Here is a 72089-nt window from a genome sequence, read left to right on the forward strand (position 1 = left end):
AGGGCACCTAGGTCCCATTGTGAATTTCCAAGGTCACCATTAACGAAATGAACATTGGAAATGTGATGTCGGACCATTTAGCATCATATGTAATAAAAACGTTGCATATTTCGCCCACAGTAAGAAGCGGAAGTTAACGTTTGGCTCAGAGGGACCTGTATCATAGAATCTCTGTAGTGCAGAAGGAGGCCATTCAGCCCATCGAATCTGCACCAACCACAATCCCACCCAGACCCTATTCCCATAACGCCACATATTTATCCTGCTAACCCACCTGACACTATGGGGCAATTTAGCATGGTCAATCAACCTCACCCGCACATCTTTGGACTGTAGGAGGAAACCGGAGCACCCGGAGGAAACCAACACAGGCATGGGGAGAACATGCAAACTCCACACACACAGAGTGACCCATGCCAGGAATCGAACCCGGGTCCCTGATGCTGCGAGGCAGCAGTGCTAACCAGTGTGCCACCGTGCCGCCCTGGATGCCCTAATACATCAATTACATAGAACTATTGACATGCTAACTGCAGAAATAGGCCATTTACCCCATCGTGTCTGTGCCAGCCAAGGAAGTGAAGAAAATAATCTAGCCGCTCATTTTAATCTTTTTTTTCCAGCACCTAGTCTAAAGGCTTGAAAATTTCAGCACTCCAGATGAAGATCCGTGTACCTTTTGAGTGAGGTAAGTGACTCAGCCTCAACAGTCAACTTGGACAGTGAATTCTAGACGCCAGCCATCCTCTGGGAGAAATAAAATGTCCTTTACTCCCCTCTAGTTTTCCAACAATCATTTTAACTTATACTCACTGGTATTTGAGGCCTCTGCAAGAGCAAATAAAATATTTCCTGCATACCCTGTCTAAGCCTGTAAAAGTGTTACGTGGAACACTACAGAACCTCAATTGAGATTGTAGATCTCAATTAGGTCACGTCTTAACTTCACCTTTTCGAAGGAACACAACTCGAGCATCATCTACTGCTATGATAATGAATTCCACAGATTCACCACTGCCTTGGTGAAGAAATGTCTCCTCATTCCGCCCTAAATAGTCTACCCTGTATCTTTAGACTGTGACCAATGGTTCTGAACAACACCATCATAGGTAACATCCTTCCTGCACCTATCTTGTCTGATAGTATTAGAATTATATAAGTCACAGTGAGATTCCCCTCTCATTGCTCTGAACTCTAGCAAAAACAATTCCAACTTAGTCTTCATTGTCCTCATACATCCGACTCCCCGTCCCCGGTATCAGCCTGGTATACCTTCGCTGTACTCTCTCGAGAGCAAGAACATCCTTCCTCAGGAAAGGAGACCAAAACTGCGCGCAATATTCTAGGTGTGCCAACCTTTCTCAGGATTATTTTGCAAAAGTGCGCACTATATTCTTGGTGTGCCACACTTTCTCAGGATCATTATGCAGCAGGCGAACTGCAATAACTAAAATGTTTACAGTGTTGATAGAAAGAGTACGACTAATTACAACAAATGATCGGCAAATTGTAGCTATATTGTCTTCCCTACCACTCAATAAAAGAGCAACATCAGTTTCTTCAACTTTTTTTTTCAGAAACAGGGAGACATTAGTTCTTACACCTATTATTAAACATCTTCAACACATGGCAAAACATGTTTCCTTTTATCCCCGATTACATTTATCAAATTCAAATAAAATTCTGAAAGCTGAAAAGACCAGTCACATGAAAGGAGGGTTTCAAAGGGGAGAGCTATTTGTTCCATGCCAGTTAATTACCCATGCTCAGTGTAAATCTCAATTATACAAACTCTGAGTAAAAGATAACAGCCACCCTGTTTAGTAACCCAATCTCAGCAAAAGCAAACTCCACCAGGACGGACGCGCCCCCATTCTCACACGATCACTCCCATGATCAGTACATTTCAACAACCATGGATCTTTCAAAGACTTCATTCACCAAGTTACTTGCACAATGGCTAGTTTGAGCATTGCTCGATATTGTTCGAAATGATCGAATTTCCAAACACACCGAGCTTTTGAGTTAATACAAAGTACAGTCCTGTTTTGCATTGAAAAACTGCAATAAACCCGTAGAATTAGTGTAGAGTATTTCTGGAAAAAAGAAATGTTATCACTGCTCGAATACTGATTTAACGGACAGCACCAGACCAACATTCGATTGCTGATCAAATTTTTTCAAAAACTCCCAGAAATATTTGCCCAACCCCATTTTAATCACTTACCAGGAACACCAATTACAGCGAGAATCAAATAGCATAGTCTGCGGACACTGTACAACGTTTGAACCATTTTCTTTGCGAATGGATTTGTCTCTCTGTTCTACAAACAGACTCCATCGCTACAATTCAGAAGTGGTACATCCTTGAACTGCAATCTTAAGTAGCCTCTGAAACCACTCGGCACTGAATTTATGACATCCGAATTCTGTTATTGTAGCAGTTGAAGAAACACATCACGACAGCTGCTCTGGATGCTGGCGCTGAGATTAATTTGGCATAATCCCAAAAGAATGAATAATTACGACAATAGTAGGTAATTGAGTTAAAAAGATATTTTCTCCAGCGATATGTTCATTATGTCAAACACTACCGCACCTATCACAAAATTCAATATTTGTTTCTCTGCTGTGTTCACTTTCCAAATAGTCAGAAAGCCCCTCTCAAATCACTTTGCAATATAAAGAGAGGGGCTGTAATGTTTAACTGAGAACAGTAATTGATTAGGAAAACCTGTAACTGAGCATATCAAAAGGATCACTGACCACATTTTATTTCAAACCCAAAAGTCGACAAATTCACCCTTTCAGACAACAGGGAAACTAGACCCTTAATGACACCTGAATAAAGTGCAAGGAATTATCCAAAATAAATACTAAAGAAGCAGACTAAAACTGAGCTATTCAGCACATGCAAGTTGAATGCAGGAAACAGAAAGAATTGCCAAATTCTACTCAAACAGCAAGTAAACATGCTAAAGACTGGATGCCCCTAACCTGCTCCGTTTTCATACCAATATATCAACAGAAAGTAACCATCTGGTCAGAAGTAATGAAGTTTAATTAGATCATCGTTGATAAAATAATTACAGAGTGAACAAGGTTAATAAAATTAATCACTGAACAAATAGTTGAAATGAAACAAAACCTGACTCAACTCCAGCAATCTGAGAAACTGACATCAATCTTTTCAAACACTCAGGAACCTGACATCGGAGAACATAATGATCGATCACCAATAAACTTTAGTTTCAACTGGGTGTTCCAAATTGGGTAAAATTAATACCGTTTATTGAAAATCCTCGAATCGACGAACTGATCATGACCAGATTGCGCTCTGTGAAATCATCGATTGACCAGAACATCGTTAACCATCTAGCAAATGGCAAATTACAACAACATGACCTGATATCCATCAGCTGAAGAACTGGTCACAGCCTGATCAAACACTCAGGAAATGAAACTTGACTGAGCATGCAGTAATGAAGGCAGTCACTCCAAATGGACTGAAACTTGATCAGAATCAATTTGAAATTTGACGAATTCAGCGGAGCCTAACCGTCAAATAACCAACCAACTGATTAAATATTGATCAAGCGTCCAACAATTGACCGACTGGCCACAGTGAGATTGAACTATAAGAAATTCAGCAACAGAAGAATAACTGGCTGGATGCAAAGCAGATTTTATCCATCTGTCAATGCATCCATATTTTGATAAGCTTTCTTCTACTTCACCAATATGTCAGAAAATAGCTATTTTTCCACATTATGGTTAAACATAATGTGGAAAATGTGGTTAAACACCATAATGTCCAAGGACATTCAGTATAAATTTATAATACTGGGTAGGTGGAAGAGACAGCTTAGAAACTACATTGGTGCTGTGCATTCGGCATAGTCATTGGAAAGCAGGGGCCGAAAATCCACAGTACACTTTCACAGATAAAAAATGTTTACCTTTGCTTAAAGAGGTGTGATTTTAAAAATAATAGAGAAGCAAAAGCCTGGAAGTTATGGTTAGAGAACTGAATACATTTAAGCCATAGGCGTTAATGTTTTAAAACAAATATGTGAAAAAAAGGTTATGTGTCAAATCCGAAGCTCCCTGCAAGTCAAGAGAAACATGAACTAAAGACAAAGAGCTCAACATTGTTCAAATCTATAGCAGTACGGGAATTGTGGAAGAGAGCCTGAAAATACAACAAAAGGAAAGCAAAGAGCGTGCATAACCCTGTCAACATAAAAATGTAATGCCCACATGTAGACTAAACAAAGAAATAATGGGTCTCCTGGAGAGCGAACGGCTGCGTTCAGCTAGAAAACGAAGCATGACTTCACAGGAAAACGGATAAGTACCATATTTGCGAATATGCGGCACATTAATCTTTTAATGTGGATGAAAAGTCATATAATCCTTAGCATTCTGGAATGTGGATGAAGGCTATTCAGTCCATAGAGGCATCAATGATGTTGTGAAAGAGCATATCATTCCGGCCCACGCCCCACCATATTTCTCCACATTTTCCAGGGTTAATTCAATTAACCTACTCTTTCGTGGACTGGACAGTGCACCAGCGGGAACGAGCATGAGAAGGGGAGAACAGCAAAGCCCTCACAGTCCCCGAAGTTCACAACCGAATCTTGGTACCTGGCATTCTGAGACAGCAATGCTAATCACTGTGCCACCTTGGCACCATTCATTTATTGGAATTTGCGAGATTAATTTGATGCAGTAAAATTCTTGAATGAAAGTATTTTTGGACTAATAGTAATAATTGTTTATGAATTAGTTATGTTGGGGTTGAGAGAATAAAAATGAAAAACGTTGAGGTTTTAATATGATTGCGTGGCGAGGTTTAGAAGCTAATAATCAATATGACAATAATAGATACATGGTGACAACCTCCCTTGTTACAGAAAACAAGCTTCCTCTCTGTTATAAGGGTTAGCTACCCCACTATCTGCAGAATTTTGTACAGAATTGTATAAACTGTTAACTCTGGACCACACCGTGTGAAGTGTGTCCCAGAGCTTGTAGGCATGATCCATTACCAACCCTGCTACCTTGACTAGATATTAATGATTTTATTTGTTCACATTCATTTCTTATGCGCTTATCGGAGGAGAATCAGTGTAAATACTGATCAACTTGATTCAAGCATATGCAGGAGAGCGCTACTTCTGAAAATTCTGAAGCAGACTCTGGTGTTGTTAAGAATTGTATAAACCGAACATTTTTAGCAATGTTGAAGTTTTGGAGTCAGATGTCAAGGACAAAAAGGGGTAGGCATACCAAGGCAAGTTAGAGTCTGAGATTGGGAGAAGGTGAAATGCGATGAATACAATATGTGTCTCTTTGGTAAAATCTACACGTACATTTAGTTTGAAATTTATACAATGCCAGTATGACTGCAAAACATGATACAAGTATATGCAGCATTCATATAAACACCAGAGTCTGCTTCAGAATTTTCTGAAGTAGCGCTCTCCTGCATCTGCTTGAATCAAGTTGATCCGGATTTACACTGATTCTCCTGCGATAAGCGCATAAGAAATTAATGTGAACAAATAAAATCATTAATATCTAGTCAAGGTAGCAGGGTTGGTAATGGATCATGCCTACAAGCTCTGGGACACACTTCACACGGTGTGGTCCAGAGTTAACATGCCGCCGGTAAGTGTCTGCAGATTAATGATTTGCTGCATATTCGTTGAGCTGGAAGTCGAATTGCGGACAATGTGATACGTCACCTAGGGGGAAGATTACCTGGACCCATTTTACGAGTCAGCAGTTTTCAGGGGAATGTTTTCTGATTCGAAAAGTGATCAGGGAGAGGACGATGTGACTGCAAATGAGGCAATCATGGGAAGGCAACTATCCGAGTGAAGGAGTATTAAATTTTAAAATTGTCCAACAGGTCCCGAAAATTGCGTGGATTGAAGTGATGGCTGGAACGTGGATGAGCAAATTGTATATAGCGCAGGAAGACATTGAACAGTTCTGGGAAGGGGCGCAGTGGAGATTTGAGATGTAGTGCCCAGTGTCGTGATGGGAGAAAAAAAAAAACAGTGCTTTGCAGCCGAGGACTGGAGCCCAGTGTACTGAGTTTCCTCGTGGTGCCAGGGTTTGGGGAAGTTATCGCAGACTGCAGAGAAGCTTGCAAAGGACCACCCAGTGGAAATTGTCCATGTGGCCACTAGCGGCATAGTTAGAAAAGGAAAAGAAAAAGAAACTGCTGAGGGATTATACTCGTCTGCAGTCTAAATAACCAGGTTGAATCTCAAAAGTAATCACTGCATCCTCTCTGAGCCACAAGCAAATTGATATAGTATATCAGATTGCAAATTGAAATGCTTGGGTTAAAGTTTGAACGAATGGGTTCCGATTCGTGGGAAATGTGGGCTAGACCTTTGGAGAGATCTAACAGCGCTGAGACGAGTCATCTGGCGAGTTGCATAATAGAGTGCAATGGACAGTACTTTAAAGTCGGAAGAAGGGATAAAATATGATAAGGTGTGATAAATTAAGCAGACAGGACATTGGGAAAAAAACACAAAAGTAAGTATGAACATAATAATCAGGGTTTGGCAGGAAGGACCAAGGGCTATAAAGCTACGGGAGCACCAGCAGATAAGCATAGAAATAACTAACTAGGAAAAAGCGGAGCTAAATATCATGTATATAAATACACAAATGATTAATCACAAAATATATCAATTGCCAGTGCCAATAGCAATCATATGCACGATCTGATTGCAATTACATATTCATGGAATCAGGGTAACAACGACTGGGACATGAACATTCAGAGATGCAAGGTACTTCAGAAGGTAGGAAAGGGTGAAGGTGAAAGGTAGCTAGCTCTGTTAATTACGAATTATAGAGGAAGAAATTGTGGCGATCAAGATGCTGAATCAGTTTGGATCCACATGAAACTCAGGGTCATTGTATGGTTAATTAACTACTACCTGCCTTGCCTCCTACAATTATTTGAGCACATATGCATACAGGTGCATTTGCTCCTTCACCACCTTAAGAATGGAACTCTTATTTTTATTTGAATTAATACTCTCTTAGTATGCAGTGAAAGGTGTTGTTTCTTAAGCGCTATACAGACAAAGCATAACGTACATAGAGGAGGTAACAAGAGAGTGCAGGATGTAGTGTTACACTCATAGCTAAGTTGTAGAGAAAGATCAACTTAATGTGAGGTAGGTCCATTTAAAAGTCTTATGGCAGCAGGGAACAAGCTGTTCTTAAGTCAGTTCGTTGGCGACCTCAGCTTTTGTATCTGTTTCCCAACGGAAGAACGTGGAAGATGTTATGTCTGGGGGGGCGTGAATTCCTGAATTATCCTGGCTGCTTTTCAAAGGCAACGGGATGTTCAGACAGAGTCAGTTGATGTCAGGCTGTGATGGATTGGGCTACACTAATGACGTTTTGTAGTTCCTTGAAGTCTTGGCAGAGCAGGAGCCATACCAAGCGGTGACACAACAAGAATGCTTTCTCTGGTACATCTATAAATGTTGGCGAGTGTCGTAGCTGACATGCCAAGTTGCCTTCGTCTTTTGAGAAACCAGAGGCGTTGGAGGGCTTTCTTAACCATAGTGTTGGCATCGGAGACCAGGACAGGTTGTTGCTGATGTGGACATCGAAAGACTTAAACTTTCAATCATTTCTACTTTGTCCTCATTGATGTGGACAGGGGCTTTTTCTCCATTACGCTTCCTGAAGTCGATGGCAATCTCCCTTCCTTTGCTGTCACTGAGGGAAAGATTAGTGTCGTCGCACCAGTTCACCAGGTTTTCTCTCATTTCTGTAGTCTGTCAGCTCATTGTTTGAGAACCATCAACAATTTTGAAGATCGATTTGGAGGGGAATCTGGCCACAAAGTCATCTGTGTAAAAGGGGTATAGTGGGGGGGCTGAGAACGCAGCCTTGTGTGGCACCAGTTTTGAAGAAGATCGTGGAAGAGGTGTTATTGCCTATCCTTACAGATTGTGGTCTCTGCGTTAGGAAGTTCAGGATCCAATCGCAGAGGTAGGAGCTGAAGCTCTGACCACGGATTTGATAATGTCTTTCCATGTGCTTCCTAATGAGACGTATCACTTTAAACGTTTCCATATCAAAACTGCATCAGCTCCCTGATTGCCCATATTACAGAGTCAAATATTTCCTTTTCAACTTCCACAAAGTCTTTCTTGCAGTCTATAATTCTTCCAATTTCCGTAACATCTGCAAATATTGAAATTCTCGGCTTACACCCATTCCTAGATGTTGGCATCTACCAAGAATAAAAAAGCGTTTTATTACCCCGCCCTGGGTAATTCCACTACAAGTGTTCCACCAGCATGAAAAATATCCTGGTACTGTTACGTTCTCCTAATCTTTCTACAGCCAAATTGATGTCCATGTTGGTATTGTCTCTGATATTCCGTGAACTATGATTATTCTCAGAATAAGGTGCGTGACACTGCATGAAATGTCTTTTAAAAGTCCATTCAAGACTGGTATCCTCATCGACCCGCTGCATGACCAGTTCAAAAAAATAGCAAGTTAGTGAAACGCGATTTTCCATTCAGGAGATTATAATGGGGTATTTTCAAAACCTCAATACAGTCAGAAGAGTCAACATGTTATGTTCTCAAGGGAAATCATATTTCACCAATTAATTGAGATACTTTTCAGAAGTATATAAAGCAATGGAAAAAAGTGTGGATACTTTGTCCCGTATATTTCCAGAAGTCATTTGATAAGTTGTCATGTCAAATGATGTTAAAAGGCAAAATAAGATATTGAATTGAACAGATGATTGGTTAGTTTTCAGGAAGAACAGGTATAAATTTGTAATTTCTGGTTGGCAAAATGGGAAATGTCGAGTACTCGGGGGTTTATATTGGGGCCTCAACAATTTAAAAGTTTATCAATGACTTGGATGAACGGACAAAATATAAGGTTGCTAACTTTGCTGACGGTGAAAAGATATGCAGACAGTCAAATTTAAAGAGCACGTAAGGAAAGTTAAAATTGATATTGGCAGATTTATGGACCTGGAAACTGGCCCAGAAATATCAGAAGGGAAGTGGAATCACATCCACTTCGTAGGAAAAAAATAGGAAAATTACATTTTTTATTTAAATTAGGAGAGGTGACAGGACTCTGAGGTACAACGGAATCTTGGTTCATGTCTCAATAAATGTTATTGCAGCAAAGAATTTGTAAGGCAAATAAAATGTTATTGCTTATTGAAAGTGGAATCGAGTATAAAAATGGGGATGTTTATTACTGTTGTATAGAGCAGTGCCAAGTCCACGCATAGAGTGAAAGCAAAATTTTGTTAATGCTAAAAATCTGGTGTAAAAAAAAGTAAACCTAGCTGGCCTGGCAGTATCGGTGGACCTAGGAACAGAGTTAATGTTGTGAGTATGAATTACTTCTGTTCAGAACTGAAGAAGGCTAGCAATATGGTGAATTATGCTGCTGAGAATAGGGGATGGAGAAGATAGAGAAGAATATAAAGTCAGGAATCGGTGGGAACAAAGATGGTATTGACATGGGCACAAGAAAAAGGCATTATTAATGATATCAAATCATTAATATAATGGTGAAAGTTGAGATAGCGGAATGTGAAAAATGGAAAACGAAGGTCATTGATCACCTTCAGAACAGCATTTGCACAGTGGCACGTAGGTTACTTCTGCTGCCTCACGGTGCCAGGGACCTGGTTTCGTTCACAGCCATTGGTGACTGTGTGGAGATTGAATGTTTATTTTGTTTTTGTTAACTTTTTCTCCGGGCGCTTCAGTTTCCTCCCACAGTCCAAGGTGCTCAAATTAAATGAGCCAAGTTAGATGCTAAATGGCCCTTAGTGGCCAACGATGTGCAGGTTCCATGGATTATCCATGAGCAATGCGTGGGGTCAGGGTCGGGTATTGGGACTCTTTTGGAGGCTTGATGCAGACTCGAAGATCTGAGTGTTTAGATTTTTCATAGTAGATGTACCATGGGGTTACGGGATAATGTGGAGGGGAGTGCCTGGATGGGATGATCCTGCAGAGAATAGTTGCAGACTTGATAGGCCGGATGACTTCTTTCTGCATTGTAGAGCTTTTATGGAATCATCTCAGGTTCTGAAGGGGCTTGACATTGTAGCTCTTGAAATTTTTTTCCCATACTTCTGAGAATTTAGGACAAAAGACTTCGTTCAAAGAAAAGTGGTATCCCCTTTCAAACGGAGACGAGATTTTTTCTTTAATCACTGATGTTGTGACCTTCTGAAATGTTCTTCCATAGACAGGGGCGGTAGTTCAGCCATTGATATTTTTCTTTTTCTTCATGTTGACTAGATAGAATTTTGACTAACAAGGGAACCAAATGCTGTGGAGGATAGAAATAATGTGGAGTAGTGATCAGAAAAAGATCAACAATGATCTCATAGAATCGCCAAGAGGGCTAGTGTTATGTGCATTGGCCATGCTAAACTCCCCCTCAGTGTATCCGAGCATTCACCGAGGTGGAGCGACGAGAGGATTTTCACAGTAACTTCATTGCAGTGTTAATGTAAGCCTGCATGTGACTAATGAATGAAGTTTTCCTTTATTTAGAGGGGCAGAATGGCATCCGTTTGCTCCGAATTCACACGTTCGTATGTGTGTTTGTGTTGGTTCCAAGAAAATGCGGATTTCACTGCTGAAACTATAGTGCTGCAGGAGGAACAGGCTGCAAATTAAATCGAATAAAAATAGTAACTTGTGGCATTTGGTTGAAGCACCAAATCTTCATCAAACGTACTTATAGTTGTACTGAAATGCAAGGAAGAAAACAACAGGTTGAGACCAACACTTTCTAATTCCCTCTAGATATGGGTGTGATGCCGGTCGACTATTCATAGAGCAATGTTGTTTAAGTCGAAGGAAATTGATAGAACACCTATTTAAATTACAGGAAATTCAGCCCCCGTGGTGGAAAAATATTGAAAAAAAATTGCGGCACATTATAAATCCTCACTCAGAAATGGTCAGTGGTCGATTTGATAATGGAAGTTCACATCTGACGAAATTGATCAAATGGTGTGAGAAAGGGACTGAAAGAGATAACGATAGTAACACCTTTGTCCTCGGCAACCTGAATCTCAAAAAAAATTTGGCATTTTCCCTGGTGACCGATTCGTCGAAGAGGGAAACGCCTAAACTTTAGAGCTGCTGAAATGAAGTAAATTAAATTAATCATCTAACGTTTTAGAAGTATTGAGACATCCAACCTATTAGAAATACTGGGTTCACAGTAGCTGACATGAATTTACGCTGTGATCGCAAGTATAGAACTGGAACCCCCCATCGTACCGAGTGAATCTGCTGTCTGTTTAAATGTTGATCAAAGGAAAACATAATCATCTTCTAGGATGGAACATACGGGAACTCAGTCAATGAGCAGTCTTCACTCACAAATATCAGAAAAGATCAATTTCATCTCGCAACTTTAAACTTTTTGCTATGTTCTATGCATTTGTCATGAAGTCATAAAGTCACAAAGGGAAATCGTACGACCTAAGTACCACAAATAGAATATCACGGCCATTTCCGTTAAAAGTGGCAAAAACTTATGCAAGAATTGTGAAGACATAAAATTCCGTGTTATGGTCATATTTTGCTTATTTTTCATTGATGCATCCACCAGATATAGTCCCACCTATTCCTGAAAAGTATCTAATGTATTTCTGCATCTTTGAAGCCTCCTTTTAGCGTTTGCTCTTCCTTCATACTTTTTGTTCATCTGCTTTGCATAACATTATAACAAATCGGACTTGGCATGAAACATTCTATTCATCGATCTTTCCCGCCATTGAATGCAGTCATAGTTACCGTATTGTTCCATTACTTTCACTTTCCTATCAGCTTCCCTAAGACCTCCACCCCACCCCACCCACCGCCACCCCCCCCCCACCCCTCAGAAATATAGTATAATGTATTTGTTGAGAATAAGAGGAAGGAATACATAATCTTAAGTCGGAAAAAATCACAAAGGAAAATTGCACGACGTAAGTGCCACAAATAGAGTACCAAGACTTTTTCCGTCAAAAGTGACAAAACCTTAAGCAAGAATTGTGAAGATTTAAAATTGCGTTTTATGGTCATATTTTGCATATTTTCCATTGATGCATCCACCAGCTGCACCGCCAACCATTCTTGAAATATATCTAATGTACTTCTGCATATTTGAAGTCTCCTTTTAACTATTTATCTTCCTTCACAGTTTTTGTTCATCCGCTTTTCATAATATTATATCAAATCGGAGAATGCGTGGAACATTCTGTCCATCGATCCTTTAGGCCATTGAATGCCAGTGACAGTTGCTCTGATTGTTCCATTACCTCCACTTTCCTGCCAGCTTCCCCAACGCCTCTGGACCCCATGCCCACGCACACCCTCGACCCCCAACCCCTCCCCCCCTTAGCAGTGGTTTTAATCATCACTATTTTTGTTTTAAATTTGAGCTCACTGAGTTTAGTTCAGAATTTAATCCCTTTGCATTTCCTGCGTTGTTTCGTTTAATCTTCCCCGATTTATTTCCCTGGTACCAAATGCTGGTGTGCCCAAATCCGGAAAGCCCCTAGCAGTGAAACAGCATTCATATCAGTCGAGCAGACCTCATCATAACCTCAAATAGTGATATTAAAAATAGCAATTTATAGCAAAAATAGCAATAGCAACATCAATACAGCTCTTGGGAGCCACGCTCACATCTGATGAATAATTTCAAAGTAAATAGAATATTTTAATGAGTCAAAAGCAGGGCCAGGGCTAATAAAATAAAGACGCTTCCCCTATCAGTGCTGGAGATACAACACCTATTCTAAGATTTCCTTTTTCTGTTTCTATAGAATTTATAATTCCCGCTTTTCTTTTGAAATGCCAAATTATGATTTGATTACCCCTTGAATTTGCTATTTCAGGCAAGATTAAAAAGGGCACCTCACTCTGCTTTGTTTGTTAAATGGCTGTAAGTAATGTGTTCACAGCTGCAACCTGATTGACTCACTGGTGAACTGTGTATGAATATAACCTTCCCTCAATACCCCAGCCCTACGTTGGTCAGTTACTTATCCTCATACAGTTCTCATCAGTTGCAGCAGGAGATGGGGAAACCAGCTATCTTGCAATTAAAAGAAATTTATTATCCTATTCTCACCTTGGTAGGTGTCCCTGGTGACACACTTGAATCTGCCTGTTAGTTGGTGCGCAATGTTGTTGCTGTCGGTTGAATAAGTTATCTCCCCGCAGAGATCAGCACCATGAATAGAGTCTATTCATTAAATGTGCATGCACTTTCAATCACTTTCAATGCGATTGGAATGGTCAGTAATGATGATTTGCTGCTTTTAAAGTGTGCTGCGGAATGAATTTAGTCCACTGCGTCTTTTCAATACCCCGCGCTGACGGAGTGTTTCAGCGATTCAGGTTCCTCGGTAGGAACCCCAATTTGTCACTTGTTGTCAGATGGCACAGTAGTATACTGGCACAATGGTAATCCAGAAAGCCAGGATAATGTTGGTGATTCAGTTTCGAAAAAGCCGCGATGGCTAAAAAAAAAACCGTGGTAGCTTGTGGGTAAAAACCCGTTCGTTAATTGAGCCTTTTAGGGAAGGAACATTGCAGCCAGTGTGGCTGACACTTAAGTGGTCTCGCAAGGCACTCAGTTGCATCCAACCGTTACGACAGAAGCAACAACAAGAAGTACGAAACACATCTTGACTTAGAAATATATATCTAATTGTCGTTGGCTCAGAATCCTTTAACTCCCTCCTAACAGTACCTGCACCTCACGGGCTGCAGTAGTTCAAAATGACAGCTCTCTACCACTTCCGTAGGGTGAGGAGCGATGTACAATAAATACCCACATCCGTTAATTTAATATCACGCTGAAAGGTCCACAGCGCCATCGTCAGCTGTCACCCTATAGATTTCAATCAGACTTGTTACGTCTCTCTCTCTTAAAACTAATTTGATGACCATTTTGATTCTCTCCAGAGAAAACTGCGGCCTTCCCAAATGAATCACTGTTTATATGATGGCGATGACGGCAGCGGATCGACAGGTCATGATCAATAATATAATGATGCATTTTATTCTCAGTTACAATTCCCCATCTTCTTTCCTCTCTCGCACACCTTTGTGTAAATTCCTTCGCTTTCGCTTTCGATTTTTCTGTGTGGTCCACCATTTCTTTCGCATTCAACCGATTTGTGGTCATCCGCTGCCGGAAGTTTGGAACCACTGAAAAAAAAACTGCGGCAGTTGTTGTGACAATGCTATCGGTCCTGATATTTGTGAAGGACATCAGCGGTCCAAACTGAGCAAATAAGTATCAAATTCGAATGGGGCTACCATTCAGTATAGCTTCCCCACCCATCTTCCGCAGGTTTAGCATTCGCCTGGTTTTACGGTGACTCACTCGTTTGGTTTCCTTTTGCGTTGATCGCCTTGTTTAACTCTAAAACTGTCAGAAGAATTTTAGTGAGCCGAAGGAAATCCATCATTTTACTGTTCCCTATATCGGGCAGTTTCGTATTGTTATGGACGACAATGACGCTGGTGACGAACAAACTGACAAACACCACTTATTACCGAGGCGACCTGTCAAACCCAGAATATATAGCCACGGAAACTGCAGCGATGCTGAAGTATTTCAGCTCCTGTCTGAAAACCTGCGTTTACGCAGCGACACAGGAAATTCCGGGAAGAGCTGAAAACTTTGACAACATTTCCCTGTGACCCAATTTTGAGATTCGGCATCGAATATGAATGAAAATGAAGAATTCAGCCGGAGGAGTTCTGCAACAAAAAACTCTGCTTCATTGTAGCGCAACTTTGATTCAAGTGGTGGTGTGTAACAATGTGTGTTTTCGACGGGTTTGATGTTTATTTTGATATTGTATTTCCTAAAATGTTCGTGCTTTTTTCAGCGATAACATATAATTATTAATACTATCTGCCACTGCCTAAAGTGCAATTTGTAGCTTAAATCAGATCTGAATGTGTGGAGGATGACAATGTAGTGACAACTTTTTTTTTATTCAAAGGATTTGAGCATCCTTGCCCACGCCAGCATTTATTGTGCATCCCCAATTGCCTTTGAAATGGTGGCAGTCAGCAGTCTTCTGCAAACGCTTAGGCGTCCAAGGTGTACTCACAGTGCTGTTAGGGAGGGATTTCAATGATTTTGACCCAACGACTGTGCAGGAACGGCAATATATTTCCAGCTCAGGATGTTGACGAACCTTAAGTGGAACTTCCTGAAGGTGGTTTTCCCAGGTTACTAGTGGTTGTGGATGTGAAAGATGGTGGTAAATGGTTTGTTCCTGCTGTGCATGTTGTAGATAGTACACATTGCTGCTACAATGCGTCAGTCGTGGAGGGAGTGATTGCTTGCCTTTCGGGCTGTTTGTTCTGGATGTTTTTGAGCTTCAGAAGTGTTATTGGAGCTGGGCTTATCCAAACATTCTTGACTTGTGCCTTGTAGATGGTGTAGAAAATTTGGGGTGTCAGGACGTTAGGTACTCACAACAGGATATGCAGCCTCTGATCTGTTCTTGCAGTAAGGATATTAATGTGACACGTCAACTTATCTTGCTCGTCGTATGTATAACGCTGAAAGATTTTTTTTTAAATAACGAATGCGAATCTTCGGTGGGAGTTTATTGAGTCGGAAGTGGGGAAGTTCGCCGATCACTGCATAATGTTCAGCATCATTTGCAATTTCTCAGATACTGAAGTACTGCATCTTCAAATGCAGCAAAATCTGGACAATAAAAAGTCTTGGGCTGACAAATGGCAACTAACATTCAGGGCACACAAATGCCAGACAATGACAATCACCAATAAAAGACAATGTGGCCACCTCCCCTGGACATATTAGGGCTATCCATTGAATAGAAACTCAACAGGAATCACTACATAAACACAATGGCTATAAGAGCAGGCCAGAAGTTAGGAATATTGCGATGAGAATTTACCTCATGACTCCCCAAAGCCTGTCTATCATCTGGAAGGCACAAGTCAGGAGTGTGATGGAGTATTCCCCACTTGCTGGATGAGTGCAGCTGCAACAACACTGAAGAAGCTTGACACCATCCAGGACAAATCAGCCCACTTGATTGGCACTATATCCACAAACATACATTCCCACCACCAACGCTTAGCAGCAGCCGTGTGTACCATCTACAAGAGTCACCGCAAAAATTCAACAAAGACCCTCAGACAGCACTTTCTAAACCGAGGAAGTCTTCCACCAAGAGGACAAGGGCAGCAGATACATAAGAACTCCACCACCTGCAAGTTCCCTGTGCGTCACTCACCACCCTAACTTGGATCTATATCCCCGTTCCTTCGCAGTCACTGAGTCAACATCTTCAAATTACCTCTCTCAGGGCATTGTGGGTAAACTCACAGAATGTAAAATACAGCATTTCAAGAAGGCTGCTAAACACCATTTTCCCCAGGGCAATGAGGGATTGGCAATAAATGCTGGCCAGCTGGTGACGTCTATGTCTCAGGAAAGAGTAAAAAAACATATTCATGTGAATCTCCTCAAAGGAAACATTTCCTGTTGTACTACTTGGTTAACGCACAATATGACGGAGGCCACGAGTTGCCAAACAATCTGATCACCGTCTGCACATGGCTATTCCATCCGTTTGGGTTATTTTGGAACTTTCTGTGTAATACGTAGGAGAAATTACCCTCGTTTGCATATCATGCTGAGGAAAGTTAACATTTTCTATGATTTGGGTGAGAAGTTCTAAGGACCTCCTTACATTTTATTTTTCAGAAAATGGAGAGACTGGGAAGTAGCGGTATTGCCATTACATTGGTAATCCAGGGAGACAGGGGAATGTTCTGCGGACTCTTGTTTGAAGTTAAATTCAATACAATCTGAACTGAAATGGCTCAGGCAGGCCACAAATCCACTGGCTTACATATGGCATCGTCCTACAAGTTACTACGGGCCAGATTTTACCAATGGGAGGCTAAGGGCCGGATCCCGACGTAAAACGGATCCCAGTCCGGAATCCTGGTTCCAGCGCACCCATCCGCTTTTTGCCGGCTCCGGACAGGTCCACGTTGTGGGCGGGGCTTAGTGCTGCCCGAACGATCGGAGCTCTGGACTGCGCATGCGCAGTTTGAAAAACGTCTGAATCAGAGCGTCCGGGCGCTTAAGACAAAGAAAGCGAAGAAGTGGGCGAGTTAGCCTGCTACCTACTGATGTTGCCTCACTCAAACCCACTGCCCACCTCACATTCCTCCTATTGTACTCTGATTGACTAAAAACACATATAAAATGTGTATTTTTTCTGGGCTTTTCTGTTTGGTTAAAGTTCTTTCCTTTAAACTGAAGACAGGTTTAACAAAAACAAAATGTGCCCAACAGATCTACAAGGTAAAGTTCCCCCTTCTTAGCTCCAGCAGCAACCAGAAGAACAGCAAGATTGATAGGTTGCATAGGGAAAGCTATCTCATCACTCTAAAAGGCGGGGGTGGAGCGGGTGGGGGGTGGATTTGGGGGGGGGTGGAGCTGGGGATGAATGAGTGTTGGAGTCATGCAACGCATATCAACAATCACAGCCCCCACCCCCCATGCCCCCCAATCCCCCCAGCCACGTACTCCACATTGCCACAGCTCCTGGTATCGTTGAGGGGCTGCAGCAGAGCCATCTGCACTTTGTGTGAATCCTTCATCCTTCAGAAGAGATAACGGAGGCGTTGAATGAATACTTTTCTTCAGTGTTCACTCAGGACAGGAGCCATGTCTTTCAGGATGAGAGTGTGGTACAGGCTGATAGGATGAAGAGAGTGGTTGGGGTGTGGAATGCACTGCCTGCTATGATAGTGGAGCCAGGGACTTTCAAGCTTTTTTACTAATATAGGCACATGGAACGCCGCCCCCCCCCCCACCCCCACACATACTGGCAGAGCCACCACTAACCTGGGACAGCAGAATTGCTCCGGCTACAACACACTGGGAAGAGCTTCCGGCCGCCATGCACCTACCTTCCCGCCAACCCACACTGAGGAAACGTCGGTTTCCGACTTTTATTTAACAGGTCACTTATAGCACGGATCCCGAATAGACCAGAAGTACGTAAAGTGGGTTTCGGCGGTAGTGTTTGGCGCACAGTTCATTAAATCGATTTCATTGCATGCTAATGAAATCATCGGTCCGTCCAATTGGGGCACAGACCGGATCCGCGCACAAATTGGGTGTCGGTAAAAGTGCGATCTGCTTGGAATTGAGTGCAGATCACGTTACACGCCCGACAACTGAATTGACTGTGATTTCACGCCCGTGTAATCGGGCCCTTCGAATCAAAATGGTAAAATCGAACTTCCACTACCAGCAATGCACAGGGGCAGCAGTGTGTACCATCTAAAGGGTACACTGCAGGAACTCAGCAAGACTCCTGAGACTACACCTTCGATCATTGGTACCTGGAAGGACTTAGACAACAGACACAGGAGGCACCATTACCTAGAATTCCTCCTCCAATTCACTGACGTGCAGTGAAGACAAGTCATCCGGACACAAATCCTAAATTTCTTCTCTCCCCACAAGTGTTGCCTGGTCTGAAAAGGGTTTGAGGCATTTTGTTTTATTGGTCCCCATCCTGATTTGGACATTTAAGACCGTTGCTTGCCTGCCGTTTTCTCAATATCTAGCGGTCCCTCGTGATGACCATAACTGGACTGAATTTGAATTGACATTTTTTGATTCGAATTGATAAAATAAAATAAAGATAAAATAAAAAGACTCCATTGGTTTTTTTCCAGATTCGATCCAAAATTATAATTCCTCTCATTAGCAAGCTGCAGGGGTTAAATTGCTCACTTCGGTTCCTGTAAAACAAGCTCATGCAGTTGAACAGCCGACTGCTGATTTTGTATAATAAACGCAATGGCTGGTAGAATTAAGCCTGTTTAGGAGTTTGATGCTCCATGTGGCTAATTCCTGTTCTCGTGCCACGGTCTCGAATGTGGAATGGACTACCACTGATCTCGCTTCATAGTTTCGAGATATTTAATACGGGCCGGTGTTCGCATGCAACCGACTGGAAGAGAGTCATGTCCTCTTCCGCTTTCAGTGAAAAATATTTCAGGGCATTCTCTTGTTCATCCCTAGAAGATTTGAGGTGTTAAAAATCTACCATTAATATCATATGGCAGCCATTTCGATTGGAATTGTCTTCTTAATCCAAAAACAAAATAAACGTTTCGATGGTTATGTGTTCTGTTTGCGCATAATATGCTGTATGCAATTAATGGGCTCCTTTAGTACACCTATGATAGCACCGCGGGCGTCGAGGGCGACGTGGTTAGTTTCACACATGCAATTGGTACATTTAAGGAAAGATCAATTACTTCTCAGTACACTTACATTTCAATTTTAAAATGTAATCTGAGGCAATCACATGCACTGTTAAAATGCACACTTTGCTATAGGTGCGTTCAAAGAGACTTCCATGTCATAGAAAAATCCAAAGTATTATCAAAATAGGTAGTTTTCAAAAGCCTGATTTAAGCTTCTTCAACGTCAATTAGAAACATGAGCACATTCATAAATTCAAGCTTAGTCAAAGGAAGTGAGCTACACAAATGCCCCATATTGTGACAAATAGTGGACTGGTAGCAATATGAAAATCAACAAATATACGTAAAGGAAATTAGTGCAGTGAGCTGCAGAAATGAATAAAAGCTAAAACCTGCTGGCCAGCCATTTACCGACCGGTTTTCATTGGGTTAACAACTGATTCAAGACAACAAAGCGCGACTGATGTATTATCTGCACTTGAAGTCTCAGGAAATGTGAGGCAGATAAGTTCGGTGAACCAAATGCTAATATCAACGGTTTTATTGGTTATGACAGACTGACAGGGAAGTTTTGTCTCACAGTGAGTCGCAACTCTGAGCTTAGTCCATGAGATCCCATCACGTTTTCCTGTCTCCAACTGTCTCAACCATTCAAACAATTACTTTTATTCAATTTCAACAATATCAGACAAAGAAAACTTAAAATTATCATATATTTTGAATAACACTGTAGTATTTCTCCAAGATGTTGCTTGTTGCAGAGTCCAGGAGAGCCAGCGCCAATTTCTGGAAACTCCAGCACAAGGTCGAGAGTTCGTCATGTAGTGAAAATTGTTTTCCCAATCGTGGCAGTACCGGAATCAATATTCAAGCACAAGCAATTTAACAAGGGTAGAAATTTCCGTATGCAGATCCAATGTTTACGGATTGTTGTTCTCGGTATTCTTCCTGGACAGCAGTTGACAGTGAACGCAATCACAAACACCTCTGAACAGATCTAGGAGCGCCACCATATGTTTATTAAAGGTAACGCATGGCTGACTTTTTAAGGAGATCTTTATGTTGGAGCAACTATTGTTCAGTATTGTATGTAACGTTCCCACTTTTTAAAAACTGTTCTGATAGTATGCGACATGATTAGGATTATACGATCACTTAGTGTGATGCTGGAATTATTTAAAACAGTGCTGGAATATTGTTAGCTGGTGGCCAATTTAGCATGAAACATGCTCTTTTGCTTAACATTGCAATACATATGAAGAATGTAAATTTGAATTAGACAATTAATTTCATGCCTGCAAGTCAGCTATTCGAATCATGGTTGAATCTAGCCTTAAACTGCTACTTGAGTGATTGCTGACAGTTTGACTTTATAACATGATCACTAAACGTAACAAGTCAATAAAGAGTAATTATTACTTGTCTACCGTACACGATTGTGAATTCAGTTCTTGCAAATGAAGCTTAGAACTGGGCACTCAGAGGTGCAAGACACCGGTTTATATATGAAAGTAAGCAAGTGGCGCCTGCCGGCACCATGAAGGGCTTCTGTGTCCATTGGCACTGCAGGGAATAAGGTGCATAATCGACCTATTTAATCTCACTTCCTTTTGATTCTTTCTTATTTGTCTTTCCTCTGATGTTCGCTTTAGTCTGCTGCAGTATCCCTTTGAGGATCTTCATTTCTTAAATCATTCAACAGTTTTTCTTTGCTTAACAGGAAACAGCATGTCGGAAAACACCGCACATACTGCGCAGACTAATTTGTTACAGACCATCCGATGGTCATTCTCAGCTTTGGCTTTTGGTCAATTGTATTTCTATTACTGGTGTATCATGACACTCAAGGCCGAATGACGTCACGCTTTATTAAGGTCGAAATCCACACCAGAGAACAGGGTGAAGTTCCTGTTTATTACTGTGGGTTGTATGTGATCTTTATCCGGGTTTGCTTATTAACCAGCTGAGTTAGGAATATGACTCATTCAATCACTCGAATCAGTATCAGCGGCAGAGCGCAACGTGTAATCTTTTCAAGATTACACGTTGCGAACACAAGCAAACAAGATGAACTTTGCCGCACAAGGACATCTATATATATATATATAATTTTATGATCATTGATATTGAAATTGTATTAATAAGGTTGCAGAAAAGACATTTCCTCTGTTATGTACTTACTGCACAATTTAATACAATTAAACTGCGAAATACAATACATCGATCAAATGCTGCTTTACGAACCGTTGACCGAGATTTGTTGTTTGGAACTTCCCTGCAGAGAATTTAGTTCCAAACTCTTGTCAAATTGTCATGAGTTTAGCCACACTTGTCGTACCCTTTGAAACCCCTTAGCTTTAGGATACTGGGGCTCCAAGTATTGTTGAGGGGGTCTGCGTGAAATCTGTGCTGGCAATCAAATTTGCATTTGTAAAATCAGTTTGGTTCCAATGACTCTAAGTTAAGCAAATACAAATAACACTGGATAGTTATGAACTGTTGACGAACGAGAAACGTCATGGTAATTTCAACCAGATTGCTGTGATTCTGGAGTCACGTGTACGCCAAATCAGATAAGGCGTGTTATCTCCTTCCCTAAAGGGCATTAGTGAAAAAAGATGTTTTCTTTAAAACAATCGGCAATTGTTCCATTGTCATAACTGGACTTTTGATTCTAGATTTTTTTTTATTAAATTCAAACTGCACTATTTGCCATGGTGCGATTTGTATTCCGGTTGGTGGAATCTTCCCGTGGGACTTTGAATTGCTACCCCAGTAAGAGTAACACTATACAGACACCTCTTCTACCATGAAACAGTGTACTGGTCATATGTTCTTTAAACGTATTCAGACACTCTAAGAGGGTCCGACTTGTCGTACCTGTGATACTGAAGGAGGTGAATGATAGACATATGGATAATATTGGAATAGTTTAGGTTAGAGGGTCATTAGATTGGATCCACTGGTCGGCGCAACATCGAGGGCCGAAGGGCCTGTACTGCGCTGTAATGTTCTATGATCTATGAATGAAGAAATTACACTACAGCTCAACCAATATAGAAGTAGTGTATGAATTGAAATTATCCGGAGTTAGAGTACAGACAGCCCTGGTTCTGATGAGGTTAAGATCTGAAGGATTCGCGATGGATAGCCTAATTTGAGTGTTTTGGAATAGTTCACTTGTGCTACTGGTTAACACATGTGGCTGTAAGACAAGGATCTTGCCACTATTTAGCTGGTAGAAATTACTAGTCATCTGATGCAGTGTGGACAACAAACTGTTTGAAGAGTTGTAATCAATGCCCAGGTGCTTATCCATCAGTTGACTTCCCGAAGATTTGTCAGACTCCTAGCACTACAACCTCTAAAAAGGGTGGGGCAAGGAGGCAGCAACAAATATCTACTGACGAAATGGGGAACTATCCATCCTAGTGCTGCAGGCACCAATCTGGTCCACACCAGTTTTTCAGTCGACTAGACCGACGCACTTGGCCACCGAGTCTTGGTTTAGGAGATTAAACTAGTGATTTCAACAGGTGCGCACTGCACGCTAATACCATCTTGGCCTGAGCGATGGATATGGTTGATCCTTAATTGGCCCTGTTTCTGTCATGTTCACATTTTAATTAAAGAAAACATTGACCAAATGTATCATTTAAAAAAAAACACAATTTAGTGCTTTTCCTCAACCAATTTGGCCATGTACAATCATTCACCCAATATGAGTGGGTATTTCAAAACTTTACATTGCAATTTAAGAACAAAGAACAAAGAAAATGACGATACGAGAGCCCGCCCTTCGGTCCTCCGAGCCTGCAACTACCATGCTGCCTGACTGGACGAAAAACCCTTATCCTTTAGGGGACCATATCCTCCATTCCCATCCGATACATGTATTTGTCAAGTCACCCCTTAAAACTGACTATCGTCTCTGCGTCCACTACCTCCCCCAACAGCGAGTTCCACGCACCCACCATCCTCTGTGTAAAAAAAAACTTGCCTCGTATATCTCCTTTAACACTTGCCCATTGCACCTTAAACCTATGTCCGCTAGTAATTGACCCTTCCACCCTGGGAAAAAGCTTCTTACTATACACACTGTCCATGTTCCTTATAATCTTATAGCCTTCTATCATGTAGCCCTTCAAACGTCAGAACAATGCCCTCCATACCAGACACCATCCTGGTAAATCTTTTCTGTGCCCTCAACAAAGCCTCCACATCCGTCTGGTAGAATTGAACATTATATATTCCAAGCATCCCCTAAATAAGGTTCTATAAAGCTGCAAAATGACTTGCCAATTTTTTAAGCTCAGTGCCCTGGCCGATGATATCAAGCATGTTGTATGCCTTCTTCACTACCTTCTCAACTTGTAGTGCCACTTTCAGTGGCATGTGTACGGTACACCCAGATCCCTGTGCCCATTTACTCTATATTTCTTATCTGTATTAGACCTTTGAAAATGCATTACTTCACATTGGTCCAAATTAAACTCCATCTGCCATCTCTCCGCCCAAGTCTCCAACTGATCTATATCCTGCTGTATCCCCTGACAGCCCTCATCGCTCTCTGAAAATCTACCAAACTTTGTGTTGTCTGCAAACGTACTAATAAAACTAGTTATATTTTACTCCAAATTATTGATATATATCACAAACAGCAAAGGTCCCAGCACTGATCCCTGACGAACGCCACTTATCACAGCCCTCCATTCAGAAATGGATGGTTCCACCGCTTCTATCTGTCTTCTGTGACAGAACCAATTCTGTATCAGCTCATTTCTGATTCTATGTGACTTCCACTTCTTCACCAGTCTGTCATGAGCGACCTTTTCAAAAGCCTTACTGAAGTCTATGTGCATAACATCCATTGCCCTAACCTTATCAATCATCTTCGTCACTTCATCAAAAAACAGGTCAAATTAGTGAGGCATGACCTCCCCTTTACAAAACCAAGTTGTCTCTCGCTTAGACGCCACTAATTTCCAATTGGGAGTAAATTCTGTTTTGCAGAATCCTCTCAAACATTTTCCTTTCTACTGATGTAAGGCTCACTGGCCTGTAATTACTATCTCCAAACACTTTCCCAAATTCATCATCCATCAAGCCCTTCCTTTAATGGATACTGGCTCAAAGTAATCATTTAATACTTCACCAAATCCCTGTGGCTCCACGAATAGATTCCTCCCCTCTCCTTGCGTGGCCAACCCTATCCCTGGCTACCCTCTTCTCTTTACATATCTATAAAGAGCCGTGGGATTTTCCTTAGCCTTGCTGACTAATGACTTTTCATGTCCCCTTGAAGCCCTCCTTATTCTTTGCTTAGGATTTTTGTACGTTTGTTGTATTCTAATCGTGCTTTGTGTATTCCCAGTCTCCTAGCTTCATTTTTCTTTTTGACTGGTCTCACAACATTTCTCTTTATCCAAGGTTCCCAAAGCTTGCCACACTGATCCTTCATGCTAAAAGGAATGTGCCAGTCCTGAAATCCTATCAACTCACACTTGAAAGCCTCCTACATGCCAATTGTTGATTTGGCCTCACACATCGGTCCCCAATATACATTCTTCAGTCCCTGCTAGTATTGTTGTAATGAGTCTTTTCCCAATTTAGCACCTTAAATTGGGGGCTGCACTTATCTTCATCCATCAGCTTTTGCCTTAAAGCTTACTGAATTGTGGTCACTGTTTCTGAACTGCTTCCCTATTGGATCGTCGATCTTCTGGCCAGGCTTATTTCTCAATACCAGGTCCTGTACGGCCCCTTCCCTAGTTGAACTACAGACATACTGCGTCAAGAAGCCCTCCTGGATGCCCCTTATAAACTCTGCCCCATCCACGCACTAGCACTAAGTAGTCAATATAGGCGAACTTAAAGTCGCCCGCCATTATATCCTTTCCAGTTTTACACCTTGCCAAAATCTGCCTCAATATCTGTACCTCTATCTTTGGCTCTTGGGCGACCTATTGTAAAACCTTGTCGTTGTGACTGCATCCTTCCTTTTCCTGAACTCTATCCATATTGCCTCGCTGTATGAGCCTTTAGAGGTATCTTCCCGCAGTGCAGCTGTCATATTATCCTTAACCAGTAGCGCAACTCCCCTGCCTTTTTTCCATCCCTCTCTATCCAGTCTGAAACACCTGTATCCTGGAACGTTAATCTGCCAGCCCTTTCCTTCCCTTGAACAAGTCTCTGCAATAGCACCAACATTGTATTTCCAAATATGCATCCAATCTCTAAGTTAATGTGCATTGCTTGTTACACTTCTCGCATTTAAACAAATGCACTTCCGTCCACCAGACCTCTTTTATTAGCAACCACACTCTGCCTACTCTGTATCTGAGTCTTAATGGCCCTACTCTCTGGTTTCCCAGCATAATTTCCCATTGAGCAGTTGTTCACGAAAATGTGAATGAAAAAAAAAGCTGCATTTTTCATTTGAGAAGGTACTAAATGAACGTCACGTCTTTACATGGTTATTAAGCTTCAGTTAGACGAGTACTGCGAGTCCTTCCCTGGATTGATGTAATGCCCTAAGGATCTTTTTCTCTTCTCCGCTGAATTGATTCCAGCTCAACCTTGAACAACGTTTGAGAAGGAAACACAATGTTAAAAGATTGGAAGGTTGTTCGAAACTCTAAGTTTTCTTATTTCACTTCAATCAATGGCCTTCAATACTTTAAACACCTCAGTAATATTCCCCCCTTCAGCCTTCTGTGTTCTGATCAAAACAGTTCCCGCCTAACTAGCCTTGTTTCTTCGCTGAAACGCTTTAGCTCATGCCGTGTCCTTGTGAATCTGTTCTGTAGCCTCTTCTGTGTGATCACATCCTTTACAACAACCAGAACTGCACAGAATACTCTAGCTGTAGGCTAGCAAGAGATTGTTGTTGGTGTTATTGCAGGCCCACCAAAACACCCCTGCTTTCATCCTCTATGCTCCAGCTAATGAAAGCAGATGTCCCATATGTCAACTTCACTATCTGATCTATCTGCCCTGTTGCCTTCCGGGATCTACAGGCACACCTATCTGTACCTGCACTTCCTGGCATTCATCGTGTACTCCCTTCACTTGATGATGCATCATCTCACACTTTACTGATTTGAATTATATTCCCCTGTCTTCTGGCCAAATGGGCACCCTATCTATATCATCCTGTTAGTAAAACTTAACAGAAATACTTACGAGATTTTTTGCAGAGTGATGCAGGATCGTATCAGTCGACAGAAGGGTGCACCAGTTCGGAAGCGATTTCGCTGCAGATCCAATTCTCTTAGCGACTGGTTGACGGCGACAGCTGCAGCTAGCGTCTCGGCACAATTGTCTGTAAGTCCATTGATGTTCAGCCTATAGCGGATTATATATTATATAGTATATAAATATAAATACATTGTCTTACCAAAACTGGAACAGGAGACGCATTGCACCTGTACGACCTATGCAGAACCCTTCTGCAAGAGTGGACAATCATCAAGGGCATCGAGTCATATTAAGCTCACATTAAGGTGAATCATGTACATCACATCACCTTTTCAAAGTCTTGAACATCTATGCAGCTGACGTAGTCGGTGAAGTTATTTGACCAACAGTCAATATTTTTACAATTTGTTGTGTGAAGAAACAAACCAAGTTCTTGAAATAAAGTCTATATTATTAAAGGGCAGTAATTTGTTTTCAGTCCACTTCAAGCATGTTGACATAACTCTGAAGTTTCGGAATGGGGAAAGAAAATCAGAATGAACTTTGTAGAATTATCAATTAAGAGGCAGTGAAAACTCCATGTTAAGACGCTGTTGATTAACAATCAACGCATGATAATTGATCTACACTGATCGCTTCATGCCGCGTTTAATAATTCTAAGCAACCGCCACAGACCACATTTAAGCTTAGAGACAACATTCTCAAACTCCATCCAATATCCCAGGAATTATCGCATTGGAATTCTACTGTTTCTGCAGACTAAAGCCAACGTCCCAGGAACCAAAGCTCCATACGGCCTTCGATACCAAAGGAGTTGCATCTCAGTGCGACTTTAAAATCTTGCCCACACATTGCTACCCTTCCCCGGAAATTCCAGGAACAACATCTTTGGAAAAACTGCAATAGCTCTGTAGCTCTGGAATATCTTTTTCGTAGGCTGTCTGGGGCTTCTGAAAATCCTTTGCCATACTGCCATTAGGTTCTCAAACTTCTCATGCCTTCAAATTCCAGTATTGCTTCTTATGTCACAAGATGCTTTCCTTATACTGTATCTACTACTTCGGGCATTATTTCTCATCCAACCAAAGCCCCAAGAGAAGCGTTTCTCTTCGACTTAGAGGGAGCAGCTTGCAAGCCATCAACTGAGCGAAACGTATGGGAATAGGGTGAGAATGATCTCACCAAATTGATCTGGTTTGCATTAATTTTACCCTTTGTGCGCACAGTTTTGCTCACGTCAAGTGCAAACTGGATGAATTAAAGTGGACATTAATTCATGTTTGGACGGAGGCCAGGAAAGGGATGAACTGTTATGTTGTATCTGTTGCTATGGATGACCGCTACTTCAAGTCAACTAATGCTTGCTAACATTCAGGGTGCACAGCGGCACATTGTCTAGCACTGCTCCCTTACAGCGCCAGAGACTCTGGTTCGATTCCGTTATTGGGTCACTATGTGGAGTTTACACTTTCTCCCCCTCTCTAAGTGTGTTTTCTGATCCCTCCACCACCCCCCCCCACCCCGCCCCCACCCAACATCAAAATCCGAATGTTTATAGGTGGAGAAAAATTGGCCATGCCAAATTGTACCTTACTGTCCAAGAAAGTGAAGGATTAGCTTTGCATTAGCAATGGTGGTAGGGAGGGTCGGTGCAGACTCAATGGACCGAGTGGCCTCTCTGTACAGTGGCGCTTCTATGTTTCAATGGTTGTTGCATCCAACATCGCGACATTTCGTTGGAAATGTTGAGTGAATATTACCTTTCTTTGAAGTAATATTTGTCATTCTATTATGAAACAGAATGCATATGTATTGACTTCCCTGTATATTAATTCAATGAGTTCCATTGCAGTCTTCAATGTTTTGTGTCAGTCACTCAAGTCAACATAGATAATTTGTTCAATTATTTGAATTATCTAAGTTCGAGACAAAGTTATGCTCAGTAAGGCATCAATGATGATACTTACTCCAGGATTCCGATTTTACAGTCTGATTTCCTGAGACAGAGAGAGAGAATCTCCATGCCCGAGTCCGTCAGATTATTAGAAAGGAGCCTAAGAATGGAAGCAGCAATTTATTTAGACGGATCTGAGGTTATTCACTTTGAGAACTGCCAAGAAATCCTCCTAACAAATTAATCATTGAAATGATTTCTGGACAGCTGCATAATGTTCAAAAAATGTCAGAATGTATTAGGAACATATCAGAGCGGCTCTTCCAAGTAAGTTTAGCAGACTGCAGTCGCAAATGATGGAGGAAGCTCAGTAAATATAAAATTTATATATATATATATATAATCGTAGGGATGGCTTGGAGTATTGTCATTGGAATACAGCTGAAAATTTTGTTTTTTTTTGAGCGAGGCAGATGTTGAAATTTACTTAACAATTGTTGCATATTCGTCCGCAAAAGAAAATCAATAAATAATTTCAGATTCAAGTAAGGTAAAAAAAAATCCCAAGTATTATGAAGCATGGGTTGGAGATGGGTGGATATAGGAGATTGTTTTAAATAAGGGTCATTAGCATCGGAGCGTCTCTGGTAATGTAAATGGGTGCGGTATGATAATAATGTTTTTCTCTTTTCATTCACGCGTTTTAAGTCGGTTCACCTCGTGTCCAACGAGGGGCATACAAGCGATGGGTCGTACTGAGGCTGCTCTTGGTTGTTCGAGATTGGCCTAGTGCTTCATGTCGTCAGTGTGTGCCTAAACTGGACAACATACCGGGCAAGACGACAGCTCAGTGACTATCGCTGATTGCTGTGCAGACACATGGATTTGGGCCGGTGTCTGTGGGAGTTTGCGCACTCTCCCCGTGCTTGCGTGGGTTTTGACAGGGTGCTCCGGTTTCCTCCCAGACTCCAAAGATGTGCTATTAGGCTGATTGGCAGGAATAAATTGTCCCTAAATCAGTTTCCCTCAACCTGCATGGCGATAAAACATTAGACAGGGGTCGCGGGTGGAGAGGTGTTGAGATGGCGGCGCGGGCTCGTTGGGCCGAAGGGCCTGTTTCCTGGGCTGATTTTGTTCTTTGTTCTTTGTTCTTATACAGACATTTTGACTCCAAATTGTGTACAGTAGATAACGCGTACAGTGTGTTTGATACAATGCGTGAAGCCATTCCATCTTAATAGATCCAGAGCGCTTCAGGATTACGCACATTATTTAGATCAGGTCTTACTGTCATAATGTCAGCAAGTGGGCCCCAGAGGACAAAGGAAAATCGTCACAGACATCCTAAAAGCCTTCCTGAAAAAGATGCAATATCCCGAGCGACAAGTGAGAATCTCTGGCCCATGACCACCAAAAATGGAGAAGAAGCATCCGGAAAGGAGTTGAACACTTATAGTTTCATCGATGCAAGAAAGCTGAGGCCGAGCGTTCATAGCGAAGGGGCGCTTGGCAATACTGGCATCACAACCAGCTTCTCCTCCAACCACTGCACACCCTGCCAAGAAGTGTAACTGAACATTGCGCATTGAACCCCACGATTATCTAAGCACTCATTTGCAAGACATCCGCTAACACGTCTAGAGTCTCCCACCCTCCCCCTCCTCTAACCTAAAACAAAAGAGCAAGTAAGCTTTCTTTTTTTTCGTTTATTCCTCTAACTTAAGGGGGCGAGGGAATACCAGGCCATTTTTTTTTCTCTTTATCTTGAGGGAATGGCAGGAAAGGCAGTGCAATGTCCCTCCTGCAGGATGTTTGAGGTGAGGGACGCGGTTAGTGTCCCTGCTGTTTTCACCTCTGGGAAGTGCATCCATCTGCAGCTCCTCAAAAACCGCGTTAGGGAAACTGGAGCTGGAGCTGGTTGAACTTTGGATCATTCAGGATGCAGAGGTGATCATAGATAAAAGCTTCAGGGTTTGGATACTCCGAAGAATGAAAATAGATAGTGACGGTGAGAGGGGCTGGAAGGAAGCAGCCACTGCGGGGACCCCCTGTGGTTGTTCCCCTCATCCAGTGGATAGTGTTGAGGGGGACGACCAACGAGTGATGAGCCACAGAGACCAGATCTCCAGCACTGAGTCCATCCCGGTGTCTCAGAAGGGAAGGGAGGAGAGCAGGAGAGCAATAGTAATTGGGGACGCAATGGTTAGAGGGACAGATAGGAGGTTCTGATGCAGCAAAAGAGACTCGCGGATGATATGTTGCCTCCCGGGTGCAAAGGTTCTTGATGTCTGGGACCGTGTTTTCAAGATCCTTAATGGGGAGGGGGATCAGTCGCAGGTCGTGGTGCATATTGGTAGAAACGACGACGGTAGGAGAAGGGATAGGGATTTAAAACAGGAATTTAGGGAGCTAGGATGGAAGCTGAGATCCAGGACAAAGCATGTTGTCATCTCTGGCCTGTTGCCGGTGCCATGTGCGAGTGAGTTTAGGAACAGGGAGAGAGTGCAGATAAACATGTAGCTGCAGGGATAGTGTATGGGAGAGGGTTTCATTGACTTGGATAATTGGAGCACATTTTGGGGAAGGTGGGACCAGGACATTCTGGGGAAGGTGGGTTTGCACCTGAACCAAAGGGCAAGCAATATCCTGGGAGGGAAATTTGCTGCGGTTCTTCTTGAGGGGGGGGGAGGGGGTGGTTAAACTAACTTATCAGGGAGGTTGGAAAATGAGCTGTAGCCCAAAAGCCAGTGTTGAGGATCGTGAGGTACTGAGGCAGGTTTCAAGGTTGCAGGAGTGTACAGGCAGGCAGGCTGGTGGGTTGAAGTGTATCTACTTTAATGCAAAAAACATCAGGAATAAGATAGGTGAACTTGGAGTGTGGATTGGTACTTGGGGCCACGATGTTGTGAGCATTATGGAGACATGGTTAGAAGAGGGACAGGAATGGTTGTTGGCAGTTCTGGGGTATAGATCTTTCAATAAGAGTAGGGGAGATGGTAAAAGAGGTGGAGGAGTAGCATTGTTAATCAAGAATAGTTTAACGGCTGTTGAAAGGCATTTCGAGGGTGATCTTACTGAGGTAATATGGGCTGAAGTTGGAAATAGGAAAGGAGCGGTCACGTTGTTAGGAGTTTTCTATAGGCCCCCAAATAGTAATAGAGGTGCGGAGGAGGAAATGGCAAAGCAGATTATTGATAGGAATGGAGGCCACGGGGTAGTTATCATGGGTGACTTTAACTTTCCTAATATTGATTGGAACCTTTATAGGTCGAATAGTTCAGATGGGACACTTTCTGTACAATGTGTGCAGGAGGGTTTCCTGACACAGCATGTGGGTAATCTGACAAGAGGTGGGGCCGCATTGGACTTGGTACTGGGCAATGAACCGGGTCAAGTGTTAGATGTGTTTGTGGGAGAGTACTTTGCAGATAGTGGCCCCAATTCGGTGTCCTTCATTATTGCAATGGAGAGGGATAGGGTCACAGGGCAGGGCAAGGGTTATAATTGGGGCAGGGGTAATTAGGCAAGAATTAGGGAGCATAAGATGGGAACAGAAACTATGGGCACAAACGAAAAGTGGAACTTTTCCAAGGGACAAATACTGCTTGTCCTTGATAGGATGTCCCTGGCAGGCAGGGAGGAAATGGCCGAGTGAGGGAACCGTAGTTCACAGAGGAAGTTGAATGTGTTGTCAAGAAGAAAAAGGAAGTGTATGTAAGGACGGAAAACAAGCTCCAGTTGGGTCACTTGAGAGTTACAAGGTAGTTAGGAATGAGTTAAGGACTTAGGAGAGCTAAAAGGGGGCATGGAAGTCGTTAGTGGGTCGGATAAAAGAAAACCCCAAGGCTTTTTACTCTTCCACGAGAAATAAAAGAATGACCAGGGTGAGGTTAGGGCCAGTCAAGGATAATAGTGGGAAATTGTACATGGAGTCAGAAGAGATAGGTGAGGCTTTTCTTCCGCGTTCAGTAAGGAGAGGGGCCATGTTTTTGAGGATGAGTGTGTGATACAGGCAGAAATGATGGAGGAGGTGTGTGTTCTGAGCAAAGATTTGTTAGCGATTTTGAAAAACCTGAGGGCCGATAAGTCTCCTGGGCCAGATAGGATACACCCCAAGATACTTTGGGAGGCAAGGGAAGAGACTGAGGAGCCTTTAGCTTTGATCTTTGGGTCCTCACTGTCCACAGGGACTGTGCCAGAGGACTGGAGAATGGCGAATGTTGTTCCTCTCTTCAGAAAAGGGATTCGGAATGACCCTGGTAATTATAGGCAAGTTAGTCTTACGTTGGTGATTGGTAACTAATGGAAAGGGCCCTGAAAGAAAGGATTTATAACCATTTAGAAAGATGCGGTTTAATCGGGGATAGCCAACATAGTTTCGTGAGGAGTAAGTCCTGTCTTACAAATTTGATTGAATTCTTTGATGAGGTAACTAACTGTGTAGACGAAGGTAGAACAGTTGATGTTGTATACATGGATTTTAGTACAGCGTTTGATAAGATTCCCCATGGTAGGCTCATGAAGAAAGTGAGGAGGTGTGGGACAGAAGGACATTTTGCCAATTGAATAAGTAACTGGCTGTCTCATAGACGACAGAGGGTGGTGGTGGAGGAAAAAGTTTCAGATTGGAGGCCAGTTACCAGCGGTGTACCACAGGGATCAGTGCTGGGTCTTCTGCTATTTGTGATTTTTATCAGTGACTTGGAAGGGGGGGCTGAAGGGTGGGTTAGTAAATTTGCTGATGACACCAAGATTGGTGGAGTAGTGGATGAGATGAAGGGTTTTTGTAGGCTGCAAAGAGACATTGAAAGGATGTAGAGCTGGGCAGAAAAGTGGCAGATGGAGTTTAACACTGATAAGTGCGAGGCGATTCATTTTGGTAGGACAAACTTGAATGTGGATTACAGGGTCAAAGGTCGGGTTCTGAGGGATATGGAGGAACAGAGAGATCTTGGGGTTCATACAAACAGATCTCTGAAGGTTGCCACTCAAGTGGATAGAGCTGTGAAGAAGGTTTATTGTGTGTTAGCGTTTATTAACAGGGGGTTTGAGTTTAAGAGCCATGGGGGTATGCTGCAACTATACTGGACCTTGGTGAGACCACATTTGGAATATTGTGTGCCGTTCTGGTCACCTCACTATAGGAAGGATGTGGAAGCGTTGGAGAGAGTGCAGAGGAGATTTACCAGGATGCTGCTTGGTTTGAAGTGTAGGTCTTATGAGGAAAGGTTGAGGGAGCTGGGACTTTTCTCCAGAGAGAATGAGAGAACTGCAATATAGTAGTCTCCCCCAAGTCACGGATGCATTGTATATGCAGTGACTCAGGACACAGAGAATTGCTTTATTACTAATTTTGTATTTTTAATGTTTTGAACCCAAGCTTTTGGCTCCAGCTAGAGGTGCCTGCTCTTTAAACAAAGAACCAACCTCGCTGATGAGTTCTGCTGAACTCAGTTTCTCGAAGATGTGCAAATTTCACTCGAATAACCATATGACTATCATATCATTCTACTCTAATGTAGGGATATTAGATCCAGCGCCCTTTCATTCAACCTATTTATTTTCCCTTACACATTGGTTTCTTTCCATAAATCATTTTTTTTCCATTAGGGATACGGGAAGTTAGCCAGGAGTAGCTGAAATCGGTCATGGGCCTTGTCTACTGTGTACACCAACACAACACGATGTGGATTGCAGTTTAATAACAATCAACAGCGACACGGCTTGTATTGTGTTGAAAATCTGAACATATTACATACCCCCTTGTTTTAAGAACATGTACCTGAGTATCTTGCATTTGTGCAGAATGGGAGCGAGCCGGTGAATCCCTTCAGTTTGTATGAAGCAGTAGTTCAGATCCAGCTCCTCTATGGTGTCACAGGAACCCAAGACAGTCGCAAGCACAAAGCAATCTACGGGATTCAGACGTATTGCCTTTGATTCACTGCTGTGACCCAGTTTAACGGTCAGGCTGCCGTCACCTATGAACCGGGATATCTTATCCTGCGATTCGAACACATAGTGGAAAATGTTCATGAGATTCCTTCTATCCTTTTTGCTGTGTGCACTTAAGAGCTGGGATTGGACCTTCTGTGTTAGCCAGACCTTCACTTGGCACTTGACCTCGTATTGGAAATCACCCAGGAACTTAACCAGCGGCTGGGATGTGCAGGGAGCGGAGAGGCCCACAATGAAGCGGAAAAAAATGTCAAATCGCCCATCATCCCTACTGTCGGCTTGCTCCAGCAGCTCAGCCAAATTTGCCGGAGCCGTCCTCAAGTAGGGTGAGAGGGCGGCGAGATACTCCTGGACGGTGAGGTGGATGAATGTATACACCGCGTTGGTGACGGAGTAGTCTCTCTCCAGAATTTCCATCATGAACCCAGAGATGAACTGGGAAGGTTGGAGCTGGTGCTGACTGAAGTGGTTTTGATTGAACACGATGGTCTTACTTGAGACTCCCTCGAAGGCCATCTCGCCCGTCTTGAGTAAAATATCGCGCCGGTTCTCGACTTCTCGGGAGTGATTGTTCAAAACGTTGCAAATGTAATTTGAGAAGAGCTGAGTGATGGTTCGGGGGAGTTGCTGTCCGGCTTGAGGGCTTGACACGAGGGGAGCCAACGAGCAGCAGAGGATCCAGCAGTACGATGGGTTGTAGCACATGGTATACAGGATGTCGTTCTGCTCAACCTGGCGGAACACATCCTCCGCAACGTCTGTAGAACCATAGAATTTGTGAAAGTATTCCCTTCTCTCCTTCGCGAAGAAGCCCAAGATTTCAGCCCAGAGGTTAACCTCAGATTTCTCCAACCATTCAAGTGCATGCGGTCGGCTGGTGATCAACACCGAACAATCCTTCAAGAGTTTCTGCTGTACTAAACAGCGGACAATGTCAGCCAGCTCACAGCGACATTCAGGATCGAAGCATACCCGCTCCGCTTCCATGCATTGGCAACTCTCCTTAAAATCGATGTTGACCCTGAACTCGTCCAAACCATCGAAGATGATGAGTAAACTGTGGGGATTATCCCACAGACGCTGGATCGATCCCTCCAGGTACGGATATGACTTCAGGATCAATTCCTTCAGGCTCGTCTTCCCTCTGAGGATATTCAGGTCCCGAAACTTGAAATGAAACACGAAGTCAAACTGAGGGTACATTTCTCCAGCCGCCCAATCGTGGACGATCTTCAGTATCATCGTGGTTTTGCCGATGCCCGCCACCCCGCTGACTACCGCGGTGCCCCCCAGGCTGCTCTTGCCGAAGCAATCTCTGAACAGTTGGTGAATGCGGATTTTCTCCAGCTCGTCCCGGACCAGTTTCCTTTGCCACTCCTCGTGGTCCCTACCCCTGGACCACAGCTCGTGTTCCAGGAGTCTTCTCTCACGGACGTTGGCAACCACTATCAGTTCAGTGTATCTTTCCGATAGACAGAATGTTTGGGTCTGCTTCTCTTGAATGTCGTTCACCAGCAATCTCTCATTTTCTGCGCGAAGATGATTTCGATGCTCCTCTTGAACACCTTTAAGAGGAATTAATGATATTAGCAACGTTGACATTAAAAAAAAAGAGTAACATGTCCAACCTTGATACCAGTGGATTACCATGATTTAGTTTGGAGGACAGATTAAGAAGAGAATTTTCCATTACCGGGGGTAGGGGATGGGGCTGGGGCCTGATCCCGAATTGGAAGCACTGGAAATCTCGCGAGAAATAGTCGATTTCGAATCCCTATTTTCCGCGTAATTACGGCGGGAGCGCCTGGGAAAAATAAGCAGACAGTGGGGGTAAAGGAGTGGGTGTCTTCCCACTGTCGTCCCGTTTTTTTTTTGCTATCTCTGGCCCTCATTATCCGAGGCACCGGAAGATTCCTCCCACAGGAAAGTCCTGAAAGTCCAACACAATGTTGCCCTTCCGGCGGCCACATGAAAGCAAATTTTCGTACTCCCTCTGCTTTTACGGATCTGGGTGCAGCTGCTTGGCGAAGCTACTTTTAGGTTTTAGTGGCAACCTCGGTACAGTGGATGCACGTATGTAGAATTTTGTGTTAAGCCAAATATCCGTTCACTTCTGCGGGATCAGAGAAGCCCATCGCTGTGAACGGCCGGAAATTTCCGGCCATGGGCTGAAATTAAATTAAAAAGTGTCTGGGGAATTGCCTTTGTGTTTAAATGTGACGCTCAGAAACACTTTGCAGCATTTTTCAATCGTTTTGTACAGTTCTTCAGCCTCTTGAGGCAGTCCCCCTGAGTGGGCAAAAAACAAACTCCAGAGCACATCCTCCCTTTACTCCCACCGCGCTCTTCCCACCCTCCTGGACGGTGGTCGGGCTTTCGTGCAGTGCGATTCATACTGGCTGTCCGTTAGCTATCCGTCCGTTTCTCGCCCGCTTCCTGTTCCACTGAATGCGCTGGACGGGCGAAAAAAAAATGTCCCAAATTTGTAGTACTATGGGACGTTGTAGTTTCGACATCCATCGGATAAAATTAAACACATAATCTAAATGGCATTTAAGAATGCTCGTCATGGACAATGTTGCTGTGAGACTTGCCATATCTCTGATGGGTCTTTAAAACAAAATCCATTCATTGAACAAAAATCTTACCGAATGGAGGGGTGGCGCAGTGGTCAGCACTGCTTCCGCACAGCGCCAGGGACCTTGGCTCGATTCCGAACCTGGGTGATTGTCTGCGTTCCTCCTGCGTCTGGGTCTTTCAGGGAATGGGTGCAAATGCGATGGGCCGTATGGTCTCTCTTGCACCGATTTGGGATGCCATGGGTCTATGCTTCAGTGGTTGCATGCCGTCACTGGCAAGGCGACATTTTTTTGCCCAATCTGAGTGGTTTACTTAAAGGGCAGTTAAAGGTTTACTGCAGCACTGTGGACCTGGAGTCACATATGTTCCAGAGTAGATAGACAGCAGGTTTCATTCCCCCCAAAAATATTAGTGAAGCAGATGTTCCTAACTTTTTTTTCACAACGGTCGCTAACATTTTTATGCCCACAAATATTGCAATACAGTGAGGGCTGTATTTAAATCCCACCAGCAACCTTGCTGTGTGTCGTCCTCAAAAACAATAATGTGCGAACTATAGGTCTTTCCTTCCATTCATATTAATTTCCCATCCTCCAATCTCATTTTCTTTCCTCTTCTCCTTCTCATTTATTCTCAGTATAATCATTCTTACCTTCCAGATCTTGAGACACTTTCGATTCCACCGTGCTGAGGATAGTTTCCTTCGGTAGACCCAAACCTGTAAACATTTTTTTTTCAGTCATTAGTGCAAAGACAATAAATGTGAATAAATGGGAGATAGATGTTGGCCTAACCAGCGACTTCCACATTCCATGAGTGATTACAAAATAAAATCTATCAATATCGGTGACCAAATAAATGTTGTCATTGCATTGAACTGCACATGTAAGGACATATTTATACAGCACCTTTCTCGTATATATCTGTTAATATGTTTTTCACTTTGGGTTTGACGTCCCGGAATTTCACGAAGGTAACCCACATAGCTCTTCCTGACTGAGCACCGTGATCCATGACAGTGTTGAAAAACTGCTTGGAAGCCTCCGATCTGTCTCCAGTGTCTGCCATACTCTTGATAACCTGCGACCAAACACATACAACGTTGTTTTCACATCTTTGTCACTCCGGTAGTATTAGTAATTGCCCTGATTCATACATCATTACGTCTGATTTGTTTTCATTTCAAGACTTTAAGTAAAACAATATTTTAATTTACTGTAAACGGGTGAAGGGTGAGATATATGTTTTCTCCTTTAGATTGTCTCATTCATAGGCGTGCCTTAAACAAGCATAAGTGTTCCCCTAATTGAAGTTTTGAGCGAGCAGCGTACCTGGTGTTCCTTCTCGGTGAGCATGTTTTCCTGCAGTAACGCTAAACTAACAATTTCCACAAATCCTTCAATTGCTTCTTCCAATCTCTGGCGGTAGAATTTAGTAACCTTGTACAACTGGCGGTCACTGTAACTTGCCAGGATTTCAATTATTGAGGGGTCAATGTCTGCAAACAAACCACACTATGTAGTATCACAAAACTTATGGAGAGATATCTAATTTACATACGTAACACAGGTTCAGAAACTAAAAAAAATGCTCTACATTTTCTCTAAATTGCCATATATTTGTAAGCATGCGGACAAAAACCAGCTATTTGCGCACGTTCCTTCCTTTCACCACGTTCCACGATAAGCAGCAATTAATAGGAGGAGGCTAACAATTGTTCATACCAATGACATACGGCATAGTGTAAAGTAAAAGCTGAATGCGTTGATAGAGTAAAATGACCTGGGTCTATACGTCTTTCAGTAAAAGGTTACGAAGCTGAATGCGTTGCTGGAGCAACAAGGCCTTTGTATATACGCTTCTCAATAACATGAAAAATCAACAAATTTAACAAAGGAAATATGAGATGACACCTTCTAGTGGATCTCTTTAACTAAGACAAAATGGCAAAGGAAACTTCACTTAATTACACCAAGAAAGTCTTCGCGGTGGTGATGATGCACCCCAGCATCCATGGTGCCTAGGTTGCAGACATTGAATGGAACACATGGATACTGCGTTCTCCCTCCCTTGGGCCACCCGGCCGTGGATGTATCTGCGGTACAGAGGCAGGCTTTTATGCCGATCGACACCCTCGACTGCCTCCATCTGTTAACGACCAATTTGGCTAGGCCCAGGAGAAGGCCCGGAAGGAGGTCATCCCACTCCCGGCACTGAGTGACCGGTTTTGGTCTGTGCATCAGTCATTCCAGTTTGCAGGACAGATTGAGAGTGCGGTTAATGAAAGACTCAGCATCCTGGGAATTATTACTTGGGGCATAAATTATAAGAACAAGGAGGTTAGGTAGTACTTGTGGAAGAGAATAGAGCAGCCTCATTTGGAATTCTGCATCCATGTCTAGGAAACAGGAATTAATAAAGAGATTCGTTCATTAAAGTGGGTGAAGATATATGTTGAAGAGAATGTTTCTGGGAATGCATAACTCGCTTTTTAAAGACAGATTGGAGAAGTTTGGAACGTTTTTTATGGAAAAGAACTGATAGGAGTTTTGATAGAGTTACTGAGAAGAATGAGGGAAACAGACCAGAATAAATGGAGTTAAACTGATCACATGTATTTCATGATCCAAAAGGAAAGGGCACAAATTGAAAATAATTAGCAATAGAAGCAAAATTGAGATTTGTTCTTTCATATAGCGAATGGTTACGGTCCGCCTGGGATCTTGGTGGGAGCAGATTAAATCAAAGCAATGAAAAGGAAATTTAAATCTTCTCTGAAAGGAAGAATGTGAGTTATGGGGGAAAAGTAGATGAATGGCACTGATTGCATTCCTTATTCAAAATGTTGGTGCAGATACGTTAGGCCAAATGCCTCTTTCTGCAATATAACAATTCTAAAAATCTGTGATTATCTTTGCTGTTCTTGCGCCATGAAAAAGAAAGAAGTTGACTTCAAGTCCAATATGCTGCATTTGTTAGCCAATCTCTCGTGTGGCACTTTATCAAGTACCTTCTTAAAATCCAGAGAAGCCTCACCAATGCTGCCGTTTAATCATGCTTCTCTGTTAACTGCTGCAAATAGCAATTCTTGTTTCATCTAAACATTTCAGAGGCAATGTTAACATTGTTTTTGTGACGGCAAGTTAACTAAAATGATTGCCTTTGGAGATTGCCAGAACAGACGGCAGGTCAGAAGGTTACCAATGTTCCTGAAATGGAGATAGAGTGGACGATTCCATCCTTAGGTTTAGATTTGACATAGGCATGGACAAGGAACAATCTAAAGCAGGATAATTATTTGTACGAAAACCAACTTCGATGGGACAAGGATGTATCCGAGTTGAATGATTTGGAATCAAATATTGGAAGAGAAGACAGTGAATGAAAACTGGGATGCATTCAATGATACAGTCTTACATGCACCGAAATTATATATTCACTTGAAAGGGAAATGCACGGCACATAAACCCAGGACTTCGTGGATGACAAGAGGGAAAGAGACAAAGTTGAGAAGAAAGAAGTTTGCATGTGGCAGTTGTTAGGTAGAACATATGATGGAGATTCGGGGTGAACATAGAATGACCAGAAGGGAATTGGCCAAAAAGACTAAGAAGAAAAGCAAGTAAGTAGAATGAAAAGAGACGAGAAACTAACATATAACGAAATCCGGGTATCCTCTAAAAGCATGTAACTGTACAGGGGAGGTGAAGGAGAGAATAGGGTCAATTTGGGATCAAAACATTGAGTCAGCGGAAATACACGAGGTGTTAAACAAAGAAAGTTTTTGCATCGGTCTTTACAAAGAAAGAGGATTGTACCCAGGCTCAAGTGAGAGAGGAAGTAACTGGTAACCTAGCAGAATTTATACTGGAGCAATGGGATCTTGTAAATGTTATAATTGCATTCAGATCATGAGATGGTAGGGCATGATTAATTTCATGCAAGTGGACTAACTAAGGGGAGTGGCAGTGCAGATTTCAAAGATACTGGTGATAACCTTCCAGCCTCCCTTAAGGTCAGTCGTGGTGGAAGGGGCTATTGAATAGCAAACGTTAGACCCTTGTTCAAAAAGTGGCACAAATACCGGTCTTCTATAAGGCCATAAGACATTGGTGCAGAATTAGGCTACTCTGCCCATCGAGTCTGCTCCATCGAGTCAATCGTGGTTGATGTTTTACTCATCCCTATTCTCCTGTCTTTTCCTCATAACTCCTCATCCTCTTATTAATCTAATTAAAGAAGCTATCTATCTCTGCCTTAAAGACACCCAATGACCTGACCTCCACAGCATTCTGCGGCAAAGAGTTCAACAAATTCACCACCCTCTGGCTGAAGAAATTCCTCCTCAGCTCTGTTTTAAAGTATTGTCCCTTTCGCTTGATGTTGTGCCCTCTAGTTCTAGTGTTTTTTTTTTCATACCAGTGGAAACATTCTTTCCACTCTAGCCAGGCCTCACAATATCCTGCAAGTTTCAATAAGATCGCCCCTCATCCTTCTAAACTCCATTGAGAACAGACCCAGAATCCTCAACCGTTCCTCATTCCAGAGATCATTCTTGTGAGTCTCCTCTCAGCCCTTCCCAAGGCCAGCAGATCATTCGTAATATATGGAGCCCAAAACTGCTCACAAAACTCCAAATCGTGTCTGACCAGAGATTATAAAGCTTCAGAGACACATCCCTGCTCTTGCATTCTAGTCCTCTCGACATGAGTGCAACATTGCATTTGCCTTCCTAACTGCTGACTGAACCTGCTCATTAGCCTTAAGAGAATCTTGAACAAGGACTCCCATGTCCCTTTGCGCTTCTGATTTCCTAAGAATTTTCCCATTTAGAAAATAGTCTGTCTCCATTCCTCCTTCCAAATGCATTATCACACACTTTCCCACATTGTATTCCATCTGTCATCTCTTTGTCCATTCTCGTAACGTGTCCAAGTCCTTCTGCAGCCTCCCTGCTTCCTCAATACTACCTCGCTCTTTACATATCTTTGTACCATCTGCAAACTTAGCAACAGTGCCTTCAGTTCCTTGTTCCAGATCGTTAATGTATATTCTGAAAATTGTGGTCCCAGAACTGACCCCTAAGGCACCGGCTCCCTCTCTGAGAAAGACCCCTTTATCCCCATTCTGTACCCTCTGCCATTCAGACAATCCTCTCCCCATGCCAGGATCTTACCCTTAACACCATGGGCACTTAACTTATTGTACAGTCTCCTATGTAGCACTTTGTCAAAGGCCTTCTGGAAACTAAACACATCACGTCTACAGGTTCTCTTTTATCTAACTTCCTTGTTACCTCCGCAAAGAAGTCTAACAGATTTGTCAAATATGACCTCCCATTGACAAAGCCATACTGACTCAGTCATACTTTGCCATGCACATCCAAGTACTACGCGATCTCATCTTTAATAATGGACTCTAAAATCATGCCAATGACTGAAGTCAGACAAACCAGTCTGAAATTTTGCCTACTGCCTCCCTTCCTTCTTAAACAGTGGTGTTAAATTAGCTACCTTCCAGTTCGCGGGCACCCTCCCTGCCTCCAGTGACTCCTGAAGGATCATCACCAATGTCTCCACAATTTTTTCAGCTATCTCTTTGCGGACTTTACCATAAATGGCAGAGAACTTTATGTAAACTATGGTCTGGGCAAAATCAATAGACGTTTAGAGAAGTTCAAGATACGTTAGGAAGCCAGCCTGGAATCATAACGGCAAAATCGTGTTTACATAACTTGTTGGAATTGTTGAAACAAAGGTAATAGCTAATTTTAATGTGGACAGTGCTTTTGATGCGGTATGCATTTTTTTAAACAATCAATGTCAAATATACAGTGCCATGAAATATGACTGTGGGAAACAAATTTATCTCATGGAAGAAAGGGGAAAATATGAACTTGTTACAAAAGTGGACTCTCTCTCTGCACAGATGCTGGTCAGACCTGTTGAGGTTTTCCAAAATGTTCTAATTTTTTTTCAGATTAGAGTCGAGGTATGGTAGATGGAGTTTAATTTAAATAATTGCGAGGTGTTGCATTTTGATCATGCAAACCAGGGCCGGGTCTTGAGGGGTGTTGTCAAACAGAAAGATGTAATGGTGCAGGTACATAGTTCCTTGAAAGTGGCGCCAAAGGTGGGCAAAATGATGAAAAGTCGTTTGATTCATTTGCCTTAGTAGGTCAGAGAATCGTGTGCACGAATTGGGACGTTTTGTTGTAACTGTGCAAGGCATTGTTAAAGTCACACATGGAATACTGTATACCATTCTGGTCGCCATGCTTTAGGAAGGATGTTAAAAGGTTTACAAGATTTAAACGGGACTGGAAGGCTTGAATTATCAGGCGAGACTGAATATGCAAGGACTTTATTCCCTGGAGCATAGGAGGATGAGGGGTGACCTTACAAAGTTTTATAGAATCATGAGGAGCATGGATAAGGTGAATAGCCATAGTCTTTTCCACGACGTTGGGGTGTCCAGAACTATAAGGCATAGGTTAGAAGTGAGAGGGAAAATTTTAAAATGAACCTATGGCAAACCTTTTACACAGATGATGGTGAGCATATGGAATGAGTTGCCAGAGGAGGTGGTAGAGGCGAGTACAATTACGATATCTAAAATGCATTTCGATAGGTACATGAATGGGAATGGTTTAGAGGGATATGGACTAAACGCAGGCAAATGGGACTAGTTCAGTTTAGGAAGCCTGTTCGAGTTGGGCCCAAGGGCCTGTGTCCATCTAGGAGAAATAGATTTTGCTCTCATCTAAAGGAGACCACTCCCTCAAACCAACTTCATTGACCATCTGTTAAATTGGTGGATGAATCTCTTCTATCTCAATCATAAATGCAGCGAGCCAGGAAATGCATTTGCCAGCATCTCGACAAAGCATAATCATATAGTAAGTCATCGTCCTACCTGGGAAACTGTTAAGGATATCGCTTTCTGTAGAGCTTTTAACTTGACAACAGTTAGATGACTCGTTTCTGTTGGGCGGACCTGAACTCTGCGGGCCAATTGGATTGTGTTCACCTGCAGCATTTCTCAGCAATCCGCTGGTTCCGCGGGAGAAACATTGTGTGGGGTAATTTTTTTCACGTTTTTCCTGTGTCTTGCCACGTTGTTCATCGTTCGGCATGCTGTCCGAAACGAGACAAGGTTGTGTAGCAATGTCTTTTTTAGCGAAGCTTCCATGGATTGGCATATTAGCTGTCTGAGCATCCAACTCGTTTGCATGTTGACTGTTCAATTCCAAGCTGCCCGGCCAACTGCACCTAACCATTCGGGGACTTTTGTTCGTGGCAATTTGTTCGCGATGCAATGTAAACTTTTTACTCGTTGCATTTCCCATTTTATTTAGAGATATATAATATATATATATATACATATATTTCCCTGTTTGGAATCAAGGCAGATTATTATTCAAATGCACAAGTTTATGTGACAGTCTTGTTCTGTTCTGGGTTTGCAACCATATATTAAAATTCGTGTCTCTTCAGAATAAGGTCACAACTCTCTACTTCTTATCTGATCCTCTCCAGCTGAGACGGTTCAGAAATTACATTAAAATTTAAAACAACAGAGATGAGGTGGGATTACATTTTGATCTATTAAAGAAGGACTTTCGAAAGTGGTGCTCAATTAGTCTTGTGAACTGTACCAAATAAATTAATGGCATATTTATGCTCAGACGCGACGAAATAACTGCCCAGGTAATTTGCATTACATTACAGCAGATAGAACCAGAAACTCAAATCAGCACATGGGTCACTTCAGTAGGCTATGTTGCATGAACATACGTTCGCATTCCGAGGATAGAGAGAGAATTAAAAAAAAACTGGAAGCTAGTTAAGGGCTGGAGTGATTTTGCCGGCCCTTCAGTCATTAACAGATCCAGATCTCATCGGCTTAGGGTAAAGCATGCACTCTCAGGAATCCATTGCCTGTGTAACACCCATTAACTCATGTTTGCAGATCTACCGAGCAACGACAACAAAGCTATAAAGAAACGAAAAACACATTGCCGGCCAACCAAGAAGAAATGGGTGGGGTGTGTTTGTCTCGGGAGGTGAGGTTGGTATGGGGATAGGGAAGTGGGGCAGCATTTCAGGGAGAGATCTGTTCCATCAGAATTTTAGAATCGGATTTAACTTAAGTTTTCTTTTGAATGGACATTTCACAATTTCAGCATTCAGTTGAGGAAAATATATACACTTTACTTTTGAAAAGTTAGCAATTGGCAAACCTAACATTATGTTCCCCAGTTCCAATCCAAATCCATGACAAGCCACAGAATGTACATTATCACAGGTTATACATGTTCTATTTAAATCACCAGTCTGAGGACAGAATAAAACAAGCAACAGACAACAGTATTTCTTTTTCCTAAGAAAACGCACGTTAATAACTCGATTCCATTTCAATACAGCGCTAGTGTTAACAATGAACAATGTGCATTCAAACTTGGCCGTCACATGCACATTCTATTCCATTACGTACAGTTAGGTACCTTCAGCTCTGAACTATCTCAGTACCACAGCTTCTGCCCCTGCCCCTTCTGTGAAGGAACGCGGAGCAGGAGATGTCTCCGTCTTAGCGCCTCCGCCAATATCTATTAGGCTGAAACCATGCAGGCACACAAGGGTCGGGGGCGGCGAGTGTTTCATGGAGCGGTGGGGTAGGATAGAACTGAATCGTACCCTCGCTGTTAGGCGAAATACCGCCGATTCCACTGAGTGTGGATTAGCAGACTGTTTTTAACTCTCGGTGCCCGAGCCCCTGAAAATAAGGAACTTCTGAGAATCGGAAAAATGCTGCTATTCTGCGCCAAGAAACCCTTCGTTCCGCGGCCAACTGCTATCTTGATTTTTTTTTCAGCTCCGCTGAAAGTTCATTGTGGATGGGGGCTTAACATGAGATTGAAAGAAAACCACAGCCGTTAGCAATAACGGTCTGTTCTCGGCAACTATCTGTGTCGCAAAGAATTGCCACTGTACCGATTCACAAATCCAACGCACGGTGAGGGGTAAAACTGTTCACAGGACTATAAAACCAACGAGGGCGGCGTGAGAGTGCACTAAGATACGTGTACGCTGAATACAAAAACCTGCTTCAGCAATCACCACGTTTTGTTTTTCAATTTGCTCTGCTATTTTCATCCTTACCTTTCAATGCGACACCAACATCTGTGTACAATCAGTACTGTTGCTACCTCGATATTTTTTCTTCTGAGTTTCGACTTCAGACCACATTGGATGACAACGCTGTATCCAATGATTTAAGTTGGGTCAGGCTCAATAGTAAATGTTTAACATCGGCTCAAGGATTGTACTTATTCAAAGCAAGGAACGCTGACTTTCAAAAGTTTGATCAAAGTTCAAGCGAAACGCACTTTGTTCATGATTAACAGGGTAAAGACTCCGAAGGGATCGTTCATTACCTAACTCGCTGGCCCACTGCCCCAGTCATCGCTGGGACCTCAACAATTTCGCAGAACGCTTTCCAATGCATTCGCAATGCTACCCCGGTTGCTTTTTCCATCAACACGGTTCCAAGCCCCGGACAATCTTACGAGCTGCAACAGCGATTTACTTGAAGGAGTCCCCTTTCCCTCTGCTCAATTCACAATGCTATGGAATTTCTTTTTTCATTTAGTTAACAGACTATTACATCAATTGCTCTTCCCTGTTGCTACATGATCGAATCAATATGTTAAACATATCTAAACATGTTCTAAATCTAAACATGTAAACATGATGCGAAACATGTTCACGATAAAATTCACAATATGGTCCCGACATTCTGGGAAAAAAAAGAACCAGTGTTCTACCTATGTTAGTAAAGTTAGGTTAGAGGGATTAGTGGGTATAATATGTAGGGATATAGAGGTAGGGCCTGGGTGGGATTGTGTTCAGTGCAGACAGGATGGGCCGAAGGTCCTCTTTCTGCACTGTAGGGTTCTATGGTATTCTATGGTAAAGGGAATCAAAATGGAAATGTATCCATTGGGAGACATCACTGAAACTTCCTTTCACCCTGAAGAATTATCCATTGTGTACGTTTGGCGATTTTCCATATCTAGCTGTTACCTGATAGCAACGCTGTTTTTTTGCCCAATAAAGGAATTGCTTTAGAAGTTGGCCTCCAAGTTCAAATATGTAATCTGTTTATTATTATTCATAGCGTTCAGAAATACAAAGTCCACATTTGGTTTGCTCAAGGGAGTGTGAGATTTAAAAAGGGTGCAGCTCTTCCCCCGCCTTCAGGTTTGCATTGCAAAACTTTTTTCCACCACTTTCTAATATAAATCTAACTTTACCGGGACATGTAGAAACTGCAAACGGCATACAATTTAGGTACATTATAACTGTAGCATGTGCAATCATTACCTTCAAGGTACATTTTAAATCCGAACGATTGTTTTAACGAACATAACATGAAATTAGAATATATTGATGATATAGAAACAATGCAGATTTTTGTCTGAAAGGGCGAGGAGGCTATGTTTGTTGATTCAGCAACATCATTCTACAGTTGCTGATATTAAACTGACGGGACTTTAAACTCTGGTGTGATATCCCTATGTTTGGCAACATTGTTATTGACTTAAATGGAACATGTCTGGAATAAAAACACCCTGTTGATTCACCATCATCAATATTACACCACACAATGTCAGAAATATCCCCTACTACTCTCTTCCGCCTTGCCACACGTTGGCTTATTCAACTGCGTTTCCATCATTCTTCATCTTCGTCTTATATCCAGAATTAGGTCGCCAACTTGCTCTCTTATACACTCCAATTCAATGTCCTTTTGTTATTCGCCTATTTTTCAATCGTTTTGCCTCAGGCCTGTCGTCCAGATGTTTGCTTTCCGAAACAGAGTTTCGTACTTTATCACACAAGTCCACCACATCTCCCCTATATTAAAAGTACTGGCATTCGCGCTATCACTGCTCCACTCATTCTTAACATTGGATCATAGAAGCCAGACCGACAGAAGAACGACATTCTGCTGATCGAATGAGCATGGCATCTCTGAAAAAAAACATGTTACTGAGGCCTACCCATCCCCGCCTTATCCCGGTAAATCACTTACATGGCTTTTGCAGCTAGTCGACATATCTTGGGACATTAACGGAAAATTTTCATTTGATTCATTATTATTATGCAGTGTCCCAGGTGAATAGTGTTCCAAACACCATTAGTTTAAGAATATGCTAAGGGGAATTATAATATTAAACGTGTAGAGGTGACTACTAATTGACAAATTCATTATGCTCCCCTCACATATGTGTTTGCTTACCTCGAACGTTGTGCTGTATTATACATGTCCTTGTTCCAGTCATTAGTCTAGACTGAAATATTTGAGATTACAGCTCTCATCCCGGTGACCTCCAACCATTTACTCATTACCCTGGCAATTATCTAAACATCACGAGTCTGTTGTTTGTTCGTTGGCCAATTCTCTATCCATATCAGTCTGATACGCCAGCACCATGAGCTCTTATCATTTTCACAGATGTCGATTGAATTCCTTTCCAAAACTCAAATGTTGGGTTGAACAACCCGTTTTTCCCCCTTTTCCACCATTAAGAAGGTTTAACGAATGTGCCAAAATTGTTTCCTTTCTTAAATCAATTGACTATTCTTGATTGTACTATGGCCTTCTAAACATTTGAATATGTCACTGTAAGTAGTGGATTCTAGATTGCCGCTTCTATTGTCATTAGACAACATGACTTTTTTTCTGCTTTCTGCCGTTTTCCTTCGTATCAATAAGTGTCAGAGTATAACTTACAATTTAAAGTTGAAACAAATTCTGGATTTAAACAGCGTGATGTGAATCCAATTTCTCATGAACACAGTTCGGATATTTTGTTTGCTGAAATAACTCTCAGAAATTTGCACATCTTTAAAAAAACTACAAACCGAGAATAAATGGGCGTAGGTTTCATTGCCTCGCCAGAATAGTTTAGAGATTGTTTTAATAGAATGAATGTTAGCCAAAAATCGAAAGCTTTGACAACTATTGGATTTCTAATTTTAAAGTGAAAGAAAATAAATTGCTGAATCGAAATATTCAGAAGCAATATGAAAGAGAGCTTTTGCTTGGGTGCAACTTAAAGCAACAAGCCTACAATACAGATCAGAAATATTCAGTAAAAGACAGAACTCTTAAACGTATTGAGAGGCAGATGCATCTGGGTGCACAGGTACACAGGTTAGCTGAAGATTGCAGTGCAGTTGGAGATGGTAAGGTGAAAACATACAGCGTGCTTGCGTTCATTAGCCGGGGCATTGAGTTTAAAAATTGACACATTTTGTTGCGGTTTTATAGTACGTTAGTTGAACCACACTTGGAAAATAGTGTTCAATTCTAGTCGCCACACTACCAAAAGGATGTAGACGCTTTGGAGGGGGTACACAAATGATTTATAAGAATGCTTCCTAGTATGATGGGCATCAGCTATGAGGGGGGCTTTGGAGAAACTTGGTTTGTTCTGACTGGAACGACGGAGGTTGAGAGGCGACCTGATAGTATTCTGCATCATTATGAGGGACATGGACAGAGTTGATAATTAGAAGCTTTCTTCACCAGTGTGGGGAAACTTTACCTGGGTTCTGACATTGATATCTGGATCTGCTGACTGGCAGACCTTATTTTCCCTCCCTTACAAATTACTATTGTCACTCTCTGCTGGGAAAGATGCAGCCTCCACATATACTCAACAGTTAATTTGCTTGAAAAGAGCGCGAAATTGTCTTCGTCATTCATGTAGATACAAACAAGGAGGGGAAATAGGCCAATCAAACAGACTCTGTTCTGCCGATCAATGTGAATTTGGTTTTTATGGACAGTAGTCGCAGATCTGCCAACTCTCTTCCCATGATGCCCTCTCACCTTCTTGTTGCTGAGATTGCATCCACCTGAGTCTTAAAATATATATTCAAGAACTCTGTTTCAATCACTTTCGCAAGGAAAGTGTGCCAAAGACGCACAACCAGTTGTGGGAGAAAAATAATCGCTTCATCTCCGTCAGAAAGATGCAATCATTTATTTTTAGACAGTGACTTCGAGTTCTAGATTCTCCCACATAGGAAGTATCTGTTCCACAGCCATCCTTTCAAGACTGCTCACTATCTTGTATTGAAACCAATCAAGTCACATCTTGTCTTCTAAACACGAGTACGTATAAGCTAAGCTGTCCAACATTTCTTCACAGCACAATTCGCTCACTCCAAGTATTATTCCGGTAAACCTTCTCTGAAGCGGCTTCCCATGCATTTCCATTCTGCCTCATTGTACTTCAAATGCGATGTCTCAATTGCCGAGGAGAACTGAAGGATTATCTCCCCGCCTGCTTATCGTTATTCAATGCCCCTCATAATAAATGATATAAATTGAGGCATCTGCTTACTCTCCTTTAGTGAGCGAATCATTTTGGCACGCAGAGCCATTACACTTCAGAAATACAAGTTGAAGCTGAGCAGCACTTTCTGTATGTTTTGGCCCATCGTACCAATCGCCTAGCATTGATCAATGAGGCACACCACTCGATAGGTGTCGCCATTCCAGATGTGCCCCTCTTTTCCGAACTCTCTACCATCACTTAGTTAGCTAATCAACTAGCCGTGCTAATATATCGTTCCAATGTGTTGTTATGGAGAAATTAGAATGGTATCTTCCTTTGGAAATTTCATCCACAGGTTCCCCTTAATACATCCTGCTGATTATTTCCTCAACAATCCGTGACAAAACTATTCAGAAATGCTTTTCTCCACATGAAATCATGCTGGCTCTGTTTTTTTTTAATTCACGGGACATGGGCGTGGTCAGCTGGCCAAGAATTATCGCCGGTCCCTAGTTGGTTTTGAACTGAGTGGTTTGCTAGGCCATTTCAGAGAGCAGTTGTTTCCACATTGCTGTGGCCTTAGAGTCACATGTAGGCCAGACCACGTAAGGATAGCAGATTTCTTTCTGTAAAGGACATTCGTCAACTAGATGAAGAACTTTGACAATTGATTCACGGTCATCAGAAGATTATTAATTCCAGATGTTTAAGTTAAATTCAAATTACGCCATCTGAAACTGTTCGAACCTGGTTCCCAAAACATTGGCTAAATTTCTGGATTAATTGCCTAGTGATAATACTATTCAGCCATTGCCTCTTCGTTAAATTACGTAATTGTAAATTATCTGTTATTTCAATCTTCTAAATACATTTTAGAGTTTCCAATGACAGTCTTTAAGATTACTAACCTATATTTAAATGTTTCTGTCTGCCTACAGTGCAGAAACAGGCCCTTCAGCCCATCGAGTCTGCACCTACCACAATCCCACCCAGGCCCTATCTCCATATCCCTACACATGTACTCGCTAATCCCTCTAACCACATCCCAGGAGACTAAGGGGCAAATTTTAGCATGGTCAATCAACCTAATCCGCACACCTTTGGACTGTGGGAGGAAACCGGAGCACCCGGACGAAACCCACGCAGACACGAGGAGAATGTGCAAACTCCACACAGACAGTGACCCAAGCCGAGAATCGAACCCAGGTCCCTGGAACTGTGAAGCAGCAGTGCTAATCACTGTGCTACCGTGCCGCCCATAAATTGGTAGTACATTTCCAGAATGCAATGATACTTGACAGACAACTACCAGAGAATCCAGTGTTGTGTAGCTACATCCTTTTCTAGCCTGGAATACAACCCATGGAGCCCCGCAGCCTTAACTGTCCGCACTGGTTCCTCGTACTTCGTTTGCACTAGTGATTGTTATGGCACTTATTGACCGCCTCATTTTCCCCCTTGGTCATTTAATAATGTTGGAATTTTATTGCTGCCTGCCATATTATGTCTGATGCAAAGTATTTATTTAACTCATCTGTCATTTCCCGATTCCTCATTATTGTTTTTCCAGTCTCATTCTATGTGTCGGTGCAGACTCGAAGGGCCAAAAGGCCTCTTCTGCGCTGCATGATTCTGAGATTCTGTTGGGGGCAGTGTTCATTTTTCCACATTGCTTTCTTAGATGTTAAAGAAACGGTTACTCTCCGTTTTTATATTTTTTGCTAGTTTACCTTTCTAGTCTGCACGTTCTCCGCATGTCTGCGTGGGTTTCCTTCGGGTGTTCCGGTTTTCTCCCACAGTCAGAAAGACGTGTTGGTTCGCTGCATTGGCGTGTGAAATTCGCCTTCAGGGTCCTTCAACAGGCGCTGGAGTGTGGCGACTAGAGGAATTTCACAGTAATTTCATTGCAGTTTAAATTTAAATCTACTTGTGACTAATAAATAAACTTTTTTTTAACATTGGTTGCAATTGCCTATTATTTTGATCAATCGAAGTTTGAGTTGTTGTTTTATTGGAAGAAGCTACATTTATTGGTAAACCCGAAAAACTAGGAATTCGATGCGAAGATCGATGATGCCATAATATTAAATAAACTATTAATTCTGATTTTTTTGTACCACTTGATCGTGTTGCGAAGCTGCGGTTTGGGTTAGACGTTATCCAGTGGATCCATGGCCTGCCTTTTTTTAGAGGCACTTTACACTGTTGATCTGCTGTGCAAGTTGAGCCTTCTATATGGGTTAAAGCGGCTCACAGTTTGACGTGCTGCATTAGTTGTAGATTAATGGACAAAAACATTCGAATGTCTGCGCTGATTGCATACGCAGTACCGGTTGGAGGGGTCTATTATTCCTGGTTATACTTTGGTTTAAAATATTTTATTACTGTGAGCTGGCAAATGTTTGGCGATGTCAGTATCTGGTGTTGAATTACCTTGCCTGGCGGCATTCAGAAATCTATACTCACACGTGGTCCATTTTCGTATCTTAACTATATGTCCACGGTTTAAAATGGTCGTCAGATGAAGGAAAACAGATTGAAAGAAACTCTCTTACACGCTAGGTTAAATTATCATGTGGCCATAGCCATTTATAGAAAATGACTAAAACGATGTGTCATCTGGAGTTAGGATTGGTGCTGTATGGAATAAAATTAATTTGTCCAGAAAATTCAAAATGCCTTAGATTAAGATAAGAGCTATCCAGAGTTTGGAACATCGCAATTCAACCTCTGAATAAAAAAAAGTCTATCACAGCATAGGCTGACTTCGAAGTCGCAATTTGTTTGTTCAAATGCATAAAAGTGCTCTGAAATATTTTGCAATCGTACTATTCCCATGGGGACCCCGTGCTTTAAATTCAGTGCCAGGCGATTGCACTGCTGCAGAGCCTGCATTCAGGTATACAGCCGTTCGCACAACAATGCGTGAAACAATTTACAGTGTCCAGAAAATATATTACATGATTCTCGCCATCATTGGTGTTCCTGGTAAGTGACATTAGCCATTGAAGTTGTTCCAGTATATGTGACGGATGGCCGATCTGTTTACTTTCCAAATGATAACGGTAAATGTAGATCCAGTAGAGAACAGTACACATATCCATATGTCATATGGTTTTGTTTTGTCAATATCCACAATTGCGTCTACAGTTTTATTGAATTGTCTGAAATGAGCATAAACCTGCGGTGCAATTCACATATTCCCTTATTTTTCAACAAATTATTTATTGGGATGCCATGAATGGTTGAGTCTGACCCGAGTGGTGGCAAATTTCTAAGGGATAGTACTAGGACTATCGATGAATGTCATGGTAGGCGTTGAGCGTCGTCTAGACTAAACTAAAACGGCATTTCATCTTTAAGTGTGAATTTACTGAACATGGCTAATTTACCGGTATGTGAAATGGTGATTATATTTCGAATTGTTCTTTGAGGTGACTGACCTCGCTAGTCTATGAACCGCCCTTGTGTTTAATGCGTTTTCTCGTATGAGAATGGGAAACTTTTATGCTGATAGTTGTTTCCAAGTATACAAAGTTCAATTTCCCACTGAACTGTTCAAACAATAACAGCATTAGTGACTTCCCGGCAGGAAGGCTCGGTGATGGAACACAAATCCTCTAGAAAAGAATTAATTCTAACCGAGATGATCGTTCAGTTAAACAAGCTAATTGTTTCAATGTAATAATCCTCCGAATCAACGTTGCCATTATGTTGTGTAGACCAAGAAAAGTGTATTTAATTGTTTATGCCATTTGGTCAGCATTGAGTTATGCCATTTGATCAACACTGAATCGTCCCTTCTTTCAGAGCTTACGTTTTGAAAGAACAGTTCATGTTAATGATTGCTATGCCATATAGCAAAAAAACATCTGTTGACATATCTAAAAGCAGACAGTAAATCAATATTCGGCGAACTATTAATGGTGAAACAAGGAGTGCAATTATCTTAATTCTAGTTTCAAATTGATTTTGATTATTGCAATTATTTCCATTCCCTTTGAATCAGTATAATTTCCTCAACGCAAAATCTCATGCATATTTGAACACGCTAAGTGTTGTACAATCGTGTTGCTTTGTAAGTTTAATTTCATCCGTTTCGTTTTCCCCCAATTCTATTCCGGCAAAATAATCACCAACGACCCGCCGCACTGCCACCACCATTTCCACCGAGGCGGTACGTTGGCACAGTGCTTAACACTGCTGCCTCACAGCTCCAGGTACTTGGGTTCGATTCCTGGCTTGGATCTCTGTCTGTCTGGCGTTCACACATTCTCAACGTGTCAGCGTGGTTTTCTTCCCGGTGGTCCGGTTTCCTCCCACACTCCAAAAATATGCGACTTAAGTGGATTGGCGATGCTAAATTGTCCCTTCGTGTCAGGGGGATTAGGTAGGATAAATGTATGGGGTAATGGGGATAGTGGCTGGTTGAGGTTGTGGTTGATGCAGACTTGATGGGCTGAATGGCCTCCTTCTCACTGTAGGATTCTATGATTCTCCATTACAATATGCAGTATTACTTATCCTAGAATCCCTTTTGCCCCTCTATATAACCCATATTATTTTCCCCAAAGAGCATTTGGAAATCTTATTTAATGTTTTACATTTTAATAAAATGCAGCACTTCATACATTCCTGCACTGATATAATTCTGTTTTTCTGCAAATGCATTAATTATTAGTATGCTGACATATTCCATTGTGTTCTTCCTTTTTGCTGACAGGACAGTAATTTTGAATTCATTTACAAATCTTTCAATTGTGTTTCTGTTTTCTCATTCTATGTATTTTGTGTAAATGTTTGATATCTATTCTAACGAGTATCCTTGTGTCAAACACATTTTCCCCATTCATCTTCTTGCTTTATGTTTTTATAGTTAATGTGTTGTCCCTCCGGCTTCTTCTACGCTATGGTCTAATGCTCTGAGATTAGCCATTCCGATGGTTCCCTTCTTTCTATTGAGAAATTGGTTGTGGGCATCGCTGCTTGAGCAAGACTTGGCTGCTCATCCCTAATTACCCTTGAACAGAGTAGCTCGTTCGGCCATTTCAAATGACACATGCGAGCCCGCCCCATTATTGTGGATCTGGAGTCCTATATAGGTCAGAACAGGTAGAGGCAGCATTACCTTCTCTAGATGACATTTGTGAACTGAACCCATCTTTATTGTTGATCTTTAGATCATGAAAATGTGTTAACTGTTCCGTAGACAGCTTAAGCAGTTTGTTTATCTTTTTTTCAAAAAACTACAAAATGTTTCGTAAACATTCGTCGTTCCCTAATACATGCTGCAGGAGACATTTCTATGTTTTTTCTTCTTGTTTAACTTCTTTAATTCTGTCCTACGTTAAGAATTCTATTGTTTTTCCATGTCATTATGCTAACTTTCTTTCAGCCGTTTTAATTACAATAAATGCGTTACAATTCTGTCAGTTCTTTGGCTCTATTTCAATTTCTAGTGACTTGCCATGAATATTAAATCGTCATTCTGTTATATTTGTCCACACATTTAACACTTGTGGAAGCAAAGTTCTGAACCAAATGTTTTGCTCAGTCTTAGATTACTCTCTAGTATTCCTCTCTCGTTTTACTTCTACTGAATAGATTCTTCTGTTGAAATTATTCATTGTTACCTATCATTTGAAGTGATCCTTCCACCTACTTTACGCTTCCCATTCTTGCCCACAGAGCCATTCCTAGCTCTCCTACTTCTTGACACGATCTGTGCTTTGCACTTCCATTGGTTTCCTCGTCACTCTACGTCTAGCTTCCCTTTAATTATTGACTCTGCTGTTCGCCACTCGATCACCAGAGTCCCCTTTTGATATTCCCGTCCGCAACCCACACTTGTTGCTCAAACTGTCATGAAATTAACACTCACAATCTCTAATATCTAATCTCTAATAATCTCTTCTCGTGAAAGACAATTGGCCTGAAATGTTCTTCTCGCCGCATAATTTGCTCGACCTAATGAGTGTCAGTAGCATCATTTCATTTCTGTCAGATAGCGCTGATTGTAAGTCGGATACAAGGGTCTGAATATTAGCAGTGCAATACGAGAATATGAAGCTGAAGCCGAGAAGCTCTTTTTCATGCTCCTGCCTCTTTCGGCGTTGACAGAAACGCCCTAATTGTCGTGACTGGCTCCCAGTCAGAGGCAGAAAGGAGCGGGGACTTGCCTTGGAAACAGCGTTCTTCCTATCATGATCCTACCCAAGGAACGTGATGGAGTGGAGATAGGCTGTGCAATGCAAGAGGTGAGAGTCCAGTCTCACTTTGCAACAGAATAAAGCCGTGGCATCTCCAATGGCAGAATGGTCAGCCCATAACGTCATGGAGTTGTCTCCGATGGCGGAGAGTTTTCAACATCTGAAGCTGCGAAGGGTGAAGAGGAGAGCATCACGAAAAAAAAATACTGGGTGACCCGATTCAGAGACTTCCATTTAAGTAATGTGTTGCACATAATTCATCCCCCGCAGGAGGCTTGAGTCAATTAATAATCTGTTGCAAATGGGGATTTTCTTAACCCCAAAAACTGGTCAATGTATAGTGGGATACAATCCCAAGGAGAATTTCAGATCTTGCGAAATAGTTTGATTGGAAGGGAGTGGTTGAACACTAAAGGCATGTCAAGAACAGTCTGATGGATACACCAGAATTGTGTGTGTTTGTGTGTGTACATGTTTAATTCGTGCGTATGCGTAGGGGGAGGTTTGATAATTCATGCAATCCCATTTTGGAGGAGATAATTAAGAGACCTGCAGCATCAAATAATATTGCCTGCTCTTCCCCTTTCTGAAAATGGCTATGTTTGACAAATATTGATATCATAACTAAGATTATTGAAATGATATTTTCAACTCAATTTTTTATACCATAAAACACAGGACGTGCTGTGAAAAAAGCACTATTTAGAGATTAACGTTCACTGTTTCCTTTTCTGTCTTGTACAGTTAATTTGCTGGCCATTGTGATCCTGTCTCGTGGAAAATGCGGCCTCTCTCCCTGCACCACTCGCTACCTGGTGGGCATGGCTTTTGCAGATCTTCTGTTCATCATTATCGATGTCATACTGCACCGTGGTAGTTATTATTATTTCCCAAGATCTTTCCTGAACATCACTCCTGTGTGTAGTGTCACCTATGCCATGACACGAACAGCTGGAGACTGTTCTGTCTGGTTCACCATCACCTTCTCCTTTGATCGATTTGTATCCATTTGTTGCCAGAAATTGAAAGCGAAATATTGCACCAGGAAAACTGCAGATGTGGTTATCACAACTTCATGCATTCTGTTCTGCTTCAAAAACATTCCATTGTATTTCACACGCGAACCTCGAGAGATAATTGGCTCTGTACCGTGGTTCTGTAATGCAAAACCCAGCTATTTCACTGAATCCGGATGGATCATTTTTGCCTGGTTTGATACTGTTGTAACTCCTCTGCTTCCATTTGCTTTTATTCTGTTACTCAATGGTCTGACAGTGAGGCACGTTTTAGTGACTAGTCGGGTCCGGAAGGGACTGAGAAGCCAGAGCAAGGCAGAGAATCAAACTGATCCTGAGATGGAGAGCAGAAGGAAGTCTATGATTTTACTCTTTGCTATATCTGGGAACTTTATACTGCTGTGGTTGGTAATTGTTGCTTCTTTCTTCTATTATGTCATTACAGGGTCGAATCCCAGGTATTGTAACGATTCAGAATATATCTTTCAAAGAGTTGGAATGATGCTGTTGAATTTAAGTTGTTGCACAAACACGTTTATTTATGTGGTCACGCAGTCTAAGTTCAGGCAGCAGTTGAAGGATGTTATTAAATGTCCTGTTACTCAACTTATTCAAATTATCAATAAATAACATAATTGAGAATGTTAGAGTGGTGATTCCCATTGCTTACTCTTGTTAAATCTATTTTTCCGGAGGTCAAGATCAAATGAGTGTTGTCAAGAATCGTTCCAAATTGCAAATAACTTCAAAGACTATTTTGCAGTGCATTGTGTGAAGCATTTGGGAGTTGGCGAGGTGGCAGTGTGTTGTACAAGTGGAGGGGGTGGGTAATGGTAATGTTTTCTTTCTGTCAACCATTGTCTTTACGACACGGGAGTAGGTTTACATTTTGGAGCAGTATCGTGGCAATTATAAAGAGGTAAGTTGACAATAGTACTATCAAGCAGCACCTGCTCAACAATAACATGCTGTGTGACACCCAATTTGAGTTTCGCCAGGGTCACTCACTCCTGACCTCATTACAGCCTTGGTTCAAACATAAACAAAAGAGCTGAAGTCCAGAGATGAGGTGAGGCTGACAGCACTTGACATCAAAGCCGCGTTCAACCGAATGTGGCATCAAGGAGCCCTAGCGAAACTGGACTCAATGGTTATTCAGGGGGCAAAATCTCAACTGGTTGGAGTCATACCTGGCACATCGGATGATGGTTGTGGTTGTGGAGGGTCAGTCATCTCAGCTCCAGGACATCTCTGCAGTAGTCCGTCAAGGGAGTGTCCTTGTCCCAACAATCTTCAGTTGCTTCATCAATGACCTTCCCTCCATCATAAGGTCAGAAATGGGATGTTTGCCGATGATTGCACAATATTCAGCACCATTCACGACTCCTCAGATACTGACGCATTCTATGTTCAAATGCAACAACATCTGGACAATATCCAATCTTGGGCTGACAACTGGCAAGTGACATTTGTGCCACAGAATTACCAAGCAATGACCATCACCAATAAGAGCACTATAACCATCGCCCCTTGACATTTAATGATGTAACGATCACTGAATCCCCCACTGTCAACATCCGTAGGGTTACCATTGACCAGAAATTCAACTGGCCTCACCACATAAACACAGTATCCACAAAAACACATCAGAGTCTAGGGATACTGCGGCGAGTAGCTAACCTCCCGATTCCCAGAACCTATCCACCATCTACAAGGCACAAGTTAGGAATGTTACGAAATGCTCTCCACTTGCCTAGATGGGTGCAATTCCAACAACACTCAAGAAGCTTGACACCATCCAGGACGTAAGAAATAGGGGCAGGAGTAAGCCATCTAGCCCTTCGAGCCTGCAGGACAAAGCAGTCCCCTTGACTGGCACCACTTTTACAAACATTCAATCGCTCCACTACTGACGTTCAGTAGCAGCAATGTGTACTATCTACAAGATGCATGCAGCAATTCACCAAAGTGCCTTAGACAGCACTTTCCAAAGCCACGACCACTTCCATCTAGAAAGACAAGGGCATCAGACAAATGGGAAAACCATCGCCTCCAAGGTCCCCTCCAAGTCACTCACCATCCTGACTTGGAAATATATCGCCGTTCCATCACAGTCAAATTCCTTCCTAACGGCATTGTGGGTCAACGCACAGCACATGGACTATAGAGATTCAAGAACGCAGTTCACCATCAACTTCTCGAGGGCAACTAAGGATGGGCAATAAATGCTGGCCAGATAGCGACACCATGCCCCACGAATAAATAAAAAACACCTGACTGCTGAAGGAACAGACCAGTAGACTCAGGATTCGTAACCCAAAAGCTAACTTGCTGTGAACAGCGTGGAGGGCCAGCAGACTCTGAATGAGTTAGAGCCAAATAAGAGGCCCAGTCTAATGTCAGGTGTTGACACTGATCTCCCAGATCTGGTTTAACGTGGGGCGACAGAGTTATCCTTTCCTGTCGGAGAAAACTGGAACAAGAATCGCAATTCCCCTTCTCATATCCGCTTCCAATTCCCTGTCCCTCAGATTTTCTCGATGATGCCCCTCCAATGTGAGTCTTCTGAATGCCATTTCCACTCACGCATTTCCTATTGTTTATAATCCCTTCCATTTGTAATTTCTTTGAAGATCATGACAGTTTGCACCATTTTGTTGAAATGCATCGTCCATGATAAAGATTGCCACGTTTCCATGAAGCGGCTACCAACAGACTCCCAACTGCGAATGATACTTGTCGAATTCTGAAGCCATTATGTGAGTTGAAAATAAGAATGCATAGGCAAAATTAATAAATCAAAAAGAGACATATTCAGTTGGAAGAGGAACATGGGTTTGTTATTTTACCGTCAGATTTGTTCCAGCAGTAAATGAGATCAAGGTTGATCAATTAGCGGATTCCTTCCATTAGAACACCCCCTTGTCAACCTTAGGTTAAAATGACTGAAAATTAAGAAATGTTGCTGACGTGTTTCGTCTTTCACTTAAATTGGGACAAGCGTAAGAATGAAAGTCGAAATTGTTGAGTCTTCCGTCCTCTGAATGAAAACATGACCGGTGCAATATGTGGTACCGTGTTCTGATTATAATATGCCTTCTGATATTTTAAATTACAACATAATCAGCTATTGTCAGAGAGCGGCAAACAGTCTTTCCTGCGAACAATCAGCAATCAGTGCCTTTGGCAAAAGAAAGCGAGTACACCAAATGGACTGATGCTAAGAAATATGAATGAACTGAATTGCATTGGCGTTCATGTCCACACTTTCCTGAGGTCGGTTTCAAAGGTGGAGAAGGTGTCAAGAGTTCAGAGCAGCACAGTGGTTAGCACTGCTGCCCCACAGCGCCGGGGACCCAGATTTGATTCCCGGCTTTGGTAACTGTCTGTGTGGAGATTGTATGTTCTCCCCTCCTCTGAGTGGATTTCCTAGTGAAAGGAATCCAAGTTCTGATTACTCCAAGCTCCAGCTGGAGAATAATCAATTAAAATCTTAATTTGTCAATACAGATAAGGATGTTGTCTGTGTTTGGGACAGTTGAGTCTGAGGGAGATGGTCTTTGTGGGATTGGGTTGTGGATTGTATCTGGAAATGAATGCCCATTTTGCACGTGGCATTGAGTGGGGGCGCCTACCTCCTTTTCCGGAGGCACCTGATCCCACAGTAAGTTTAGAATGTGTCCCTGGTCTGATGAATTCCGTGACTATTAGTTGCAAGGAAGTCATGGAATTACCAGATGTTGATGATTTGGAGGGAATTAATGTTTTAAAGAATATGAGCACTGTACATAGTTCTGAATGCAGACTTAACCATCCCCATCAATGAATAGTCTTGCATTATTAGAAAATGTTATGCCCATGAACCCCGTTAAAACAGATCATGTGGGGTAAGGAGCTCACACCCTCACTAACATCACAAAGAACCCTAAGTTGTCTTTTTTTAAAGGAGGGAGTGTGCAGGTGTGTGTTACAGAATTTTGAGAGAAAGGAACTATGTTTTCTCAACTTACTAGGGAAACAGTATAAATTAATTGGCAAGATGGAAAATTGATCAGGGAAAATCTAACGTTGAGCTAATAATTTGAGTAGTTTTGTACTCCAGTATACTTGTGTGGTCTGGTTGCTTGTTGAATGTAGGTGTTTGTTGTTTCATTATATTGAGAGCAGAAGTTGTTAACAGTCTGTTTGTTCTTGTGGAGAATTTATTGCAGGCAATAAGTGCAATGCTTTACACTTTGGTTTAACTTCAAGGGGACTGAGTAAGTGTGACAACTGTTAATATTTAAGTAGAAGATTTTTTAAAAAAAAAATTACTACTGTTTTTGAGTTTAATTACAGTTTGGAAGAAAGGGTGAAGACAACTGTCTTAATCCATGTTATTTATTTTTGTCAATGTTTTATTTTCATCCCAGTTTAAAACATTGAATTTGAATGAAAGATAATGTGGAATGCATGTTGGAAGCCTCCATGTGTGTCTCTGTGTCTTTAATAAAGTGGTTGTGTCGATGTTTTTGCTATGTTTTTTGTTTTAATGTTTTAATGTTCTTCCCCCAATTGCGACTTTACAACAATGGGTTTGATACAGAGTTTAAATAAAATTGGAAATTGCATTGGATCAAATTGAAATACATTTTTGGAATTTCCTTAGCCTTTTGAGTATAATCAATGTCCATGATTGTGCTTTAAAAGTGTAGAATAGATCATATGTACATTTGATGGACATTACTTTGAACACAATTTTTGGAAAGTAAATTTCAAAATCAAAGTACCTAAATTGAACTTTGAAATAACCAATTTGAATTTTGAATAATCCTGGGTTCAAATTTTGTTAAGAAAGGATTTAAACCTTGGAGGAAACCATGTGCTCTTTCCTTTGTCTTGAAGAATTCGTGACATCATCATATTGGAATGTTTTATTTCTTGGGTTTTCTTAACTAGCAGAGAATTCACCATCTTCTGTTCCTAATTTGGCAATTAAAAAAATTATATACATTGAAGATTGTAAATTTTATTTTTGATTTTATTTTTAATTTGAGAGATTTTGAGACCAAAGTAATTCAATTGGCTCCAAGCCAAAGTTTTTTTTTTCTGTTTTAAATAGATGGCTTGTGAATAAGAAGCCTAGCAGCTTCAAGACTCCAAAATTGTTTATTGCAATCTAATGATGTTTGAGAGTAGAAGATTTTGGCTCATTCAGTTTTTATCACTGTTTATTTTCAAATTAAAGTGATTGGTTACACTTAAGCTTTACAGTTAGTGACACTTAATTGATAGAATAAATTGAGCGTGCAAAATAATCAACTTGTAAATGGGAATTTGCCTAAATTCTAAACAGGCAAATAAGCTTAATTTTGACAAAGGGTAATGGAGAGGGTATGGACTTTGTGTTTCATAAGAACATAAGAACATAAGAACATAAGAAATAGGAGCAGGAGTAGGCCATCTGGCCCTTCGAGCCTGCCCCGCCATTCAATAAGATCATGGCTGATCTGTCGTGGCTGATCTGTCGTGGCTCAGTTCCACTTTCCCGCCCTCTCCCCATAACCCTTAATCCCCTCTCTTATCAAAAACCCATCAACCCGCTTCTTAAAAATATTTAGCGAGGCAGCCTCCACCACTTCAACGGGCAGAGAATTCCAGAGATTCACCACCCTTTGAGTGAAGAAGTTCCTCCTCAACTCCGTTCTGAACCGCCCCCCCTTTATCTTGAGGCTGTGCCCCCTAGTCCTACTGTCTTTTTTGAGCGGGAAGAGTCTTTCCACCTCTATCCTATCCATCCCATTCATCATCTTATACGTCTCAATGAGATCTCCCCTCATTCTTCTAAACTCTAACGAGTACAAGCCTAGTTTATTCAGCCTCTCCTCATAGCTCAACCCCCTCAACTCCGGTATCAGCCTAGTAAACCTCCTCTGCACTCCCTCCAAGGCCAAAATATCCTTGCGCAGGTGCGGCGCCCAAAACTGCACACAGTACTCCAGCTGCGGCCTCACCAATGCCCTATACAGCTGCAGCAAGACCTCATGCATTGAAACATATTCTCAGTGTATGATGGAACCATTTGAATGTGAGATAATTTTACAAGTAATATATGTTTGTTCTGTGACTTTCCTATACTGAGTAAATGTTATCTGTGGTAATCCTCATGTTCACATGTAAAATTTGTTCAGTTCAACGTATACAAATGCTAGTAAGTTGGAGTTTTTTTTTCTGGAAAGTTAAGGGCTCTGGAGAGTGTCGATGGCTTTACAACAGAAGATTTCCCAGTACTTAGTTATTTGGGGCTACAGGAGTTAAAATGCTTAAAAGAGGAACAAATAAACCATTTGTGCACATCATGTAATTCATAAATAAAACTGGTAAAGTAGACAGAATGATGGAGGAGTTGCCTCTATAATTTGTTAAACTGGTAGAAAATCATTTGAATTACTTCTAACTTGTATTTTCGTTACTGTGAATTAATTGGGTCAGAAAAGAACATGGCATGTGTATGCTAGGAGTTAGATTTTGAGCTGTGACTGGAAGTTTAGTCTAAAATGTGTTTATTATGCAAATTTGACCATTTTTAATAACAAATACTTTGGAGAGTTAAACCTTCAGCACTTTTGGGTGCATGACCCTCCAAAATCCAAACTTAAATGTCATTTCCCTTTTGCATCATTATCAATGATTTATTATTGTCCTGTGCATGCATAACTCTGAACTTAAAATGGTGTTTACAGTATGTGATCGCTTGCATTTATGGGTAACTAGCTTATTGTAATAATGGGGTTTAGAATATGTGGTTGTCTGCATTTGTAGAGTGTTGTTGTCTGTAGATTATGGAATATGTTGTAGGAGGTATTATTACTGTGCATGCCAATGCCTGGGCCTTACTTGACTGTTGAGTGACTGGGGAGTTCCTGACAGATACTGATCCTGAGTTTGTGATCCATCACACTTCGTGTTCAGGATCAAAGGGGGACTGTGGCCAAACAGGCCATCTATAATGGCGATTTGTAAAGCACTCTGGAACAATTGGGCAAGAACTAAAACTACAGGCTGTAGTTTAAAGACAGAGACAAAAAGACTGCAACCCTAATGGGTGAATAAACGGGATATGGATCATCTCCAGGATGAAAGGGACTTTATGGTCACACTGGGTTGTTTCATCTCCAGGATGAAAGAGACTTTCTGGGCATCTTGGGTTATGTACCAGACATAAGGGCACCGTGAACTCTTATTTAGGAGGGAGGCATGTGACCTGTGTGCCTCCAGCACCTACAGGCATGGCCGTTGGGGACACACCCAGAGATCGGTGTGATAGCACCTGATTGGACTCTTATCGCTCAAGGGGAATCAAGTCCTGATCAATTAATTGGCAATGGCCAAAAGGGGCGTGAAACCCAACGGGATATAAAGGGTTCTGCGCAACCAGGAAATTCTATCTGACCCAACGAATGAGCTACAACAATGGTGACCATTGCCAGCGACGATGACTGTGAGGAGAGCCACCACACCTGAGAAGGAAGGGAGACCACAGCCAGAGTGCCAGACCAGACCAAAGGTCCAGACGACGCACACAACTATCAAGATCAGTGCACAGATAAAGGTCAATATCTGCTTGGATACTTGCCAGTCACGCAAAGATAAGTTCTTGTATTGGAGTTGAATTCTAGCATTTTCTGTAAGATATCTTATTGTTGGTCGGGTGGGTGATTATTGATTGTGTGGGTTTAAATAAATATTGGTTGTACTAACAAGACGTCTACTCGTACTTATTTGTCCACAGTATAAGGGTTAAAACAGAATGTTTGGCAGGCAACACCAGGCCTTTCAGTTTTCTGTACGTTTCAATGACATTTCCCCTCATCCTTCTATATTCGATGGAGTAGTGATTCATAGTACTCAAATGCTCCACATATGTTTTTATGTCTGGGGCCATTGTCATGATCGATCTCTGAACACTCTCCAAGGCCAGCGATTCCTTCCTTAGATGCAGCGCCTGAAATTGCTCACATTACTCCAAATGTGGTCTATCGAGATTTTTGTAAAGACTCATAAGTGCATCCGTCCTTTTGTATTATGTCCTTTCGAAATGAACGTTAACGTTGCATTTTGCCTTCTTAACCATCAACACAACCTGCAAGTTAACCTGAAGCGAATCCTGAACTTGGAATCCCAAGTCTCTTTATGCTTCCAATTTCTGAATTCTCTCCCCGTTTAGAAAATAGTCTACTCTTCCATCCTTCCTTCGAAAGTGCATAACATCACGCTTTTTCACATTGTGTTCCATCTGCCATTTCGTTGCCCACTCTCCTTACATGTCCAAGTCCTTCTGTGGCCTCCCTGTACTCTCAACACTACCTGTCCATCTACCTACCGTGTTTCATCTGCAAACTTGGCCACAATGCCCTGAGTTCTCTTCTCTAGATTGCATGTAAAAGTGGAAGGAGGTGACCCAACACTGACCCCTGCAGATCATTACGATTCACCAGCTGTCGTCCTGAAAAGGGCCTTTTACTCTCTCTCTGTGCCTTCGGTCGGTCAGTCAATCTTCTGTTGACGCTGTTAGCTTGTTTCCATCAATATGGGCTCTCACCTTATTCAACAGTCTTCAGTGTGGCGTCCCGGCAATGGCTTTCTGGAAATCCAAGTGCAAAATTTCCATCTGCTTTCTTTCTCCTAGCCATTCCTGTGCTGTAATTCCTTCGGGTTTCTTTAAAAAAAGAATTGAGGTTGTCTTTCAAGCCAGCTGAGATAGAAACATGGAAACTAGAAGCAGGAGTACGTAATTCGGCCCTTCGAGTCTGCTCCGCCATTCATCAAATTCAATATCCTGATCCTTCAATCCACCCAAAAAGATTCCTTTAGCCCCTAGAAATATATCTAATTTCTTCTTGAAATCGGACACCATTTTGGTCTCAACTGCATTCGGTGGTAGCGAATTCCACACATTCACCACCGCTCGGTGAAGATAGTTCTGCTCACCTCAGGTCCGGAAAGTTTACCCTTTATCCTCAAACCAAGACCCCCCCCCCTCCTTGTTCTGGTCTCCCCCAAGTTCAGAAACAATGGCCAAGTGTTAATAGTAAAGCTGCTTCAACAGTTACAAGTATATTTGAACTGTATTATTAAATAAAGCTCAGTTTCTCAGATTGTTTTCTTTTACATCCAAGTTGTACATTATTTTTTATTAGTCAGATCATAGCAGCTGATCCCAGCGATAAGGTAGCTAAGTACCAATACTGTTACTGCAGGACATGAAGCTTCCGAACAACATTCAAGAAGGGACTGTCTGCTCATGTAACCCATTTCAGCCATTCTGAAATTCCTGTTGTTCATTCATCGGCTATTTATAAAAGCTCAACGACAACCCTTAATGAAATATGTACTGTGTCCTCATGAGACGCTGATGAACGACAAGACTCGACCACTATTCGTGTAAAGATCACAGACGATAAGTCTGATAACCCCCGTCAACTATCATGCACTGTTAGGCAGCAGTATCAGTTCAATTGTGTCCTAACAACCCCGTCCTCCAACAAGACAACACAACATACCTTCACTTCCACGCACATCCCCTAACACCCCAGCACCCAGTTGGCAGCCACTCTATCCCTTCACCTACCAAATCTTTTCCCTAGCTCGCCACCCGATGCACACACGGCACCTTACCCGTCATTTGTTCCCCTTTGTTTCTTTGTCATCCTGCACCTTAACCTGTCTTCCACCCAACTTGTTCACCCTTCAGCCCCTGCTGATCAGAGGCCTTGGTTTTTATTCACGCACCAGCCAGACTATCGTCTTAGGCAAATGTCTGCCACAATGCAGTAATTTATTTCATTTAGCAATTCAATAACAGTTGATTCTTGGGTTGGGAAAATATGAATTTTAGTCTATCTCTTCATCGATGCTTTCCAAGCTCTGCAACTATCAATCAGTTGAATGTCATGAAAGGTTTACGCTGCTCGCTTCATGCCTTGGAAATTCGAGCTGTGAGATTCCTCAACGGTCTGGAACTCGTTTCAGAAAGAAGCTAGCCTGCAAACACGCAACTGCGTCCTATCAAAGTGGGAAAAACACAATAAATTAGCATGGGCGTTTCAAAAGTATCGTTAAACCAGAAAAAAAAACTGGAATCACCAATTAGCAGTTTGAATTCATACTTTAAAGTCGAACGATCCTGACTGTAGTCTAGGTACATGCCAGGGAAAAGACCAGCAAATACAAAACGCCCGGTACGACGGAGAAATTGGAGAACAAATAGTTAGGCGATTAGCACGAATATTGCCTATATGGCCGATGACGTGAGAAGGGTCAGACGGAATGAATCGTTAACTTGGATTGTCTCTCCACAGATGCGGCAAGGCCAGCATTTTCGGACTAGTATTTTCAATTTTCAAGGTGTTTGTTGTCACTTTATTAATAAAAAGGTGGATAAAGTGGAATAAGGAATGCAAAGAGGAAATGTGTAAAAATAAGTAATAGAGTCATAGAGATGACATGAGCATAAACTGTTGGCCACAAAGGTATAATTTTAATTGGACAACGTGATGCGAGAAGACTGCGGTATAAGAAGTACACATATGCAAAAATAGGGTAACAAGAGTAAATTGGCAATTAAACCTCTGTTAGTTTAATGTTAATCTTTAGGAAATTTTGGGAATCAATATATCTGGGTACATTTAAAAGCTGTCAAGGAAGTAATCGCAACAAATGGAGAATGCGGCTTTTCAGGCAATGTAGCTCTTCCATGTTGCCGATAATGTGCTTATCAGCCTACGTTTTGTTTTGCAGTGATATGTAATCCTTAAGGCTGTAAGTCAAAGATTATCATGCAATCGATGGCCCAATGCTGTAACCTAATTACCACTACCCTGAGTCAAGTGATTGTGTTTAAACAGCTAATACTGCAACCAAGCACCTCTCGATTGACTCAGTGTTCTGCAGCGACTGAATGGCGGCGTTCAAGGGGTCAGGACATTGACACTCCAGCCGTTTTTCTATATGTCTTTCACAGTAAAATGCGTGACGACCCAATGGCATTCATCACATTATGATAATTCATTAGCGAAATGTTGACTGTTTCCGACTATTAGACAATATGATTCATGTTCTAAGCAAATAAAAGTCGGCCGTATTTTTTTCACGTTTCAAATAACTTCAGTTGTATCCGGTGAAACGATAAATAATTTCGGTTATCGTGGTGACAGGCAATGTGCGTACACTGCACATCACCTCCGTTAGCATTGTGTTTTGAAGCATTTTTTTTCCATTGTCAATAAAAACCGCAGCCCTGCCCAGTTTTTAACAGCTGCACATTTGATGGAGGCTCAGAATTCGGGTTCACTAGTGCAAGAGGCCTTTCATAATGCAAAGAATCGAAGAAGAACGCTTTTAATTTGTTCCCATTTCTGTGGAAGTCACTCAAACTGGATGCTTGCATCCTGCTGATTCGCGACAATGATTCATCATTGTTGGCCATCTTGACCTGACGGCTCAGCTTGAGCCTACAGCCAGCTTTGATGGCGTTTGATCTAGCATTTGTGTAGGTATGTAATGAGGAGACTTGGTCGCCTGCTTTGCACCACCAGCAGCCTTGGTAAAGGTCGGCAACCTGTTCCAAAAATAGCTGAAGTGCAAAGAGAACAGCCAACTTGCTAGCTGTTGATTATGTTGCGGCACAACAAATACTCAACGCCATATCTGAGTCTTTGGAATTATTTCAGATAAGGGTGCGTAGTTTGCGAGCAGTTGCAATATAATGTGCGACAAATTTTGTGAAAATGAAAAGGGTATAAAAATAAGAACATAAGAAATAGGAGCAGGAGTAGGCCATCTAGCCCTCCGAGCCTGCCCTGCCATTCAATAAGATCATGGTTGATCTGAAAGTGGCTCAGTTCCACTAACCCGCCTGCTCCCCATAACCCTTAATTCCCTTGTTGATCAGAAATCTATCTGTGACTTAAACATATTCAACGAGGTAGCCGCCACTGCTTCAATGGGCAGAGAATTCCAGAGATTCACTACCCTCTGAGAGAAGATGCCCCAAAAGGCATCGACAGGGGTACAAAAGGAAAGACAGGAGGGCCAGAATGACTCAGAGGGAAGGAAGGGGGCTGGCAATGAGATAGTGGTGGGGGATGGGAGGGTCAAAGGAATTGATAGGCGGTTCTGTGGGCAAAAGCGTGACTCCAGGATGGTAGTCTGCCTCCCTGGAGCAGGGGTACAGGACTTATCAGAGAGGATAGGGGAAATTTTGAAGGGTGAGGGGACCCAGGCTGAAGTAATAATACACATAGGAGAAAAGGACGTAGGAAGGCAGAGGAGGGGGGATGTACATAGGCAATTTAGGGAGTCGGGGGCCAAGCTGAAGAGCAGGGCCTCCAGGGTGCATTCTCTGGGCTGCTGCCTAGTAACAGCAGGGCTAGGAATAATGAGATCATGCAGCTGTATGCGTGGCTGAGGGATTGGTGCAAGGTAGAGGGCTTTACTTTTGTCGATCACTGGGAAGTATTTGTGAGAGAAGGGCACCTGTACAGGAGGGATGAGGAACATTTGAATGGGAGGGGGACAAACGTCTTAGCTGGGAGGTTAGCTGGAGTGTTCAGGCAGGGTTTAAACTAATAGGGAGGGGGGGTGGGGATGAGACTGATAGCTCATTAGGCATTGGGATCGGGAGCGAGTTGGGCGTCAGGGTAGGTTTGGTTGAAAGGAAAATTATCAGGGGAAATGAGGATCCGAGTGGGCCTGGAGGGTTGGATTGCGTCTGTTTTAATGTGAGGAGTGTAACAGGAAAAATGAATGAGCTTAGGGCCTTGATGTTCGTGAAGAATTTAGATGTGGTGGCAGTGACGGAGATGTGGTTAAAGGAAGGGCAGGACTGGCAGCTGAATATTCCTGGGTATAAGTGTTTTAGGTGTGACAGAGGAGGGTTGAAGAGAGGTGGTGGGGTGGTGTTGTTAGTTAAGGAGCACATCATAGCAGTGCAGACGGAGGACAAAATGGAGGAGTTAGGGATTGAGTCGCTGTGGGTGGAATTGAGGAATAGAAAGGGAGCAATTACGATGCTAGGGGTATACTATAGGCCACCCAACAGCCCAAGGGCAGTGGAGGAAGGCATTTGTAGAGACATTTTTGATAGGTGCAGAAAGAATAGGGTGGTTGTAGTGGGTGATTTTAATCTTCCTGGCGTGGATTGGAAGGTGCCTAGAGCTGGGGGTATGGATGGGGAGGAATTTGTAAAATGTGTGCTGGAAGGGTCCTTGGAGCAGTTTGTAACTAGCCCGACTAGGGAGGGGGCTATATGGATTTAGTGTTGGGTAATGAGCCGGGACAGGTGGAAGAGGTTGCAATAGGAGAACATGTGGCTAACAGTGACCACAAGTCTGTCTACTTTAGGATAAAAATGGAAAAGGATGAGTGCCGTCCAAAGGGGAGGGTGCTGAACTGGGGGAAGGTGAGCTATAGCCAGGTTAGGAAGGAGTTGAAGGACACTGACTGGGAGGGGTTGTTAGCGGGCAAGTCCACGATTGGCAAGTGGGAGTCTTTCAAGGGCAAACTGAAAATGTTGCAGGAAGGGCATGTGCCGGTAAAGAGGAAGGATGGGAAAGGCAGGATTAGAGAACCGTGGATTACAGGGGATATTGAGGACTTGGTCAGGAAGAAGAGAGCGGCATATGTTAGGTCTAAACAACTGGGAACGGAGAGAGCGCTAGACGAATACAGAGAGAGCAGGAGGGAGTTAAAAGGGGAGTTAGAAGGGCGAAAAGGGGGCATGAAATGGCTTTGGCTGATAAGATTAAGGAAAATCCAAAGGCATTTTACTCTTATATTAGGAACAAGAGAGTGGTTCAAGGGAAAATTGGTCCTCATAGGGACAAAGGAGGGGAGCTATGCATCGAGTCTGAGGGAATGGGGGAGATCCTGAATGAATACTTTGCGTCGGTATTCACAAAGGAGAGGAGCTTGGTGTCTTGTAATGTCTTGGAGGGAGCTGTAGATCAGTTGAAGGAAATATCCATTACGAGGGAGGAAGTGTTAGGGTTCTTAGGTAGCATAGAAACTGACAAAGCTCCGGGGCCTGATGGTATTTATCCCAGGCTGCTTAGGGAGGTGAAAGATGAAATTGCTGGGCCTCTGACGCAAATCTTTGTCTCTTCTTTGGACACAGGTGAGGTCCCAGAGGACTGGAGGATAGCTAATGTGGTACCGCTGTTTAAAAAGGGCAGTAGGGACAACCCTGGTAATTATAGACCAGTGAGCTTGACATTGGTGGTAAGAAGATTGTTGGAAAAAAAAATTAGGGATAGGATGTGTAAGCATTTGGAGTGTTGCGATCTGATTAGGGATACGCAACATGGCTTCGTTCAGGGGAGGTCTTGCCTTACGAATCTGGTAGAATTGTTTGAGGAGTTGACAAAAATGGTTGATGATGGGCGAGCCGTTGATGTCATCTATATGTATTTTAGTAAGGTGTTTGACAAAATCCCTCACGGTAGGCTGGTAGAAAAAGTTTAGGCACATGCGAT

At 42.2% G+C, this 72089-nt stretch overlaps 2 protein-coding genes across 2 annotated transcripts; one reads left to right on the plus strand and one right to left on the minus strand.

Moving 5' to 3' along the window:
* Window positions 1–24675: 24675 nt before the first annotated feature.
* Window positions 24676–39145, minus strand: LOC145351335 (NACHT, LRR and PYD domains-containing protein 12-like). The gene is made up of 8 exons (XM_080200955.1): window positions 38968–39145; window positions 38329–38495; window positions 37906–38077; window positions 37650–37715; window positions 36111–36221; window positions 34242–35982; window positions 26550–26711; window positions 24676–24826 (listed from the first exon to the last, which is right to left on the minus strand). Exons 1-8 carry the CDS (start codon window positions 39143–39145, stop codon window positions 24676–24678), a joined length of 2748 nt encoding a protein of 915 aa, XP_080057081.1.
* Window positions 39146–53272: 14127 nt separating this feature from the next.
* On the plus strand, window positions 53273–58206 carry LOC145351336 (putative G-protein coupled receptor 139). Its single transcript, XM_080200956.1, has 2 exons — window positions 53273–53339; window positions 57305–58206. Exons 1-2 carry the CDS (start codon window positions 53273–53275, stop codon window positions 58204–58206), a joined length of 969 nt encoding a protein of 322 aa, XP_080057082.1.
* The last annotated feature ends 13883 nt before the right edge of the window (window positions 58207–72089 follow it).

Source organism: Carcharhinus amblyrhynchos, chromosome 13, assembly GCF_965287045.1.
Source record: "Carcharhinus amblyrhynchos chromosome 13, sCarAmb.v2.hapA, whole genome shotgun sequence".
NCBI lineage: Eukaryota > Metazoa > Chordata > Chondrichthyes > Carcharhiniformes > Carcharhinidae > Carcharhinus > Carcharhinus amblyrhynchos.

Coding starts and splice junctions, on each gene's coding strand:
- LOC145351335 (XM_080200955.1), bottom strand. CDS start 39,145: ATGGAGGCAGTCGAGGGTGTCGATCGGCATAAAAGCCTGCCTCTGTAC. Junction 38,078..38,328: donor TCACCGAGAAGGAACACCAG/GTACGCTGCTCG, acceptor GTTTGGTCGCAG/GTTATCAAGAGTATGGCAGA. Junction 37,716..37,905: donor AACAGATATATACGAGAAAG/GTGCTGTATAAA, acceptor AAATGTTTACAG/GTTTGGGTCTACCGAAGGAA.
- LOC145351336 (XM_080200956.1), top strand. CDS start 53,273: ATGCGTGAAACAATTTACAGTGTCCAGAAAATATATTACATGATTCTC. Junction 53,340..57,304: donor CGCCATCATTGGTGTTCCTG/GTAAGTGACATT, acceptor TGTCTTGTACAG/TTAATTTGCTGGCCATTGTG.